This window comes from Micrasema longulum, unplaced genomic scaffold (assembly GCF_059751315.1).
Source record: "Micrasema longulum isolate JH-2025_06_02 unplaced genomic scaffold, ASM5975131v1 h1tg003171l, whole genome shotgun sequence".
NCBI lineage: Eukaryota > Metazoa > Arthropoda > Insecta > Trichoptera > Brachycentridae > Micrasema > Micrasema longulum.
In genome coordinates, this window is record NW_028280263.1 from 1 (window position 1) to 62863 (window position 62863).

Genomic DNA, 62863 nt, shown 5'->3' on the forward strand with positions numbered 1-62863 from the left:
TTTCTGCTTCCTCTGTTTCGGAATCCAAATCATCATCGGCACTGACTTCTTCAGGTACGTTCTGAACTTTAAGTAATGTTCTGGGACGGCTGTATAAAGGGCTGTTTAAAGGACTTAATGACAGTTCTGTTAATTTTTGATCAAATTCATCTCTGAGAACATCTAAATTATCACATTTATCCACATCATCCCTAAATCTAAACTTTATATTGTTAAGTTCGCTATGATAAAGCATCTTATCACAAAGTTTCGGAGACACAGTAGCGGGATAGTTTATTTTGTTCCGCAATAAATCTGCCGCTATTTCTGATTCTATGAACTCTATAGATTTTGTATTATTTTTAGAAAGACCAAAACTGTCCGTATTTAATAGCCTTTTAATAGGCATCATAGGAGAGTTTGCCATTTTATAACTATCGCTACGTTTTACTTTTCTATCAGTGGGACTATCTTTACTGTCATTTAATAAGTTGATTACTACTTTTGAAAATCCCGATAATCTATTCGATGGTACATTTTCACTAGTTAACTTGTTAGGAAGATGTCTAGAGTTAAATATTTGTAATATTTCCGCACTTTTAGAATTTTGTTTGATTTTAGTTTTATCAGGAAGAATGGGAAGTAAGGTGCTCGTAGGACGGGGGGAAGTCATTTTCATATTATTAGATACACAATTAAAACGAGAGTCGGAGTGAACATTTATATACAAACACCCAGGTACATTTGTAAAACTCGACTGTCCATTTTGAATCTTACCTGGGTCATTATCTTTTATGGGTGAGAGGCTGATTCCTTCAGCATCCTGAATATTTACATAAGCTCCCTTGGTTACTGCTCGAGGAGACATTGGCCGTATGGTTTGATTAGACGATACAATGTTGGATGGTGGAATTCTCACTATTTCAGAAGTAGGAAATGCAGATCCAGAAGCTACATGAGGTGCACGAATCACAAGTTTTCCTAATTGTGGAGAAAGTGGCCGAGAAGTATCTATAACTGGTAAACTTCTATGTTTGTTATGGTTGTCACTTTGAACGTTGAATCCTTGGACCCTATCACTTATTGTGTTTTTCAATACGTCAACAGTAGCTGCACTACTGGATGATGATGCAACATTGTGAAGACCCGAGTTTTCTGAACCATCTGTCACATTTTTTACAAAAGGACCTGGTTCGAATGTCGTGTGTGCCCCCTTTCTTCTCCTTAAGCTATCGGAGGAGTAAATTACTTTTCCTTCAGAATCCAATAATACTCGTGCCCCATATCGTTTTAGAGCTTCAGTAGCATTTTCTAAATTCTTTTCAACATTTTCATTAGAAATATCTGAATTCTCGGTAGATATATTTGATGGCAGCTCATTGAGAGATACATATTCAGTTTCTTGTAGTTTTCCTGACAGGACAGTTTGAAGGTTTCTCTTAACTACATCATTTGAGTAGTAGACACCACTACATTTATTGATGTTTATTTTTTGATTATTATTTCTCACATCTGCTATAGTAACATATTCATCATTATCGGCATATAAGGATTCACAAATTTGCGAAACTTTAATGGGTTGTGTTTTCTTTAGAGATAACTTCTGTGGGAAAACATCTTTTAATTTACACATTAGATTATTAAGTGGCATAAAGCTAGATTTTCGGTTCTCAACACACTTTTGAGAATCTGGGCGCTTCATAATAGCCTGCTTTTTCGCTTTATACTTTTTAGACAAAATGTTATTTAAAATTGAATGTTTTACTTCAGCTGATGCAGTTATATCCTCTGCTAAAGAAGTGGTATGTGGTTCAATTTTATTTACGTTTAAATCTGTCGCATTATCATTAAACACTAATGTGTCTAAATCGGTTTCTTGCGGAGGAAGTTCTAATTTTGGCCGACTAGAAATTCGTTTAATGATATCTGTATCAGCTACCAAATCTTTGTCCGATTTTGATACCTCTTTAGGTTTAAATGAAGACAGTTGTAATATTTTATCTGGTTTATCAATGATCTCTGGAGAATTTTGTTTTGAACTTTGTAGGCTTTCATCGTCAGAGTTGTTGGGGGTGATCACACACATTGAAGGAATTCTAGAACTATTTATTGTTGTTTTAACTCTGATTCGTTCAATTCTGTCTATGCCTTCTAAATCGGAAGATTCTGAATAGTCTAGCTCTGAGCCTGCACAAGATAATTTCCCTCCATGTGCACTGGACATTGAATCATCTACTGGGGAGCTAGATGTGTTATGTCCCGAGTCTGGCGATTCGGCTCCCGTGTTTGATAGCTGAGCAGTTTGTGTTTGATGAATCATGGCAACCACTGTTTCATGAGTAAGGTTATCCTCAACAATTTTATTTTTGTTTTCATTAGAATCAGATAAAACTTGAACACTCGGTTTCGGTAATGTATTTCTTTTGATGGTATTTGTTTTTTCTGAACCTGCAAAATTGTTAGAAGAATTCTTTTCCATATGTCCAGTGGAACTAGAAGAACTACTCCAACTTTTGTTCAGTTTGGATAAAGAGCTTTTTCTTTCTGGAACAGTTGGACCGAGGACTAGAGATCGATCGCTACCTGCAGCCAAAAGCGTCGTACAAACTGTTCCCGCGGAGCTGGTAGTTGTGCTGGTGGAACCTTTTCCAAATAATTCATACTCATTCTCAGCAGTACTTTGATTGCCTGAGGAATTTGTAAAAGTACTCGTTGTGTGTAATGGTGTTATAGGTAGACTAATATCTTCTTCTTTCAAAGTTTTCAGGCCTGAATCCATATGGAAGGAAGTATAATATCCTTCTGTATCGCAAGAATACTCGGAACTAGTCTCCATATCATCGTGCAGGTCGTGAATAATATCAGGCGTAAGTGTTCCTTCACTCGTGACACTGCCTGATCCAGAGGTATTAAGAAACCTTCTTCGGCTAACGATAGAACTGGGTGGACCATGAAGGATGTTTAAAGAATTGCTGGAAGTGGCAGCCGAGGTAGAGCTTCTGGGGGCTGCTGTAGTGGAAGTTATTTCAGAGCCGATGCTTGTTCTGCCAGATTCGGAACTGGCTGACCAGTTCCCGCTAGAAGAATGTGGTTCTTCCTTAACCGGTCCCGCAGTTCCAGTAATGGCCCGCCTCCGTCGTCCAGAGGCAGTGGTCTCGCGGAGCTTGACAGCCAGCGATGGTGCGCCAGTAGTGGGTGCAGAGTGAGGAATACGGATGCTTTTCTCGGATGAGGAATAAGAATTATTTCTTTCGTGAGAAATCTTTCTATCCTGCTGTTTACCGGAATTTTTTCTCCTGCGCATTGTAACAGTTTCATAGATATTAACATCATCAATGTCTTGAACTGTCGGGGATTTACTGGTCTTGGATTTATCGCTTCTGCTGGAGTCTCTTCCGGTGTCACTGGGAGATCGACCAATGAGTCGAAGTCTGCTACGCCCCCACTGCTTGAGGCTATCGAAGTGGGATTTTTTGGTGTTGATATCGTAGGGGCTTCGTTTGAGGAGATCACTGGAGTGTGACCTCATCACAACCCCCTCGGGGCTTCCCGCTTCCTCCGCGGGACTAGCGATGTCTCTGAAGAGGGTAAACACACCGAGCCAATTAGTAAGGAACTCTATTACTATTACTTGTCATTTTTTTTACAGTACTGTACGAAATCATCTAATCAACTTTGGAAATGAAAATGACAATATTAACTATATAATATAAGTGAAATTCATATTGATTCCACAATTTCATAGAGTACTGAAGACAAAAACAAGCCTTTTTATATTAAAAGTGAAGCAAATCTGTACATTTCTTGGTTGTGTACGGTCATGTACAAAGCGTGAATGCTCCAGACATTGAAATAATTTAGTAAAGGAATTTTAATTTGCTCAAAACGTGCTGTAAAGTTATGTTTTGTTAAAACATAAAGAAAATGTATTATTAAGCAAACATACCACACATTTAGTGCAAAGCCATTAAATATTGTGGTCGGTTCGCACTGATGCAACGTGAGGTACAATTTTAATTTTGCGCAGCTGTTAATTAATAAATGAAAGTAGATTTTATTTTCAAATGCAACAAGCACTTCTGGTCTAAGCATATTTATTATACAGTTGCACATAATCAAATTGTCCACTAAAGGTAACTATGAAGCGTCTAGAAAGCTTACCCCGCAATTGCATCTCTAATTTCTTTCTGATCAGTGCCGGTGATTGTATTTCGTCTTTTACCCCTTGGCTTTCTGGATCTAGTTCTTCTCTTCACAGTTTGCGAGTCCCCATTGGCCATTCTGTCACAACTTGTATCCATGTGAAGGAGAGATCGCCGAGAGTGACACATCCTGTCGAAGCCGCGACCCGATGTGTCAATCTTTATCATCTCTGCGGGGAATCTGAAAATATTCACATTTTAAATTTTTATTTTTGTAGAATTTATCACAGTTATTTCGCTTTATTTCACTGCAACTGCATCATCAGCATACAACAAGCAGCTTACTGAAAAATTATTAATTTTTGCTCCAATACCCATACTTTCAATCTCTTTCATACAGTTGTTCATGTATAGATTAAACAACCATGATGACATTACACATCCCTGTTTCATGCCTTTTAAAATCGCAAACCAATATGTGAATCCCCCATTAACTCTTAAACACGCTGAACTCTCCTCATAGAGAGATGATACTGCACATATAAGTTTATTGTTTACACTTTACTTTTCCAACACGCCCCACAATTTCATTCTATCTACTTTATCATACGCTTTTTGCAAATCAACAAATGCGCTGAATAGTTTCTGACTTTTTACCATTTGTAGTGCAAAAAATTGATCCTCCTACTCATAAAGGCTTCTTGCACGTCCCACACTTTATCTTTCGTCACCTTTCTTACTCTCTCGAGTATAATTTTCCCGAACTCAGACAAAACTCAGAAAGACTGATTGCCCCATAGTTTCCACATTCCGCACGAGATACCTTGCCCTTATACAAAGGCATGACAACTGCCCTCCTCCAATCCAAAGGCGTATGCTCTTCCTCTAGGCAGAGATTGAAAAGTCTGTGCAGTCATGTGCCCACGATCTGGGCGCCACTCTTCAGATATTCCACAGCGACCTTATCATACATAACGGATTTACCATTCTTCATACTTTTCAGCGCACTCTTTATTTCTACCATGCTTATCTCACATGCAGTATCATCACTCGTATATTCCTTTGTACAAGCTAACTGTTGCCCGGGGGCACTTTCAGTATTTTCGTGTACTTCCATTCATCTCTCTTTCAATCCTTCGTCATCCGTTAGCATTCGGCAACAGAATCCTAAATATATATTTTAAGAAATGATTACACAGTGTGTATAGAGATTACTCAGCCTCGAGGTGTAGGTCTACGTGCCTACCATGGCAAAAGATCTCTGGTTTGATTTTCGGAAAGGTCGACATGAAAAAAAAAATAAGTAGGTGATTTTTTATTACAATATTTCATAGTCCCTGGACTGTGGCCTGAAGCATAATACTACTCATTTTTCCTTTATTTAAATAACAAACAATGACTGATATTTTTTAATTCTAGAATCCATGCATTATTTGGTGCAGATAAGGGAATCATGATGATAACACTGGTTAGCATGATTTTTGTCTCATGAGTACAACAAGTGCACTTAATACAGCTTTTTTTATCCTATTTTCAAATATGTATTCGGAATTTCTCCATCACCCACAAAATTTCGTCAAATCCATGTACAATACATGGTTTCATGTACCTCACACAGAAGTTTCCTAAAATTAGTGATGCAAAAATTAAATACAGTCATATAATATCACAAATCTGTGATCCCAAAAATACGATAACTAATGCATGATGAAAAGTTTGAGGAAGTACTGAGTCCACTAGGGAATGGAGCTTGGCAAGCATTCAAAAATGTTACTTACAGTTTCTAAGTAATTGAAACTAATTAATTAATTATTAAACTAATTACTTTAACTAATTCTTTCTAATTTGTTGTCCGATGTAGAAGGACGTAAGCTGGTTGCTTGTTTTACTAGTAATGACTTGGGACTTAGGATATAGAGATTTTGGTATTATTTATGTTTTCTCTGGATATTAATTGTTTGCCTTTAAGACTGAAAAAGCACACATTATGATAAAACTGTAAATACTTTTAAATATCATTATAAAATACACAATTTACTGCCTTAGAACGGGGAAGCTATCCCTAGTTAGGCAGTTTAGATGAACCAACAGCAAAAATAAAAAATATGGATGCTTACTTTTACTAATGAATTAATTTGTTGTATAAATAATTACTTGTATATTGCTGTAATAAATATGCAAAATAATAAAAAAAAAATAAAAAAAATAATAATAAATAAATCAGAATGTTTGAATATCGAGCAGTTAAGAATGCAGAAAGTATTAAAATATTTAAAATTACAAATGCCTGTTTCTTGGAAACCTTGCGTGGTGGGGAAAAACCGATATCATATTTGAATTCAGGAGAAAAATGCTACGAGAATCACATATTTTTCATTATGAAACAAAAAAGTTTTTTTTTGTGGTCCAGTGTAATTAATAAGAATGCAAACTTACTTAGCTGCTATCACAATAAACTGCTCTTCGGGGCTGGGAAGCTGATGGTCGAGGGCTTCTTCATCGTCTGAGCTCATGGTACCAGCAGAATCTAGGTCAGCCAAGGTCATATTAGCAGCCACTCTGGACGTTCCATCAGGAGCTACGGTGAGGTCTCCAACAGCTTCTGAGGATGTCCATTTACGGAGTTCCTCAAGGGCGGCAGGCTGAAAGTTTAGGTTTAATTAGGTGAGGTTTGAATTATTGACTAAAAAGTACTCAGCTGTTTTAGAAATTGTTGAATTCTTGACGTTGGCCAGAGTTGCTAAGAATGTTATAAAATTTTTAATATTTTAAAAATGTTTACAATTCTGGATCGGGGTGCCTGAAGGTATAAAATATCAAAAGAATATGAAATAAGCTGAAGACATGATTACATAAATATTTACTGCTCCAACAATTTAAGAAATTAAGCGATTCAAACATATGCAGAATTCTGGATTTGTCTTCTTTATTTTGTATTTATTATTATGACGATTATTACAAAATTGACGTTTCGTGGTCACGTTTTCCGCACCCCAAAACTGAACCAATATCGTTGTTTTTATAAGAAAGAGGATCAAAATGAAATTTTCTGTGTCAACACCTTTTGCGTTTTTCAAAAATAGTTATAAAAAAAATAAAAGCAAGTTCTTGAACTTCACAAAAACCAACAGTTGAAGAATTAAGGCATTCGGATGTTCAAACAAAAGCAGAGTGATGAATGTTACACAGTGTGTAAAGTGGCCACTTATACCGGCCAATGACAGGTCATTTTCCATATTCCCTTCTCTAAAATGTTCATCATCTTTGTTGTAATATAATATTAGTTATTCCATTTGACTGTACGTCCGAAGACGGTCCTAGTTCCTATAATAAACGATTTATAAAAAAAACAAGACGATAGACACGTTAATGGTAAATATCAATTGTGCAAAAAAAAAAAAAACACTGCCCCCGTGCCATAATCCAGGGAGAAAATACGAGAATACGCTTGTATGAAGAAAAGTCAGGCCGCGTTTCCTCGCAAGGGCGCTCTAATAAAATATAATAGGTATCCCTTGAATATGATCTAATTTCATCATTATTAACATGTACACCATTCAGTAATAAGTTGAACCTTTTTGGGACCGTTACTTTCGGAACGGAAGATCAGTTCTCCCATATTTGGCGACAAACCAACCAGTTGTTGAAGTTGGTATGCGACTAAGTATTTGGTCGTAAAAAACAAAGATGGCTGCAGAAAGAGGCTCTGGTCAAAGGCATGCCCAAGTATGGAAACTTGTCCAGAAAACAGAATAACAGACGTACTAAAGGGAACCTGTGGATAGTCCAGTAGGCAGTGAATATTACACAATGTGGAAAGCGATCATTCGCCAGTCAATGATGTCATTAGCCCTGTAAATGTTTATACTAACACTACCATATTGTTTAATAGTTCGAGACATCTGTTTATAACCTAACAATCCTTTCGTCTCGGTTAAACGTAGAAACAGAAATATTTGGAGAGCCGATTGGCAAGCGAAACTAGACTAAAATGTTATTTATCCCTGTTGTAATTAGTAAATCTTTATGACTCCCGAGAGGGTTAAATCCAGTATTTTGTCTACAAACATTCGGAAAAGCTCAAATATTGTAATTAATTAATCAGTTTTTTTATTTATTTCATTAGTTTTATATTTTTTTAATTAAAAAAAATAAATTAGTTGCTTGGAGGGTTTCAAATGGCGCCCAACGAGGGGCCTTTTGATCCTCATCAATATATGAAAAAAATATAGATTAAAAACGTATTTTTTTTTTTTTTTTTTTTAAATATATATTTGGACCCCTGTATTTAGTAGCCTTACGTGTCATGTACAAGGCTAAGATACTCGAAAAAAATCGTTTTTGTTTGTCTTGGAAATGGGATGTACGATCACTGATTTTGGTTTATTACCTTTATGAGTCTAATCACCATTGTTGCAAAGTTCAAGAACAATGGCGCTTGATAACTACTTTTAACTACAGTGTAGATATCTGTTAAGGATATTCCATTTTTCCTGCATTCTGCTTCAAGATTATGGCGTTGTAAACTGAAAAATGGGCACTGAAATAACAGATGTTCGATACTCTGTGAAGAAATATCACCGCATGGACAATAGTCATCATTCCTTAATTATTTATTTTAAAAACAAATGTTTTTTTTGTTTTGTTGAATTAACTCTTTTGAGGGTTTAAGGTTATTGTTTGGAAATAGATCGTGTTGTGTTGAAACATATTTTAAAAAAAGTTAGCAATTGACACAAGAATAAATAATGAACGACTTACTGAAATTGAACATGTTAAATACTTAGGACTAACAATAGACAGACAACTAACATGGACAATTCATATCAACAATTTAATTAGCAAAGTGGCGACATTATCGAGTCTTTTTTTAAAAATCAAAAATTTTATTCCAAAAACGGAAAAAAATTATAATGTATGAAGCCTATGTAAAAACTAAAATATGTTATACGCAACTATTATGGGGAGCAGGATATCAAAATGACATAAACAGACTACAAAGACAACAAAATAAAATATTAAAGTTAGTGTATGACCTTCCCTATTTAACTGCAACTAGAGAACTTTTTAAACAAACTAAGCAATTAAATATAACTGAACTCTTTCAACTAGAATCATTAAAATTTATCCATAAATTAGCCACTAATGTAATTGTAGACGAAGAACTAAAACTAGTAAAAAATTGTAGTCAACATGGACATAATACGAGAATATCAGACAAATACCATATACAACTTTCAGACAAGGACAATCAAGACTAATGAACCAGGGACTGAAATTATACAATAAACTACCAGACAAAACTAAACAAAAGACTCAGACAAACTTTTCAAAAGATGTAAAAAATATTATCTTGAACAACAGAGTATAAATGAAAAATGTATATATTATTTTATGTAATATGAATGTAATAATCCGTAAGGGTTTATAAATAAATTTTCAAATAAAAAAAAAATAAAAAAAAAGTTCCTCCTACGAAACGATCAAGCAGCAGCACAAAATATTTGACGATTTATGTAATAACCTTTCAAGGCTTGGAATATTTACTGTGCAAACTCACTGAAATTGCATATTTATCTGTGAAAGCTTCATGTGACTTCCTGGTTTGCATTACTAAAGGACTTCCTAGAAATTGGTATCAAGATTGAAATTCAATTGACGGTTTACATAACATTACATTAAATCGTACTATCCTAGATGAAAGATGTGCATAAATAGTTAAAATAATGTTATAGGTATATCGAACCATAATCGGCAGATCAACGTAAGCGATACTTTTGGGAAATTGCGTTTTTTAAGGAAAAGTGTTCCTTATTGCCTCTTGCACAAATGTTAAAAACATCATAGCTCTATAAAAGTCACCTGCCATATTTAAGGATATTTATTTTTAATTATTAAAAGAAAACAAGAGCCATTATGACAAAAAAATACAATATTTACAAATAACGCAAAATTACAGGCCAGTTATAGTTTTCTATAATATATTTCTCCGCATTATTCCACTCGTAAAAAAAAATATGTGGCTTTTTAGCGTTTAAACATGTTGACATATTATTTTTAAGCTAAAGCTAGGGTTTCCTAGGACAGCGGTGCCCGTATTTTAACGGCCGTAGTGAACGGTGATGCAGTGGACAGCCGTTGTAAAGGTGACTAGAGTGTGGTTTTCTAGGAAAATGGTATTATCAACACCATTTAACACCGTTTTTCTAGGAAACCACTCTCTAATCACCTTTACGACGGCTGTCCACTGCATCACCGTTCACTACGGCCGTTAAAATACGGGCACCGCTGTCCTAGGAAACCCTAGCTTTACCGCCACTATCTTAAAAGCGGAAGGTATTTAAACAATTTGGCTGTCATTTCAGTATTGGCAGAAACCAACCACTGTAAATCCCATTTACCGAACTATTAAAAAAATATACGTGGAACAAAAATTAAAAAAAAACCTTCTCCTAAACAATTCTATATTTGTCGCTTACGTTGTTCTGCCGATTTTGGCTCGATATGACATCTACGTATTTGTCTTCGATGTTTTTAATGGAAGCGAATAATATGACGAATTCTTATTTACCTAAACCAAAAATGGGTTATTGTAAGAACACAAATATGAATTTTTTATCTAAAAAAACAATGGAAAAGAAAAATGAAGCAAAAGAGTAAAATTTTCACTACCATTTAAAATATGCATAATATATACATTTTACATCATTTTCTTTTTTTGCATCACAATAGGCCAGGAAGCCCAATTACAGTGGTCAATTACAGCTCAGAACATCCAGGGTTGAGAAAAATCACATTTGAATTTTTGTACTCTCACCGGGAATCGAACCCGGAACCTTCCGTGCGAGAGTCAAGCGTCTTAATCACTACACCACGGAGGCCGCCTAAGAAAGTTGACTAGATACTGACATGAGAAGAAAATATACCTACAAGAAATATGAAAATATTTATCGTGTATAGAGACAATTGGTAGAATTCCATATTGAATTTGGTAATGTATCCAAAATAAAACAAGTTTATTTGATTATAATTCTACTTTATTTTTTATAAAATATACAAAGGGTATATTGTAACGCGTTTCGTCTTGTTAGGCATGATTAATGAAATCAATATTTACATAATTATTGTATTAATTTTAAAGTCATGCCCTTACAAATATTTTTAAATAATGTAAGGTTTTCCCCAATATAACCAAAATATTCCTCTAAAATATACTCAGTACACCCTGATTGATTTTTAATTACTCTACTTATTTTGGCTTGTATAGAAATCCACAAACATAAAACAGTAATTATTTTTAGTATATAAGGAAGCTTTGTAAATATTTAAGTTAGTTTGTTTGAAAATGTCCTAACAAGACGAAACGCGTCACAATATACCCTTTGTATATTTTATAAAAAATAAAATAGAATTATAATCCAATAAACTTGTTTTATTTTCGATACATTACTAAATTTGATATAAATAAATATACATTTAACACATTTCAACAGAGATGGAGATTTTTTTAGATGGGAACATAGATTTCTAGGTATTTTTGATGCCTTGTGAGTTGGTCACTGGCTGGTTTAAGTGGCTACTTTACACACTGTCCAACATTCACTAATCTGTTTACGTTTGTATGTTAAATAACTCAGGCAGATGAATCTCAACCGCATTAATAGAGGTTTCAGCTCTTAAACTTACTTCACAAAAACCAACGGATGGAAATATTGAAGACATATGGATATTCCAAATCAGGCAGCATGTTGAATGTTACAGTGTGTAACGTGGCCACTTAAACCAGCTAATGACAGGTCATAAGCCCTGTCGATGCACAGACATCTACGTTTCATTCTCTAAAATGTCCCTTATCTCTGTCAGAGTATGTCAATCTTAAGAACTCCCTAGGGGGTTGAATCCAGTCCTTGTCTACAAACATTTTTACACACGCAAAATATTGTTGATGTACGTTTAAGTTTAGTGAAAAAGAAATTAAGCAATTAAAGTACGATCGAACCACAATTTTTTTTTTGATGTTTCGCTTAGAATAAACGCACGGCACGGTCCGACTGCTAAAATTTTAATCGAAAGAAAATAATTAAGTTTGTAAGTGAAAATTCTTAATGGAAGTTTATTGTAATTTATTGTAGAAATAAAATACGAGTGATACTTTAATACATAAATTTGTGTTTTTTTATTTCTATAATAAAAGAAAGAAAATAAAATTTCGTACCTAATATTATTATCGAAGTCAACTAAGGACAATTATCTAAAAACTTATTCTTTTAGATGTAATTTCCGGCTTGATGTTATATTACGCTTCATTATTTCCGGTCCAAAACACCTCCGTTGTGTCATGTGATGTAACATAAAACGCGCTCACCCACATATTTTTAAATTACCCCATATCTGTACACAAAAATACTCTGAAATGGTCCAAGTTCAGAAGATAAACCCAAAACTAAACCGTAGACATTCTTTAAGCCCACGCTGTTTTATGATTTCTCCCAGTGGGAATGATAACATCAATGTTCGATGGACTGGATCCATAGACAAAACTGATCTTTCCATGACCTGAGAAACTGGTTTTCTGGAGAAATATTTTATAAATTACTGCCCGTCTTTTCTCGACCTAACAGTAAAAGGTCCCTTAAGCGGTAAGACAATAATTATTGGGCATTCGAATTCTCGGGGCCATGATTGCTTAAAATCGACCGTCTGTCTTGTCTGTAAAATAAGTCTTCCATCAGTTTGGTGAGAGTTTAATTGATCTTTTACTACAAGCGGACAATATAAATACAGAGATAGACAAGTGACGAGTCGCCATGCCAGAGTAAAAAACCTCTCGATTATGATTGTTTAAAGAATTTGAGCAACTTTAGAAAATCAGATTTTTATAAACAGATATAAAATAAGGCCTCAAACTAAATATGGCTTTTCTTTGAAATTTTATTTTGCACCACAGCAGACCAGGAGGCCTAATTACAGTGGTGAATTTACGATACGGAAAATCCAGGTTTGAGAAAAATCATATATGATTTTTGTGATCTTATCGAGAATCGAACCCGGAATCCACCAACGTAAGGCAGGCGTCTAAGACATTATACAACGTGGGCTGCTTAAAAAGGAAACAAAGGAATTTCCTTAATGTTTCAAAAACCATATTTAATGTATTTGGTTACGCCACATTTATTTTATTTTATTTTTGCACCACAACAGGCCAGGAGGCCCAATTACAGCGGTGAATTACATCACAGAACACCCAGGCTTGAGAAAAATCACATTTAATTTTTGTGTTCTCACCGGGAATCGAACCCGGAACCTTCCGTCTGTGAGTCAAGCGTCTTGACCACTACACCACGGAGGCCGCCAAAATTTAATGTATATGTGTTACACGTTGAGTTTATTTGTTGCCTACTGGGCCCTGGTTAAGATGTTGCGATTCTTACTGTGGGTAGGTACCACATGTTTGTCTCTGACCCAAAATAATACTTTATTCAAATACATACAACAAAAATAAGAATCATTACGCGTGTGTCTTTGATATTCTCACCGCGATCGCGAATAAGTTATTTTTGCGATCAATAACTCAATTAATCCACTGTGTTGTGTAATAATATAATAATAATAATAATCAAGGACCCACGTCAAGTGCCCCTCCTTCCTGACCACAGGATCTGATCTGATCCTGACTGCCGCGAGAGAAGTTCCGAATAATGAGTCAGAACCCCAGTACAAGGTAGGAAATTGCATTCACTGTATCAGGGTTCAGTGGCAAAGTAAATAAAGATAACGCATCCCGCAAACCAGACCAATTTTAGAGCGATTAGTGGTTAAGTAATATAATTTCTTAATAATGTATCACAATGCAGGTGGGTTTAGTTAGTAACAAGACGCAATAGGTCACATAGGTAACATAGGTAACAAAGTTCAAACATATGCCAGTTTTCATTCAATTTCATAAAATGACTGCAAAATTTATAAGGTCGATTAAGAATACAGTTGTGCGTGAAATTGTCGCGATGGCGACCTACAGGTAAAAATCCCGAAAAAGGAAATAGACTGGAAAAAAGTCCGCACCGTAGTGTAGTGCTTGGCGCTTTCGCTAACCCTGCATGAGGTCCTAGGTTCGATTCCTGGGAGGGTCGACATGAAATATTTGTTTTAAAGGTTGCTATACACTGCAATATTTCATTTTTGCATGACTATGGAATTAATATTTTGGCGACTTGTATGAGGGGCGTCGGAGTTACGTAATTTATTAAAATGATGATAGTAATAATCTAAATAGAAATTATTAAAATATTTGAGTTTGTCCAAATGTTCGTAGACAAAAGACTGGATTTCACCCCCTCGGGAGTCATTAAGATTAACAAATTACAACAGGGATGGAGAATACCTTAAATAAGGGAAGATGGAAGTCTAGGGATTTACAGGGCTTATGACCTGTTTATTATAAGTAATTTTTGTTTATTACCCAACTTGTTTATTATATGTAATTTGTTAATAGAAATTATTAAATTTATAAAAAATACCGAAGTAGAATTAGATTTTCGTAGTTTATTTCTTTATACATATTATCATATAACATTCATTTTTGTAAACTATGCCCAGCTAAAAAGGGATCATACCCCGTTCCAAGCTAGGCAATGAAATTTTTTATTACATAATAATTATTTTTACAAGTTTTTTAACTTCTTTCTTTTGAAAGAACAGACAAATAAAATATAAACTCATTAGTATACACATATTGATACATACACTTATACGTACATATACATACACACATAAATACATATACATACACATATATATATATATACATATTTACATACATATACACATACATACACATACATATACCCATGCGCATACACATACATACATACATAAAATAAACAAAATTGAATTTTTATACAAGTAAACACATGTTTTACTACCATTCGTGTTTTTTAAATGGTCATGAGGAAGAATGACAACATCCGACATTAGCCCTCCATATAATTTGTTTAACTCACAGTGAAAGGGGCACCGAAAGCAGTAGGGTTAAATTCAATTAAAATCGGGGTTTACGAAATTAAAATTTTTAAAGATTAACTTGTTTATTGACAAAAGAACCAAATAGTTTGATGATGATGACGATGATGTTTACTTCTTGTCGTATTACGCATAGACCCGGGCATTTAACCATAATATTTAGTATGAAACAATACGTACCAATCTCGTTTCTATGTCCACGTCCACCTTTGCCCTCAGCCTCCTCCTGCGAGCACCGAGAACGGGAGTGCACTGGACCAGCGGGGAGTTGCGTCCTCCTCGGCTCCCCAGGCCTCCCTGGGCATCCAACGTCCCGGCAGTAAGGTACAGGTCTTTGAGGCATTGTGGTCTAAAAAAGCAAGTCATTTTACAAGTAAAAAAAACACTAGGGGAATTCCTCATTAAACTGAACCGACTAACTTTATGAAATACTGTACGCTGGAACCTCTGGAAAACAAGGTTTCGAAATAACGATGTACAAAAATGAATTTAAATAACATTTTTAATCAAATTATTACAACAACAGCAACAGAACATCCCGCCGTTTCCCCGTAAAGGTAGGCACACAGGATAGAACGCCACATCGCTCAATTATTGCATACATCGCTTCCTCTACATTCATACATCTTCTCATGCACGCGCACCGATTATGCCGGCTTTTGACATGTCCATCTTCAAGTATTTGTTAGATTTGGTCATGCCATGTCCTTTCTCGGTCTTCCTCTATTTTGGCATCCATTAACATTCGCACTGTAAATTTTTTGGCCATTCTTTCGCTGTCCATTCGCTCTACATGTCCAAATCAACGCAGAGCTCTTTTCTTGATTTTGTCGATACTGCTTATCTCAGCCTTACATAATGTACGGATAGCAACATTTGTGCATCTATCGTACATAGTTTTACCACACATTCGCCTGTGATATCGCATTCTGACAGCATTTAGCTTACTTTTATCCCTGTTTTTCCAAGCTTATACTTCGCTCTCATACATCAGAGTCGGGACCGGGACTCCATTGTGAAGTTTTGCCTCTTGCGACAAACACTTATTTGCCAAGGTTGATTTAAGTGCACCGTTCACTCTGTTCTTGGCACTCACCCTCCTTTCAATATCATTCTCAGTCATTTCATCCTTAGTAAACAAACTTCCCAGATACACAAATTCCTCTACCTGTTTTAGTATAACCCCATTCACAGTGATTTCACATTAAGTCATACTTTCATTTCTTTCAAAAACTATCACATTCGATTTATGGTCATTCATCAGCAGATCGCTTCCCTTGTATTCATCGTAAACTTTTGTTATCAAGAATTGCATTTCGTCTTTGTTGTTAATAAGAATCACGGCATCATCAGCATTTAAGAGACAATTGACTGTTAAACCACCCATTTTCGCTCATTCATACAGTTATCGATATATATGTTGAACAGCCATGGTGACATCACACATTCCTGTTTGACTTCTTTATGAATGTTAAACCACGATGTGTATGATCCATTTACCCTAACACATGCTGTGCTATCTTTGTACAGAAAAGCAATAGCCGTATCAGATTTCCGGTCACTCCATACTCCGATAATCCTTCCATAATTTTTTTTATCAACTCTATCAAACGCTTTTTGCAGATCGACAAATGCGAAGAAAAGCTTTTGGTTTTTAGCAAGAAATCTTTCCGTCGTGTTTTGTAAAGCAAATATTTGATCCATACAACCTCTTTAGTAACTTTTCTTACTCTATTAATTAGAATTCTTCCATTTATTTTAATAACAGCGCTCAAAAGGCTGATTGCTCTATAATTTACGTATTCCACCCTTGAATATTTTTCCTTGTATAGAGGCATAACAACAGCCCTTCTCCAACCTGGAGGAGTGTATTCTTCATCTTAACACCAGTTAAAAAGCTTGTGCAGTCATAAAAAAAAATTCACCACCCGCCTTTATAAACTCTGTAGCAACATTATCAAAACCTTGCGCTTTTCCACTCTTCATTCAAAGATGGCGGTCCAAGACCCGTAAAGTACAGGCGCCTTCTAGAGTCAAAGATGAAAAACTCCAAAATGATTGCATAAAATATAATTTTGAAAGTGTAAAAATAGAAAAAAAGGATGGTATCCCCTGTGTAAAAAGACATTCCGTTGTATTTATAATAATGAAGGATAAAATTTGTTACGAAGAGTTGAAGAAAACGACAGCGAAAAAGTTTGGATAAGTAAAATTGGAGAAAATATTTATTACAATGTTTTACGCCAAGGAAATAAACTGAACATTTTTTCTAACCTAAGAGTAGTTTCGCGTATTACTTCCAATTTACATAATCTTCAAAGATAGAAACAAAGTCAACAAATTGGAACCGAAAAGAGTAAACACGCTCGGATATCTGTTTTGGTTATCGCTGGAAAAGTACCGCCGAGATTTGTTGAAAATTTTGTACCAGGCAGAGCCCTTGGGAGGCCCTTAATCTTCTTTATCTAGTTATTTCGGAGCCCTTTTTAACAATCCGGCGTTCTGTATTTATGCTTTATTTAGATTATTTTGTTTTCGGAGATTGGATTAGAATATAAAAATTCAAAGAAATAAATAATGACAGTGTGAAGAAGGTACGAGATAAACAATTTCCTTGAAACGTTTGTTTTAGGAAGCAGATCATTATCCGTCAGGTAGATAATAATAACACGTAGGTATAATAATAATATGTACATGTTTTTTTAATTTGCTTTTAAAAACATTTTACGTCTACATGATCACCTGATGTAAATTAAAATAATTATTTTTCACAGTTCAGTGATTCGTGGTATATTTTATAACATCAGAATAGTTTTCGATGTCTTTTAACTCTTTGAAGTACAGTGGTATAAAAACGTACCTCATATTCTATGTATTTTTTTGATACAAGAATCGTGGTAAATATTAATTACAACATTGATAATTCCGTATAGACAACATTTTCGCTAACATAAGACACTATAGTCCTTAAAATTTAGTTTGATTAGAATGACAATTGTAGTAACATTAAGGCGTTAAGACTAGGAAGCGATTTATATTGACACACGAAAAATCATTCGTATCTGGCATGTTAATTAATTTTTTAAATACAATGCTTGACATATAAATCAACATAAATATCTAAAATCAGCTTTAAAACAATAAAAAATAAAACTTATTATTGACGAAGTTCTTACAAGGTTACATCATTTTTCAAAAACGTTAGAGATGGGACAAATTGATCAATGTAAATTGATCGAATAAAAAAATAATTCATTTGATGTTGTTCATGAAAAAAGTATAAATGTTTAATTTTTTGGTGAATAATTGTCTTAAGACACTTTAACGGGCTTGTTTTTGCGTTTTTATATCAATTATCGGAAACAGAGTTTCATGTTTGCATAAAAAACTGATAAAATCGATTTGATCGGTGCATGATCAGTGATCATTAATTTCCCATCACTATTGACATTAGTTTGGCAGCTGTCATTTTAATCAAGCTATATTTTAAGGACTGTAGTATCTGACTGATTTAAAGAGTTGTTAACTTCCTTACTGGCATGGTGGTAATTATACCACGTGGAAAAGCATTAAAAAAATATTTTAATAAAAAAATAAAAATACAGTCTGTAATAAAAGAAATAATAGTAATTGACTATTGTTTATTAAAATAACAAGCTATGTGTTAAAGAGTTGAGTAAAATTTTCTTAGTTACCTGGTGTCCGGTGTGAATATTCCAGATGAAAGAATCGTCTTGCACTCGTAGTGTTCTTTCCTCAAGGCAAAGACAGAAAGATTTCCTTCAGCTGGAAAAATAAACATTTTACAATTAGACAAGGCGATAATACGTAAATCAGAATTCGAATCATCAACGAGATCACACGTTACGCTTCAAGTTGGTGATAACAAAATAAATTGTTACAAAATGAACGAAGAATGAGAAAAACAGACGAAAAAGTAAAAACGAAAGCTCTAAATCATGAATATAGGTAATAGTACTAGCAAAAATATACCCCAGGGATACAATATTAATATTGATAATTTAAGAATAAATTCTGTGGATGAAATAAAGTATCTCGGAGTTTACTTGGATAGATATTTGAATTTCAAAACACATTCTCAATATGTATCAAAAATAATATGGGAAGATTACGAAATGTAATAGATATAACGAGTAGTGTTCTTATATATAAAACAATCATATGTCCACACATAAATTACTGTTCTTCCATTCTTTTTTATGTAATGAAGGAGAAATTAAATATACACAAATTCTTCAAAACAAGGCGATGAGGATTATACTCAAAAGAAATACTTATTCTAATGTAGAAAGAATGCACAAAGAAGTTGGCTTGCTCACAGTAAAGCAGCAAATAAAATATAATGCGGCAATTTTTATTCATAAAATAATTAAGGGGATGAATAAATTAAAACAACAATAAAATTTAACCAACAATGTCATACATATGAAACAAGGGATGAAAAAAGATAAGATTACCAATGAGGAGAAAAACAGAATCTCAAAACACAAAACAAACAAAACAGTAAAAGAAATAAAGGAGATAGAAAAAGTTGAAATATTTACAATTAATTTGAAAAAATATGTTATTGAGAAATTTTTATTAAAAAATTGTAATGTTTTTAAAAGTTTTTTTTTTTTTTTTAAAGGAATAACCCGCTAAGCCTCTATTTTGAGGCTTGTCAGCAGGTGGGATAGAGGGGATATGGAAGAAGGTAATGAAAAATACACCACAACACCCAGACCAATTGAGAAAAAAATCTTTCTTGGATTTTTTTCTTGCAACTGGCGGGAATCGAACCCGCGACGCCAGTTTCACAGATAGCCGTCTAACCAACTACGCCACGGCGCCTGTCCGTTCCATTAGTTCTTAAGATGTTATGAACTAACTTAATAAAGCATAAATAAATAAATGAATAGTGAACATTCTCCACCTAACAACCTAACCAAATGATTCATGTATTAATTTGAGGTTACTTGGTAAGATTATTTTTATTTAATTGAAAAACATTGGGAATGGAATGCGTATGGGTATTATGTGTTAATATTTACGACGAATGTGAAAGGAATTACATTGCAATAAAGTAAACATAATAATCTTTATGAATCGTCAACAAACAAATGCCAAGGAAAATCTCCCCTTTGGTCTTGGCCGATATGTTCCGATAAAACGCAGTTGCGGTCGGGTCAAAGGGAATCTGTGAGGAATTCCTGATAACTTAGTAGTTTAAACTATTTATTCTATATCTGGCCTACAGTTAACATCTGGGGGAAGATAGTAGGTAGTAGGTATTTGTATTTTCTTATTTATTCAAGAAAAGAAGTGTGTTTAAAAAATCTGCGGTAAATCTGACAATGTTTTGCTTCTCTTTTTAAATTATATCAATGCGCCAAAAATATTGTTTTCGCCTGGATTCCAAGCCACATTGGAATATCAGGCAATGAAAAAGCGGATTCTCTTGCAAGGCGGGGATCTGAAGTTGGTAATTTAAAATACGACCGGGTGGATTTCTCAGATATTTCTAATTTGATTAGAGTAGTTAATTTCGATGCTTGGAAAGTGGAGTGGAATTTTTCTAAATTGTCAAAGGGAATTTTTTATAGTAATATCCAGCCTGATATTCCCTCCAAACCTTGGTACAATAGCGCGTGTAAACTCAATAGGTCTAGGATTGTAACTTTTTGCCGTTTCAGATCTGGCCACTGTTGCACTCCGTCCCATCTTTTTAAAATTAAAATTTTAGACTCCAATGCCTGCGAATGTGGAGGCATTGGAGATCTTAATCACATTTTTTTTACATGTCCTTTAATGACTCGGAGAAAAAAAATATTTGATATTTTACTTTTTTCTTACTCAATTTTTTTCTTGTACTAATTGTTTATTGATCAATTCTGTTTATATTTTTTTAAGTTCAAACTGTTCCCTATTATGATTTGTAATAATTGTGTCATTGAAATAATTATGTTTAAATTAATTCTTTATTTTTTTTACAATAAATTTATCTTACATTTTTAGGTTTATGTAAAATATTTTGTCATTATTACTTCCGACGTTTAGTTTTTAATTTAAATTTTAATAGTTATAATTTATTATTAATATAAGATTAAGTTTGTTAATATTTTTATTATTCTGTTGTATTTTTTCTAGTTATTAAGTTCTATCTTCCTTCTAATTTTACTGTAAGTTTCTATTTTCTGTTAAATAGGCACTATCAGGTTTTGGTGGGTTTTTCTGTTAGTGCCTATTTCAATTTATGTTGAAATTTTTATTGGTTTGGACATGTGTTTATTATTACAATTGATATTTTGATGTTATTCTTGTACTTATATTTTTCTTGTCTTTTGTTTGTATCTATATTGTTATTCCTGTCTGTTTATGTTTTTCTTATGTTTATAAATGTAACTTGTTTTTGGCCGATTTGATTTTATCAAGTTTTGGTAGTAGGCCCTAATAAAGAAAAAAAAAACATCAATAAATAACTAATTTACCCGATTGGCAGTTTAAAAATATAAATTCAGAACACTCCAGAACACAAATAATTTGTTTTGAAATGATGACGCAGTCTTCCTAGCTGACAGCGAAGAGGAACTGCAATCCTTGGTTACAAAGGTTTACGAAGTGTGCAAGGAGAGTGATTTGCTAATGAATGTGCAAAAGTCGAACGTCTTGGTCTTTGAAAGAAATGTAACTATGACTGAATGTAAGATTGTAGTAAATGGAGATAGTTTGAAACAGGTCGAAGAATTTGTATATCTGGGTAGTATGTTTACTAGAGATGGAAATATGGACAAGGATATTGAAAGGAGGGTTAGTGCCGGTAACAGAGTTAATGGTGCCTTAAAGTCTGTCGTAGCAAATAAGTGTCTATCGCAAGAGGCTAAATTAGCAGTTCATAATGGAGTTCTGGTACCAACCCTAATGTATGGAAGCGAAGCATGGAGTTGGAAAAAAAGGGACGAAAGTAGACTGAATGCTGTTGAAATGCGATCCCTCAGGCGAATGTGCGGAAAAACAATGTATGATAGGTGCCCTAATGTCGAAATTAGAGCAGAATGCAAGGCTGAGTTAAGCATTATCGACAAAATTAAGAAAGGTCTTTTGCGATGGTTCGGTCATGTGGAGCGAATGAATGATGAAAGAACGGCTAAAAAGATTTATGATGCGAATGTGTCTGGTTGTAGAAGTCGAGGAAGGCCGAGAAAGACATGGCATGATCAAGTACAACAAATTCTTGAAAGTGGTCATGTGAAAAGTCGGAATAATCGACGTGCGTGCATGAGAAGATGTATGAATGTGAAGGAAGCAAAGGAAGTGTGCCAGGACAGAGTGGTGTGGCGTTCTATCCTCTCTGCCTACCCCTCCGGGGAAATGGCGTGATGGTTAGTTAGTTAGTTAGTTAGAAATGAAATTAACATTCGAAGCACTATTTTTCCCGCTATTTAGTATAACACTGGCTGGATGCAGACCTATTTATTATAAGTCGGACATAAAAAACTGTTTTTGATGTATTTATACCCACCAATGTACTATTTATGATGTACAGAAGTTTTATAAGTGTATTCGCAATATGTTATCGATAGTTCATAGTTGCGTGCAAGTATTTTAAGTGAAAATGTATTTGATTTTCTGTTTAGTGTTAAACTTTAAATTGCTCTACTGAAAATTTTAGTCAAAGAAAGTTAAAATAGTTATGCATCCAGCCAACGATAAATAAACCCAACGTCATATTTCATACATATTTACATATACATGCATGTAAATATAAAGAGGAAAATTACTGATTGGTTTAGTCAATCAAACACGATATTATAATTACATACTCGGTTTATTTAAAAAGTAAACTTCTGTTCCTATAACAGTTTTTGGTCTTTCACGTTTATTTTTATTAATTAAATTAAGCAAAAACATCTTAAGTTTTTACAAACACAATAACATAATGAATTGACAACTTATTAAAAACGTCCAATCGTAAGTGACGAACTTTAAACATATATTTATTATTAATAAAACTTTCGATGAGTCGAAATAAAGATTAGTGGATTTCACGGACTGACAACTTGACACAGTATCGATGTTGAATGATTCAAACCTTGTTAGAAAGTGCATATCAAATAGTATTGATAAGGATAAGGCTGAATATACGAAAATTAATCTAAATAATCGCTAATGATAAAGGTAAAGCATTGATATACCTTTTAAAAGAAGAACCGCAGTAACAAATTCTATGAATTATTTATTTATTTATTTTATTAGGTTAACAAACAGTATGTGCACAAATATTGACAATTTCTTTGTATATTAGTCTAAGCAACTCATGCACACACCAAAAAATTGTTTACACTTAATACAATAATTTAAATTATGTTCAATATAATAAATGTAAAAGAAACGAAATGAAAAATATGTATATAATAATAAAGTTAAATATCTGCTTCTCTCAAAATTTTTTAAATCTATTTTTTTACCTAAATTTTCATACATTGTCACAAAAAATATCAGCCTCGGTAAATATATTGTTATATTGGTCGCATATTCTAGGTATTGTAGATTGTTTAAAATAGTTTGTTGACGCGTTTTCCGTGTAAAGCAGAAGATTTTGTCTTGTCGGTCTAGATGGCACACGGAATGGAAGTCTTTCAAGTAGGTTAGGAAAATCAATTTTATTATCTATTAATTTAAATAAAAATAACTGGTCTAACGTTATTCTTCGATTTTTGAGAGAGTTTATTCCATGGTACTGCATACTTTCAGCATGGTTAGAAAAGTTAATGTTTAACCGGTAGACGACCTGATTAAAACAATTTTGTAGGACCCTTTCTAGTCTATTAATACTTACATTATAGTAAGGTGACCAAATAGGAGTACGTGGTATCTAGCTGAGGACAAACAAATGTTAGAGTTTTTCTTATGTCTCTGCATGTTTAAATGGTTTTGATACTCGCATAATAAGTCCGATTTGTTTTTTCAGGACTGATTCAATTGAATATTTAACACTAGTTTCGTATCAATAATAACATCTGTTATAAAGATCGGGGTATCATTGAAAGAGTAATGATATTATGTGATACACAGATACAGAACCAGTAAATTTATTGCCAGAATGTGATGATATAAAACTGCAATCAAAGCAACAGTGTCAATGATATTTATATTGAATCTTTTGTATTAATATATAAACACTATAATACAATACTGATGGAAAACAGTTCTGAATGGAATATGAAACTATAAACGTTTTTTAAAGCTGAAACTTCTCAAAATATTGTTTTAAGGTAATATAACTCTGCATTGGCAAATTTACAACTGATTTCATATAAATTAAAACATTACAGTGTACTGGTAGACGGATCAGATGTCCGAGGTTCGAACTACGCTCTAACAAAACTCGTTTCCCAATTTCTAACACAGTAGTTAAGTTATTGAAAAACGGCCCGAAAATTGAAATATTTGGATTAATCATGAGAAATCTATTTTCTTTTTTATGCTTCCATATTCTGTTCTTAAGAGGTTCCCCATCGGCGTAAAATATTTATCGAATTTAATTAGTTAACTTCTAAGATATTGTGATAACAATAAATTATTATATTAAGAGGAATGTCAGTTGTATGCGGGTGGATTTAAATTAAATGATAGGTAATACGAGTGGGTGACAATTTAATATTTTGAGTACATAATTTAATATCACTTGAATACTACACATTCAGGATGCCGCCAGTTACTGTCAAATTTACGTCGCACTAAATCAAACATTTAAAGGTCCAAAATTTTGCGTCGATATTAAATTGTACAGAAATATGATCATGTTGGCTCAACCATAAAAAACGAATTAAAGTATAATACAAATGAGACAGAGAACAGGAATAAAACCAAACAAAAAACCATCACGCCGTTTCCGTAGGCCGAGAGGATGGAACACCATATCACTGTCTTTGCATACAGACCTTACTTCCTCTACATTCATACCTCTTCTTATGTACGCACACCGATTATTCCGACTCTTGACATGTCCATCTTCAAATGTTTGTTGGATTTGGTCATACCACGTCTCCCTCGGTCTTCTTCGTTTCCTGCATCCATCAGCATTCGCATCGTAGATCCTTTTAGCCGTTCTATCGCTGTTCATTCGCTCTACATGTCCAAACCATCGCAGCATCCCTTTCTTGATTTTGTCGATAAAGGGTAAACATAACTGTATTTAATTAATAAGGGTCTATGAAATACTGTCCAGTAAAAAATATATTTTCGCTACTTATTATTCTCTTAAAATATATTTTTGAATTTGTAATTTTGAATTCTTACAAAAGCGATCATTGCATTGGCCACGCCACTAATACGTCACGATTCATGTTCATTTTCGACCTTTGTTCCAAACATGTCGCGTTTTTTTAGTAACATATTTTTTTATATTTTATTTTTTAAAGTTATATATGAAACATTTCTCCACAATATCCATATTGATTTTGAAAATACAATCAATAATTTTACTTATTTTATTTTATTTTATTTGGGAAATCAACAGTTCTACATACATATTTTTAGTAAACAAACAGATATAGTGTATAAACTCAGAACTAATAATAGATTTCCACATAGTATACAAAGTTAGTAAAGAAAATATTACATATCAAATAAATACACACAATTTACACATATAAAATTTTTATTTTCATGTACTCAATAATCAAGGATTTTTTAAATATTTATTTTAAGAACATTTAAGTTACTGTAAATTGGACGGGATAAGGACAAAAATGCTTGAAGAGATGATAAGGGGGGAGGGGAGATGTACATATTTATTATTATAATGTCTACTAAGTTACATAATACATTTTTAGTGTAAATTTTAAATCTGACAGAGTGATGTTTGTGTAATCTATATTTTTAAATTTTGTATTGTACATTGAAAAAGTCATACGTTATGATACCAAAACAATTATACGCTAAAACAATACTCACTTACAGATTCAAAAACTACTCTTACTCAAGTGAAAGACATAACCCCTACAATACAAATAATATAATCACTAGATCTACTAGACACAAAAACAACTAAAGCAAATACAAACTAATACAACTTTCGGACAAAGGGATCTTTAGTATTATTCAATTAAAACCTATAACCTACTTCCATTATCTATTAAAACAATTAGTAACGAGAAAATGTTCAAAAAGGCTATAAAAAAATGGATAGTGGAGCTTGGTAGAAATAAAAAGTTTTGTCTCATTCGCCCAAAGCAATATAAAATCAACTGCTCTACAAGTGTAAAGCTTATGTTAGGTTGTACGTTTTGTAATATAAATAATACAGATGTGCATAAATTAATTATAAACATAAATATGTAGTGTTTAAAACTGTCTGAACATTTTGTTAATTATTTCTGTTTATTAAGTTAGTCTTCTTTGTTTATTCTCAAATGTAAAAATATGAAGAAAAAAATGTGTATTGTTAAGTGTCCTCGCCACGGGTAACCCCAGTGAGGTCACATTATTTTTATTGTTAATTATAGTCTGTAAGACGAAAAATATGAATAAATAAATAAATTTAAAAAATATATTTTTATCGGTATTCGTAGTACGTGATATTTACCTATTGCAGTCTCAGCCCTACAGAATGCGCAGATCTCGACATTTGTGCACCTATCATAAATTGTTTGACCACACATTCGCATTTCGACAACATTCAGCCTACTTTCTTAAATATTTATCCAATTCTATACATCGCTCCCATGTATTAGGGTCGGCACCATAACTCCATTGTGAACTGCTAGTTTTGCCTCCTGCGACTTACATTTGTTTGCAAGGTAGATTTAAGTGCACCATTCACCCCGTTCCCGGCACCAACCCTCCTTTCAATATTTGTCTCAGTCTATCTATCCCTAGTTAACAACTTCCAGATACACAAATTCTTCTGCTTGATTCAGAATATATTCGTTCACACCGATCTTACATTTACTACACTTTCGTCCCTTACAAAATCGTTGCTTTCAATTTATCAACATTAATGAGAAGGGAATAATATCATATAAATCACTTCTTCTAAGAAGAGGTATAAACACTGAAAAATAAATTTTAAGCACAGCTTAGTATGTAGGTTAAACAATTCAGTCAGATGAATCTCAGCAGCATCAATAAAGGTTTAGTTCTTTGGCTTCACAAAAATTATCAAGTAGAAGAATTGAAGAAATATGGATGATCAATTAAAGTGCACTTGAAGTAGGGAATATATCGCGCTTTGTGTTTTAGACGTTAGATATGATGGCGATTCTTAGGTAAATAAAGAAAACTCTTGTCAGTATCTTTTACAAGAACGTAGAAAGAAAAGATTGAGAAAAAGCTTAATTTCTTGTGAGGAAACTAAATTTGAGGATCTAAAATAAGTACATTTACATTCAGAGTAATGACAAAGGAAGGACTTCAGGATTTAAATCAAAATTCGAAAGCCTCTAGAGACTTAGTCATTACATACATCTCCAAGATTCAAGTTAACATATTAAAGTTTCAAGGATCTTTGTTTGGCATTAGTCTCTTATCTCGGGTTTCGATTTTGATTTAAATCCTGAAGTCCTTCCTTTGTAATATTACCTAAGTAATATTATTACCTTTTATTTCAAATTTAATTCTGTATTTCTATGAGTCGATTTTATTTAATTTTTTTTGGATATCTCAGCATTATCTCTCTTGTACAGCGTACTATATTTCTTTTTATTTTTTTAAACTGTATTGCTAAATACTAAAGGTTATTTTATTTCTCAATCCAGTGTTTCTTGAATTGTATGTTTTTTACATACTAGTCTTTTTTTATAATTTATCTACATGTAAAGCCGTACATGGGCATAAAAAGTAATTAAAAAAGTATATGTAACATGCCTGATGTTTTCTTTCATTGTAATTGTGTATTCATTGTATCTGTTACTGTATTTAAACAGTATTATACCACCAAAATATCTCGGTGTAATAATGGGTAGGATTCATATAAGCAGCATTGCACCGAACAGAAACCTAAAAATGAAGTCTTCGTCAGGAATAAGATATGACGAAAGCTCACAGGTTCATCTTACGGACCATCTCCACATATACTCCGTACTTCTGACTTGGGTCTGTGTGTCTCCGCAGCAGAGCCTACGCAGGTGCACAAACTTTACAATAGAAATCATTCCACCCAACACCAGGAGAAATGTAGCAGCGGACACCGAGAAACACAAACAGATCCACGACTCCTTGAATAGCTCCTCCGAGACTGGGATCAAGAATGAGTATCATCAAAGTCATAGCTGACTTAGAGACCTCTGCAGAAAACCGCAGAGAGGATTTGTGGAGAGAGGAACTCGGCAATAGACTCTGGATAATGCCATCCGAAAGTACAAATACCGCCCACCGTTTAGACTTCTCTACGTGGAAAGTTCTCAATAGACTAACGGTAGGGGTGACTAGGTGCAAATACAATCAACAGAGGTGGGGTTTTCTGGAGGGAGACGACACGAGCTGCGATTGTGGAGAGGTGCAGGATGATCCTCATCTGCTGCGTGAACTTGTGAAGAGGATGATTTGAGGATGGCCACTGACAAGGCGATACCTGTCGCTGCACATTAGAGTGACAAAATATGAAGTCCGGACCCGATAAGCAAGTTACACTTTATTTATGTTCTATTCTTATGCGTTTTTTTAAATGAATCTACCTATCTTTGTACTTATGGTATGGCTGATTAGATTTTGCATTAGCTGCCCAACCGAGCTGGAAGGTACTAGATATATCTAGTTTGGAGGGAAGTATCGTGTCAAGAGGGAGAAAAAGATTCGGAAATAAGAGTATTTGTGCTGTCACGATTTGAAAATGTTTCGTGTCATGGAATTTAAAACAGCCGATTCATTCAATCCGACCGTACTTTGGATTAAAAATAATGAATTCGCATTTGTGAGTGAAAAATAAACAAGAATCCTCAGCATCGAAGAAAATAAATGACCAAAACACACAGCAGGTAAAAATATTCCCTTTCTTGCACACAAAACAATTTTAATTTTTACAATTTGAAAGATCTGAACGCAACCCGATAAAGCAAAAAATTTCGTTGGAATTTTATATTATTTATGTTATTATATTATATTTTCAAGTCTCTGGAACTGCGGTTAACAAAATAAAATACATTTTAACACCCTCCTTTTTCATAGCAACCATGACAGTTCATCAAAAACCCCTCTAAATATTATGAGGATGATTAAAAAATTTTGTTATGTTATTTCCGAGTGGTTTATTTACAGAAAAACACAAACTATCCGGATTAATGAGTGCCAGACGTTATCTGGATATGCAGAATTCGGGATAAATGAACGAACCATAAAAAAAGGGCTATATTTTTAAAGAAAACGCAAAGATTTTTTATTGCTTTTGAAATAATACAGAGAATTGGAATCACATCAAAAACTTACTTAAGCATGTCTAGTATGCTGTCAGCGCTCTTTTTTATGTGTTATTATAAAAACGCTTTTTTTTTTATTTTCTGATAACGATCTGGATATTTGACAATCCCGATGACTGTAGATCGGATAAACGGGGTTCTACTGTACTATTTTTTCAAATAACATAAAAATGAAAAAGGTATAAAAGGTGTGGCTGTGATATCACAATAGTCGACAAAGGATACAAGACTTGATATATCTCTCTCATTTTTTTTAAATGATGAACTCTTATTTTTTGTAATCTTCAAATGGATATTTTAACACCGGATTTAGAAAGTAAAATTTATATAACTATGCTGAATGTTAATACAAAAAATATTTATCCTTGTTACGCGAAGAATGAATGGCCGCTAATTCAGCAACACATATGTATAAGAGAAAGCGCGAAGATATAAATCATTACAAGACAGAGACGCTTTTCTGTGGCGGGTGTTGTGTAAATTAGATTCTGTCAGTTGATGATAGTGATGGGGTACACACGCGTGTAATATGAGCGGCGTATTTATGATTTTTTATTTATTTTGCTATAACAGAGCTAAATTATATGTTTATTTGCATAAATTATGGAAAAGGAATTATTTATAGTATGTCTTCATGTTTTTTTTTCTTTCGAATGTCTGAACTTTAGAATATTCCGTCTTTTACTAGTGGTAACACAATGTTGCACCACCGCGAGCAAAGGAATTATTTACCACAGACTTTTAAGAGTTAAATATACATTTAAGTAAGAAAAGATTTTAGTAAAATATAATATTTGAAAATATGTTATTACTTACAGTTATTCCACAAATATTAAAAAAAAAACAAAAAGAATGTTTCAAACATTTAAAGGTCAACAGGTAAATGAACATTTTATAAGTAGGTACTCAAAGTGCAACATATTTTTAAAAAGAAAGAATAATATTGCGTATGTATGTGATATGTTAAGATCACAAATAAGGAAAATACAAAATATAAAAATACTGAAAAGTACCAAGAACCTACGCACATATTGGGTTTGCCATACACAATTTATTCTTTAGGTCTTTGTTCAATTACAATTCAAATTTATTCTCGATTCTCCTCTTTCTAAAAGGCAATTAAATTCATTTTCCCAGCCATCTGGAATTAAAAACAAAATATAGCGACAACAGTAAATTTAATCCACTTTTAATAGCGTCTTTATATTATTCGAGTTGTAATAAGTACATATTTTGAATTCGTTTATTTGATCGTCAAATGCTTTGATTTTACTGCTTAAGCAGTAAAAGGTATTGCAAAGGTCGCTCCAAAAGAGACTGTTTAACAGTAACTTGCTGATTTAAATAAGAATAGTTTATTTTGCAATCAATAGCCGCGAGCTATGTGAATTCTTAAAAATAAAAGGAAAAATAGTTACATTTCACAAACTTCTTCAAAAAAAATTTTTTTCGAGTCCTGACACCATTCTAGCTGATTCTTATGTAGAATTACTTCCTAAATCCGAATATAATCCCCGTTTTCTGCATCACCTGCTGTTGTGGGGTTATATTTCTTCCGTGTGTTTTTAGAAACATATTGGCGGTATTCATAATTGGTATTATTATTATTTTTTTCTTTTTTCAATCAATATATTTCATAAATGGTACATGTTTTTTTTATTCCATACAAATCTACTCTTATACATCAAGTAAATGTTATTAGTTAACTGTAACTCTCCAAAAAAAGAGGCTAACTCTTGTGCTTGGAGAGTAACTTACACGGTTATAGTTGTTTATTTATTAGAATTGACATAATTTTGAATATACGATTACATGAGAAAAAAACTTACAGGATAAAAAAATAAAAACAGAAAATAATAATACATTCATACTAATTAAAATTGAATGCAGTTTTTACACTTGTTCAAAAAAAATACTTTGAATTTATTTATTGATATATGAGTTTTGATAGTTTTTAGTTCATAGGGGAGATTATTGTAATTTTTGGCACCTTTAAAGACAAAGCTATTTTAACCATGACTTGTGTGCAATTTAGGGATTTTGATATTATTTTGGTATCTGAGTGACTTATTCATCTCAAATTCGTTTATTTTTTCTTCTTAATAAATTTGTATAGTGGAATTTATTTTATAAATAGTGTTTACTTATGAACTTTAAATAATTTATTTAAATTTTCCATTTTGAATGTTGAGGGTGTCTTTATAATTACTTTAATAATTAATCTTTGTACTATTTTAAGACGGTTTAATATATTGGCATATGCACCTTATGGAATTATATAAATCGATACATTATATTGTCCCCATCCAGGCATTTTCTACATTCTAATATTCCAATCGAATGCCATTTTATAATCAGATGCGATGTATACTCCTATTTGTAGTTGACCCCAAACAGTACCTAGTCACTGTAGTCAGTAATAGGTAGTCACAGAGTCTGTATTGATGAAGCTAATCGGATGAATTCAAAGAATCCTTTAAGTTGAGAGAGACATCCCGTCGTCGAGTTTTGGTCGGATCGTCCTTATTACTGCCGAACGTGACCAATTACACGAGGATGCTCCGATATCCTGACCTGAGATGGATCGGTCATGTTTCAAGTTCTCGTGTACGAGAGGTTAGTTACTGCCAACTGACAGTCGCTAGTGTAGGAGTATTCAACATAAATAGAGTGTCTCCGCTCTCCGCTTCTCCGCTTTGGTATGTTCTAGGAAAAGTGGACAATATATTATGCGTGTAACCAATCCAATAAAATGTAAAGAAGATGGTATATTCGCTTTATAATTTTTTTAAAAACTTTTATAGAATGAAAATAGTATACAATGTCACACAAAATAATATAAAGTTCACATTAAAAAATGAAGAATGGAACGACTCACGTCTATAAAACTGCGTTATTTTTATTTTATTTTAGTCGATTGTAAAAGTGAGGAAAATATAATAATTATACTCGTACCTGACCGTTTATTTACTAATTTTATTACTGATATATTTTTACGAATCCATAATATGTAAAAATTTAATTAGTCATTTTTAAGCTTTGATATTTATTTGACCTGTATTTGGTACATATACTTTGTTAATTTTAAAAACTTTTTCATTCTAATAATTTTTTAACATTTGCACTCTCGTACTTGTTCAGCTTATATATTTACATACATGTAATCTTTAAACTCTATATTTTTTAATTTTTCTTTTACAGATTGTATTATGTATATATCATTTTGAATTTATTTCCATACCTTGTATTATGTTAATTTTGTAATTTTTAAGGCTTTTTCATACCCTTTTAATTTGTAGAGTATCATAATTTTTATTCCGCTTTTGTAAATAATGTTAAAGTTTAAAATATAAAAACGTCTGTAAATAAATATTGTTTTTTGCATGTCCCTTAATAACAAAAACTCCTTGGGAATATTATATAGAATTATGTACAGTATGTTTTCAATTTAAATAAAAAAATATAAAAAAGTAAAAAATCTAAAAGTTAGGTTAAGTTACTCGATGAGATTGGCTGTACCTATTGTGCTAGTTTGTTTTGTTGTAATGTGTTATGTTGCCTACAATTAAAAATATAAATTATCATACAAATAAAATTTAGAGTAAAAAAAAATTGGTATAAAATATCAAACCAAATTTTGGTTTAGTATTACTCATATACTTTTTGAACGACGCCGACGATCGCTTCCACTTGAATGGGGACCTTTAAAGCCAGTCAATGGCTTATACAAGTTCGCGGAGATGAAATCAGGTAATTAATTGAAATTATGGACCGAAATTTAATAACAGTACGAGTATATCATAATGATTTAAAAAATGCGTAAATTAAATCGATCGGGAATTCGTATACTAAATTCTACGACTTATTAAATATTTAATAATAGATATGATATGTTTCTGTAAAATAAATAAAAAAAAGTTTGAATAAAATAAATCAAATAAAATAAATAAATAAGTAATAGATATATGGCTTATTGTAAAAGTCGCCTAAAATGAGGAACTTAAGTGTTTTTTTTCTTTTTTTTTGTCAAAAGACTATTAAATCAAACTAAGTAAAAAAAAAATAATTATGTATCGTATTATCAGGGCTATGATTATTTAAAGTTTTGTATTTCTGAAATTGTGTGACGTCTGAAGTTCTCTTCCGCCTCTTTTCGGTCAGTTCTGCCGATTCGTCCATTCACTTACCGTAAACCGGAAATCTCTTATAACCCTCTTTTCATTGGTTGATTCAAATGAACTACTGACGTCGTTCAAAGTAGTTTTATTAATATATTTATTGTTATTATTGTTCCTCATTATTTTTACTAACGACGCTAATGCATTACAGATTAAGTACACAATTATAGCGACTCGTGAAAAAGCGCATAATTAAAAAATTAACGACTGCCTTTTTGTAAAGGTTTTAATTTGAAGTTTGAAGTATTATTAGAAAACTGATCGGTTTGAAGTTCGTATGTATAATTGGAGTAAAATTTGAAACTCTGAATGCAAGTTCAAGTGCCAAGCTGCAGCCCAAGTGAATGTGAAAGCTCGGCTTCAAGTCATTACCAGAGAATAATGTAGTATTTCAGTGGACTGCAATGAGCAACAAGCGAAATGAACAAGGCCAAGCAGTTGACGGTGACATCCCCACAACAAGACGAGTAAAGATCAAGTCGGGAGACGTCGGGACACGGAAATAGACCGCTGGATACCGAGAAGTTCAAGTATAGAGACCAGGGCCTCGATTATGATGGGAAGACAAAGACGTCATACCTTCACTGTGACGATAAAGTTAAAGATAAATTCTCTCTAGCGATTACGAAGATACACTACCGACCCTCTTCAAGTTTTGGGTAGGTACATCGATATAAAACAAGGGAAAGCGTACGTCACGGTACATATATCTACGCACTAAAATGACATAGCTTCAGTATGACGTCATAGTTGAAGATAAAATTCTCCCGACCGACTCCCGATCGGTAGTATATCTTTGTAGTCGGTCTGAAGAATTTTATCTTCAACTATGACGTCATTCTGAAGCTATGTCATTTTAGTTTGTAGATATGTGTACCGTGACGTACGCTTCCTCTTGTTTCATATCGATGTACCTACTCAAAACTTAAAAGTTGGGGGGTCGGTAGTGTATCTTAGTAATCGCTAGAGTGAATTTATCTTCAACTATACCGTCATGGTGAAGGTATGACGTCCTTATCTTCCCATCATAATCGAAGTCCAGGCTGCTATTCCAAATGCTCTCGCGGCCGTAGAAAAAGCTTTTATACGGCGTATTTACATACTAAATACATTCAGCAATCTGTTTATGACTGCATCTGAAGTATGCACAAGTAAGATTCTACATTAAATTTAAACGATAGACTTAAGTAAAGTCACTGTTTTATTTCAGGACGCGGATTGCGTCTGAAACACGACAAACTGTGAACAAACAGAAAGCGTTAAAGACCTCATCCGGTTCTGAACGAAGCTGAATAAAAAAAACTAGTCAAAAGACTAAAAGATGCCGCTTTCAAGAGCAAAAAGTGATCTTACCACTTCTCTGAAGTATTTTTTACTATCTAACCATTTATGTCACTCCTGTCAAAGGCTCAGTAATGCGAATGCATCTTCCTGTCTCTCATCACTCCGGGACCAGGTTCTGTGGTTAGGAAGCGAGAAGGAAGATCGCAGATGGCGGAGAGCAATAAAAACTAAAAACACTTATATTTTGCGGAAATATGTGTTCGATGGTGCAAATCTCAGACAGATAAATTCAGACGAGACTTTGGACGAGGTCCAAGATCGTTAGGATTCAAGGGAGGCGTACACGGCGCAGCGTGCAGTATGCACTAGTATGCAGCACGCATTACGCTAAATACCCCGAATGACTAACATCGCTACCATGCATGTGCATAATCAGGGAGAGACATGAAATTGTGTACCTCAGAGGATAAAACACGGGAGTCACGGGGTAGCAATAAGCTATTTTATACGCGAATAAAACACCAAAGTTCACTTTCCTCATAAAAATGCTTATTTAAGTTGAAATAAAAATCAGTAGTCCACTTTGTTTTAACGCAAAAAACATCAGCAGTTCCAGATACGCTATTTTAATATGTATTTTTTATTATCAAAATAATCATTATTTTATACTAAAAGATCTTTATAAATTGAAGTTATCTCATTTGCTTAAAAAGTAATTATGTTTTGGAGATAGCACAATCGCAAAATCTTGTTTATTGAACGTTTCGTTCAACGTAACTCCCGTGTTTATTTATTTATTTATTTACATACAGGTATTATTAAATTAAATTTTAACTACAACATACATGAAATAAATACAAGAGCATCAAATAATTTAACTTGCGAACAACCTAGGACCAACAGAAAAAGAAACAGTTCATAGTCTACAGCAATAAATTTTTACAATTCACTTTCTAATGATCTAAAAAATATACAAAACATGTACGTACTTAAAAAACACCTAAATAAAACAGTTCTTACAGCCCGTGTGACGAGTGATATGTGATGTTATTTTATGGAATTTTCATTTAAACTATTATGTTATTATATATAATGTCTCCTCATACCAGCACTTTTGCTGATTGGGAATATTTCGTACAAATAAAATATGTAATAAAATGTAATATGTAATTGTTACACATTATTTGGCATGTAAGTCCCAACTCCATGGGACTAAAAGTCCTGTGTTGAGTTGGGACGAGCAGTTTGTTGGCACAGACACATGAGTAAATCCCCACAAATATAGGATCAGAAACAAAAATATATTTGAAAAACAGATATATGGCACATCAATATGGTAAACAGTAAACATTCGGAAAATCATCAAGGAGTTTCCCACTCAAATCCCTCCCACTAAATCTAGTCCTAAACTCCTCACTTGAAAATAGTTTTTTATCCTCTAAGGTACAGAATCGTTCGATTATGTTACACCAGGGCGTATTAAAATATATCATAATATTAATTTACAAAGATTTTTCATCAATTTTACAATCAAGAATTTCATATTTCCTTTTCTCAAATGTTTTCCCTCTCTTTTGCAATTCATTACAATATTCATTTATAAATACCGAAATGGCTTTTATATTTGTTTATCAAGAACAAACACAAAATAAAAATTAAAAAACCATCAGGGTGCTTGGGGTGAAGAGGAAATTGTGGATCTCGTTTTAAATATGGTTCATAAGTTTATTAATTAAATATTTATAATGGTTTTTAAGTAGTTTCACGCTTAGCGCTTTATTTTTTTCAAACAAAAATACTTTGAATTAAAAAAATAATTGATAGATTTTTTTCCAGAGTGCACACTGACGGACGTTTTTATGCTAAAAAGCCAATTTTTTTTAATAATTAGAGTTACTTCAATTTTCCAAAACATCAATAAATCAATGAAGCGGCGTTGATTTCATGAAATTTTCGCAATTTAATAAATATTAGGTATTCGCTGGATATTAAGCTACTCTTCGGTATCCGGCCGGATACCAGATAGTTACCGGATATCCATTTTATCTTTAGTATTTATGTTATATTTGTTAATTTTCTTGTTTATATGATTTTTCATGTAAAAGCTGTACCTGATTGAATTTGGCTGTAAATGTAATAAATAAATTAATGAACAAATCCGTCTACGTGAAATGAAAATACTATAAAAGGGATTTATTTAAATAAAAAGACGAACGTACGTAATGATCGAAAGATTTGCTTTTATGATTCTTTGAAATGAATTAGTTTCCTGTATTTTTTTTACCTATCTGATTAAGAAACGATGAACCAAAATGTTAATATTCTTTTGATATTGCTATGACCTAAGGCAGAGTAATGAAAACGAATGAAATGAAATTTTATCTCAGGTAAAAAAAAAGATTAAAATTTGAGGAATATCGATAAATGTGTTTACGAATAAAGACTGCAAAGGTACCAAACAGAAGGTAATGTATTTTTTCTTAGTTAGAAATCCATGACTCATTGTTCTTTAAGAGTACGTAAAATGCATATTTACTTACGTGTTTTAATATTCTTGTTTATTAAACCATGAAATGTATGCAATCGTTCAGATTATCTGGTCTGTTCTAAGTTCGTACCTATGTTTTCTTTTTAATATATATGGATACACTACTTCATAGTGAGTAGTTAAAGCTTAAAATGGATCTGTAGAAAGTGGTCAAGGAACTACATTTACATGATAATGTAAATCATTCAACACTGTCTAGGAAAATAGTTAAGTAGGTTTTATTGAATTATTTATTTGATTTATCGTGTAGATACTCGTACCTTAAGTTTGTTTCTGAAAATTCTTGATGAAAGTTCATGTAATTAATTATAGTATAGAATGAATGTGCGTGAGCTGGTTTGAGGTTAAAATGAGGAAGATTTTCACGGATTACATTGCAGTTATTTATTCAGTAAAGTTACACACTGGTCACATCTTATATTTCGTACAGAAGGAATTTACAACAGCAAGTTTTATAGACCCGTCCGGGCTAACGTTGCAGCGGACTACGCGTTGCGGACCAAAGCAGGATTCGAGCCTGCCAACTTTACGGCTGTTGGTGTTGCACGCCACAATAAAAATAAAACAAACAAACTAACCATCACGACGTTTCCCCGTAGGGGTAGGCAAAGAGAATAGAACGCCATATCACTATATCTTGGCATACAGACCTCGCTTCCTCTACATTCATACATCTTCTCATGCACGCACGCCGATTATTCCTACTTTTGACATGTCCATCTTCAAGTATTTGATGAACTTGATCGTGCCATATCTTTTTCGGTCTTCTTCGTTTTCTGCATCCATCAACATTCGCATCGTAGATCCCTTTAGCCGTTCTTTCGCTGTCCATTCGCTCTACATGTCCAAACCAACGCAGCACACCTTTCTTGATCCTGTCGATAATGCATGTTTCAGCCTTACACACTTCACGGGTCTCGACATTTGTGCACCTATCATACATCGTTTTACGACACATTCGCCTGAAGGATCGCGTTTCAACAGCATTCAACCTACTTTCATAATCATTTTTCCAATTCCATACTTCGCTCCCATACATTAGAGTTGGCAATAGAACTTTCTTGTGAATTGCTAGTTTGGCCTCCTGCGATAAACATTTGTTTGCCAAAGTAGCATGTTTACTTATTTATATATTCTAATGTTTGAGCACTGTTAGTGTTAGCGCTAGTAAAAAGATACTTATTGTTCATGAAACATTGTTGTGAAACATTATTGTTCAATATATTCAATTTAAATAACATTGTTTTTTCATGTACCACTTTATTTTTTATTGTTTAGTTACCAACTAGTTTCAGCTAAACACTATGCTTTCTTCAGGGCTAATTTTTTAATTTTTTATTTTTTTATATGCGAGTTGCTTTATTATTCACCTTGCTTATAATGTACAAAGTTTATATATAAAAAAGGGGATTTTTCTGCAATTAAATTTCTTTAAATTTATCTAAACTGTTAGGATGAGGAGGGATATACTTATGTAGACCAATCGGGAACTTCTCAGCATTTGCTCATGTGGAGAGGAAACCACTTAAAATGGGCTAAAAACTTAAAACTTCAGGGTTAATTACAAACTAACATAATATATTTATATATATATAATTTACACAGTACAAGTAACGTGGGGCTAAGGGAAGAGAAAGGGGGTAGACACTGAGGGTTTATGTGCGGATTTAGTTCGTTATTAAATTTAAAAAATATATAAGGTGGTACATAAAACAATATGCATTATAAAATAATATATATATTATTATATTTATACTTATATTTATATTTATATTTTCGATACCTGACACCCTCTTTCCAATATAACACCCACACACCCACCCTCTCACTCACTTACACTCACACAAACACACTAGTATGTATTGTACGTGTATTTAATGTATTTCTGTGGATATCTGTCATTGGTTTTATTCTCTGTATATGTTATTTGTTATATTTGTATTACATGTATTACTGTTGATATCCCCAATAAATAAAATTTAAAAAAAAATAGTATTAAACATGAAAAAAAGTGCATCCTTACTGGGATAACCCGTGCCGAAGACACTTGACAGCATATATTTTTTTAGCATATGAGAATGTACATAGAAAACATATAATGCAGAGAGAAATATAAAATACTTTTGTCTCTGTCCGGGCGGGTAAAGAATACAATTCTTCGTATAAATATTAGGTGTCGACATAGTTGTATCATTTTTTTTTTGTTAAATTTAAAAATGAGCACCGAATGTAAAACAAAATGGTTAGGGTTATTCGAAAGAAAATTTTCTGTTCTACAAGATATTTTTTTGTTTTTACATTAAATATTATATAATTTTATTTGATTTCAAGCCTTAGAAATGAAATGACAAGTAGACGAAGGTAAGCATTTTTGAAACTTTCTTTTTGCGTTTAATCAATTTTCGGAACATAATTTGAAGTAATCGTTCTATGAAGTATCCTCTTAATTTAATTATTACTGAATGATAATTTGTTGCATGTTTTTTGTGTCCTCTTGTTTTCTTCATTCGGAAAGAAAGAACACAACTTATATTGACACCCAATAGAACCAGAATCCTGATCGAGCGTTTTTGACTCGATAGCTTCTCTCTGGTAAAAATCCGAAAAAAGGAAATGGAATGCAGATAAGTCAGCCTCGTAATGTAATGAATGGTTGGTGCATTCGCCGACCATCCTTGAGGTTCCGGGTTCAATTTCTGTGAGTTTCAGCGTTAATTTGAAAGACAAGTTGTGAGTTATAAGAGGGCGGAAATGAACTTCGGTCTTTTGATTTGTGAGTCCGCGACACTACCACCGGACCACAATCCGGTTCAAGTAAAACTGCAGTATGACATATTTGGTGTGGGCGTACTGCATTACTATGTTATGTTAAATTCATACACGCGTACGGTATTTTAATACAAAAACAATAAAAGATTTAATGGACTCTAAAATCTAAATAATATGAACTTTAGTTAACCTCTTCAGCCATGGTGTTCACTCAAATACACAAGACTTTTTTTTTACTCCCGTACCTACCGAAATTAAGGAGCAGCAATTTTACTTTCAACATAATAAGGAAATATCACATACTAAGAATACCGATAAAAATATATAAAATGGATTTAGAAAAAAAATGTATTTTCAAAATCAACATGGATATTGTGGAGAAAAGTTTTCATACAAAACTTAAAAAAATATGTCCCTACAAAAACGCGACATGTTTTGTCTCAATAATTGTGACGTAAATATTTTTTTTCGTACATATGTATATATTTTATATGGGAGTTGCTTTATTATTTACCTTGCTTATAATATACAAGGTATATAGTTTTAAAAATGGATTTTTCTACAATTAGGAACTTCTCAGAATTTGCTCACGTGGAGAGAAAACCACTTCAAACTCTTCAGAAGAAGCCGGCCTGTTGGCAGTTGTCAACAGGCCTTCCTTTACACTAGAGGAGTGTTAGGCATTTTGTTCTCTACTTTGGTTTATTTTACCAAAAGATTCAAGATTCGTGACAATGTTCCATTTGAATTATGTTAATCAATAAATTTAAAAAAAACATATGGAATATCACAATGTTCAAATATTAATTTTAATACCAAAAATCATCAATTCAATAAATTCTGGTCTGTAAGGGTTAACAGAAAAGCTTAAGATACGTAGATCCAGTAATGGCTAAACAGACCGATAATAATGCCATGCTTATGCACAGGGGGCATATGGCCATGTAAAAATGATGGTATTATATAAATTAATGGCTTACGCGGTTCATTTTATTATTCAATACGATAGTTAATGTTATACTAAATTTATAAGTCATAATAAAAATCAAGCGATAGGCATGTTAGAATTTTTCGGGTGTGGTGAGTCGCCAAATAATCAGATGTACAATCCTTTTAAATCTTTAATAAACCGTTACTTATGTATGAGTGATGGAACGTTTTCAATTTATATATTCTGTTGTGCTTACTAACACAAACGAAATTACAATGTTTATTTGGTTCACCGACATGCACTTACACATTAACGCAGGCTTTTTAACTCTTGTGTGGCGTGATGTCACACTAGTCTACATGCGATACGACGCTTAATATATCTCATTTTTTTTTTTTAAATTCTGAGGTGGTATTTTTTGTAATCTTTGTATAAACATTTTCACACCGGATTTGGAAAATAAAATTTGTATAACGATGCTGGATTTAAACAAAAAAAATATTTATAACACTACATCTGCATAAGAGAGAGCACGAAGATAGAACTCATAACAGGGAAGACGGAGACGCTGTTCTGTTGCTGGTGTTGTGTGAAACAGATTTAGTCGGCTATTGACAGGGATGGGGTACGCGTGTAATGTGAGTGGAATATTTATAATGTTTATTTTATTTTGCTATAACAGGGCTAAATTATAAGTTTATTTTTATAAATTATGGAAAAGGGACTGTTAAACAGTATCTATCCATGTTTTTTTTTCAAATGTCTGAATTTTAGAATATTCCGTCTTTTGCTGGTAGTAACACGATGTAGCACCACTGCGCAAAAAAATGATTATTTTTCACTGTCTTCGAAGAGTACGCACACATTCGAACCCACTATACAGGCGTAATAGTCAGAGGTTCTTCTTCGTCAAATCTCCCGATTGGTTCGTTTGCGGTAAGCAAACCGGATATCCTTCACAGCTTTCATATCATTGGTTGGTTTATATGAACCAGTGACGTCGTTGAAAGTAGTGCGTTTTTGTTAAAATATTTATTATAATTTTTTTCGTACATTTTCAAAAAACTTTGCTGTACAATCTGATGCTCTAATTTTTACTGCGCGCAAGAAATCATTTTTCGTATCTAATTTCCCGTAGGGCTGAAATTCCTCATTTCTGAATTTAAGATGCAACTAGTAAGGGAGTGACATGTCTATTTATTAAACGTCAGTGGCTACAATACTTAGATTATGAATATTCATGAACACATAGAGACAATCAGCGGTAATGCATTGAAGATGTTAGGATTTGTTCTGCGTATCGTCAGGGTTTTCGAAAATACCCGCGTACTGAGAACTCTTTACAACTCCTTGGTGCGAAGTAAACTCGAGAGTGGCTCGATGATTTGGGGGCCACATGAACTGAAGTACTCTCTGATGATAGAGAAAATCCAAAATAAGTTTCTGAGATATCTCTACACGAGAAAGTGCGGGTATTATCCTTGGCTCTACCCGACCGAGTTTCTCCAGAGTATGCTCGGCTACAACAGTTTGGAGACTAGAAGGAATGTGTATTTGACTACACATTTTTATCGATTGTTGCGCGGTATGATCGATAGTTCTGAAATTATGATGAGCATTGGTTTGTATGTTCCTGATAATTACCTAAGACAGCGTTAGCATAGATTGTTTCATATTCCGATATACAGGACCAACCTGCCTACGGTTATCCCTGTTGGAAGGGCAACCGCTATGCTGAACTACATCGCTCTGGATATTAATCTGTTCCATGTATCCGAAGGGGTTTCGTTTATTTTTTTTCATTTTTTCTCGTATGTACGTATTGAATATGTTTTTGTAATGTATATGTTATATTTAAAATAAATTAATTGAATTGAATTGAATTGAATTATATTTTGTGTTTTTTGTCACGATTTTATAATTCGACGAAACAATATTCACGAACAATCATTTTATAAAAAATCCTAAGCATGAATTCTTATGTAATACGCCATTTTTCCAACGATGACAGTCTCCGTGGACATCATTCTTAATTACTCACTTAAATGATGGAAGCAGATTATTATGTTCTTTTCATACGTCTCAAAGCGAGAGGTGTCGTCTTAGAGAACATACTGGAAAAGCCGATTTTCCATTTACAGAATCATATCAAGAGTGTAACGGACTTTATAACAGCCGCCATTTTATAACCACATTAAGCAGTGTCCGCCATGCTAGGCGAGAACTGAAACCTTGTTTCAAATTAAGGCTAAATATATTACATATCAGTATTAATTATTTTTTACACAACATCCCATTTCCCCATCTGCATACATTGATGCATGGCACTCCAATCTATTGGCTCATTTTATACATTTCTGTTAGTTTAATGAAAACAAAACCATGAATGACTGTGTTTCGACTCGATGGCTACTCTCAGATAAAAACCTAAACAAAGAAAATCGTGTGGAGATAAGTTAGCCCTTGCTAGCTGTTTTTTCACCACAGTAAAAATCCACCTGCGCCGCGATTATGAACGCTATCTTCATCGCTACATATCGAGACGGTATAAACTAACATCGATATTTATGTACGAAAATGTTTCTATTTGTATGAAAACTCAACATTTCTTCGTCGGTATTGAACAAGTTTAGAAAAAAAAAATTGAAAACATATTAAATTTTTATCAAGAAATCTTAATTTTACTTCGTAGATAAAATTTAAGATAAATTTTAACTTCCTATTAGAATACTCCTCTCTTCATAGTTTAGTGTTTATCTTTGTTTATAATTTTTGTATAAAATTGTAAGATTCAAAAAATCACTCGCAAACGAGTGTAGGCGTATAAAAAAAATAAAAATATGTCCATGTATTTATAATTTTCTCAAACTGAACGGTTTGGGTAGGTAAAAAAAATTGGTTTATTGGGTTAAATATTATTTTCAATACGATGCAATACAATTAAAAAATATATTCTCACATCTCACAGCATCTTCGAGATTTGCACTAATTAAAAAGCCTTGAGAGAATAAAATAAAAGCTTTGCTGAAAAGTATTCAGATCACTTCATGAAATGGCTCAAAGATATCTATCGGACCTATGTATGTATTAAGGAAAATGCATGTCAAAAAATTAACTCTTAGGTCAGCATTTGATTCAGGCAGAGGAAAACTTGTCGAAATCTGGCGCTGCCTAAACACTAGGTTTGAAGATTGGCCCCTCTGCCTGGAACCAATTGCCTACACACTTGCGAATCATCGACAGTCCCAGTCAGTTCAGGTCTCAACTGAAATCTCACTGCTTTCGTTTATCATACCCTCAATTTTAAATCAGAATATATAATGGGTAACTTTAGCTTAGTTAATGACAACATACGGACTAGAAACCATGTCTGTAACACAAGAGTAGCCAGAAATTAAAATACACGTAACGATCCATGGAAAGACAGATGCTCGGTGTATTTTTAAGAGACAGAATAAGAAACGAAAAAATAAGGCGCCGAACAATGGATCGTGTAGCAAAATTGAAATGGCAGTGGGCAGGACACTTGGCGAGGCAAAATGATGGCAGGTGGACACCCAGAATAATAAAGTGGAGACCATGGGTAAACAAAAGAAGTGCTGAAAGGTCACAGAAAAGATGGGTCGATGACATTGCCTCTAAGCCGGTAAAACATGGATGATGAAAGCGGGTGATAAGAAAGAATAGCTACGTTTGGAAGAGGCCTTTATCCAGCAGTGGAGAGAAAAAGGCTGAAGTTAGTTAGTTAGAATGTAAGTCCACGTATAAAATTGTAAAACGCTTTTGAGTTGATTAAAAAAAAATGGCACTGTATCAATCAGCCAAATAATATTATTAAATCAATCCGCCTTATGTAATTTCATCGTGCCATGTGGAACGTTCGTCTAAAATAGGCCATTATCGCTATTTCTGTATTCTACTGGTATGTTGATATCATTAGAGGTTAAATGTTAATATTAAGCTTGACCGTCGTGTCCGGAGTTGAACAGACGTTAGACACCCGACTGTCTACGGAGTTACGGAGGAACAGGATATTAACCATGCGAAGGGTAATTTAGAAATACATATTCACGCAAGTATGATGAGTGAATTGATGCAACGAATTTAATAGAGAAACAAGAATCTAATCATTTGTATTCAACATAATTTAAGAGGTCTCTTCATTCCACTCCCACAGGAAATTCTAAGGTAATTCGTTTATGAAGTCTAATTATATATTCTCCATCTATGCTGTTATTCGAAGGTAATGTCGAAATTAAAAATTAAAGGTAATTTAATTGACCATCAAGTCCATCAATATAAATATTTAGGGTGCTGGCTGAATGATAAATGGGATCACTCGCCAGAGATCAAAGTCAGAATAGAGATGGTGCGAGATTGCTTTTTCAGGATGCATGACCTTCTTTGCAGAAGAGACTTTAATTTAGACCTCCGAATGCGCATTGCTCGATGTTACGTCTTCTCAGTACTTTTTAAAACACTTAAAAAAAGATCGAAGCCTTTAAGATGTGGTGCTACAGGAGGATATTAGAAATCTCCTGGGTGGATAGAGTCCGAAACGATGATGTTCTCCGACGGATGGAAAAAGATGAAGAGGTACTGAAGACCATAAAGAAAAGAAAACTTGAGTATTTTGGGCATGTGATGAGAGGCGAAAAATATACAATTTTAAAAGTCATTCTACAGGGAAGGATTGAAGGAAGACGCAATGCAGGTAGAAGGCGCATCTCTTGGCTTAAGAACTTGCGCGACTGGTTCCATTGCATCACTCAATCCTTGTTCAGGGCAGCTGCAAACAAAGTAAGAATCGCAACGATGGTTTCCAACCTCCATCGGGGAGAAGAACTATAAGAAGAAGATGAGTTACTAGGTTGTTTAAACCATGGTTGTTTAATATATACATGGACAATTTTATGAAAGAGATAGAATGTATAGGTATTGTAGCAAAAATTGATAATTTTTCAGAACGCTGCTTGTTGTATGCTGATGATGAAGTTCTGTTAGCAAGCAGCAAGGATGATTTATTTATTTATTTCTTTCACATAAAACATTATATTTTTTATTTTCTATATGAACAAATAACAACAAATAGTCTCTAAAATGTATGATATATGCCTGGAGAGCGAATAGGTGATAAACGAAAGTAAGCCAAAAGTAATGGTATTTGAAAGGGGAAGTGAGGTTACTGACTGCATAATAAATGTAAACAACGAATATCTCGAACAAATAGAAGAATTTGTGTATTTGGAAAGCATGTTTTCAAGAGATAGTAGAAAAAAAATGTTGAAAGGAGAGTGAATGCAGGCAACAAAATGAACGGCGTACTAAGCACAGTAATTTCTAATAAAAATATGTCAATCGAAGCTAAACTGGCAGTGCACAACGGAGTTTTAGTACCAACACTTGTGTATGGAAGTGAAAAATTGAACCGGCAGAGGAAGGATGAAAGCCGAGTGAACGCGGTCAAAATGCGATCTCTTCGACGAATGTGTGTATGACAGGGTTACAAATGATAAAATCAGGCGAGAGTGTAAATCTGAGACAAGTATAATTGATATGATTAAGAAATGGTCTCTGAGATGGTTTGGTCATGTAGAACGAATGGATTACGAAAGAATGGTAAAACTAGTAGGTATATATGGCGAAAATGAACTGTAACGTGAGACGAGGACGACCAAAAAAACCGTCGCATGATCAAATAAAACAAAATCTTAAGTGGGGTATCTACGACCAGATGTATGAATGTGGAAGAAGCTAGAAATGTATCCCAGGATAGACGTGTGTGGCGGTCCATTCTCTATGCCTTCCCCTTTGGGGAAATGGTGTGATGGTGGTGGTGGTTGTAGTTATATATAATTTAATCATCGCTACGATTATTTAAAGTTTCGTATTTTTTAAATTACTCCACGCTTGTTGTCACTAGTTCTATTCAGTGAGTTGCCATGATTGGTAGGTTAGCTTCCTGGAAACCGGAAATATATGAAAATTACTTTATCACTGGTTGATTTATAAGAAATCGTGACGTCATTTTAAGTGGTTAATTTTTCATAAATTTTAGAGAAACATCGCCGCACAATTAAACGCTGTAATTTTTACCGCGTGAAAGAAAACATATGTTTTAACCAATTTCTCGTAGCATTGAACTTCCTCATTTGATAACATGTTGCGCTAACGATATTACGTTTAATTCAATTGTTATGGTTCGAAAATTGGACAGCTTTAAACATTTAAATTCTGTTTTTGTTTTTGACTTTGAAAAAATAATCCAACGTTAATTTTAGAACACATATTGTAAATTCAATGGCATGTTTTTGTGACATATTGGAAGCGTTTTAATAAAGTATTTATATTTTTGAATCAGGAGTTATTTCGTAACACATCGACAAGCGCCGTGGCGCAGTTAATAAGACAGGCGTCGCGAGTTCGATTCTTGCCAGTTGCAAGAAAAAAAAAATTTTGTTTTCTCAATTGGTCTGGGTGTTGTGGTGTATGTTTTTTAACCTCCTTCCATATCCCCTCTTTTCCACCTGCCGATAAGCCTCTCAACAGAGGAAGAACAGAGGAGTTGTTTTTTTTTTTAATGTAAAATATTTTTTATCAAGCAGTATCGACATTTTGTTAGAGGAAGTATCAGGCATCTTAAATATTTTTTACTGTATACTAAGACGTATAAATGAACGAGTGTGCCTGGCAGTACAACCGCCAATCAGGTTTAGTCCATTGTAGTTTTAATACTTTAGAATTGACAGGAGACTAATGAATGGTGTCTCGGTGTAGAGAATTGATTAAAGATCATCTTCAGTGTATAGTTTCTACAACAGAACACCTAAACAGGCTTTATGGGACGAAACTATCCAGATAAGGAAAGTGGTCAGAGCGAGATTACAAGAGTAGAAAAAAACGCGATATTTTATAAGCGTTAAAATAATTCTTTATAAGAAAAATTTGTACGTGAGAAGACTCACGTTAACCCTTAAATACATATTGTATTCATTGGAAATAAAAAGTTTTTTAACAAAGACGAGAATACTATCTTTGTACAATAGCGCACTAAATTTAGTGAACGCGCATTTGCAGTCGCAGGCCCTATGTCATGGAATGCTCTCCCAGCAAAGGTGCGAGGCTGTGAAAGTGAAGTGATGTTTCGGAAAAAACTTAAAACCCACTTGTTCTCTAAATCATTTGAATAAATTCGTAGCATGTGACAACCAAATAAATTGTTTTAATTAAATTACAAATTTAAAAGCTTCAATTAAATTTATTTAACTATAGAATCACTATGTAAAGCGCCCTTGAGGTATTATATTACGAAAATGGCGCTATATAAGTTGTCCATAATAATAATAATAATACATAGTAACAAAACGCTATTTTGTATGAACAAATCTAGAAATAATTATATTATATTCGCTCGCCTATTTAGAGACTACATAAACTAGGCAATGAATTTAGCTCTTATGATATCTTTTGCTGTTCAATATCCAATTTTAAAGAAAGACTTTTATTAATGATATAGTAATTGATTGGGTCATTTAGCCATTTTGTGTTCGAGTCCCTATTGTTTATTTGATTTTATTTATTTCAATTTCTTTCCATTGAATTTGTATTCTTGTATTTATTTAAGTTATACTTGCTATCACTAAAAAAAATTTTAATATTATTTTTAAAAAATAAATATTAGCTTTCTTATAATTTACCCAAACATTTAAATTTTGGTGGCCATTTTCAACGAGTTGTAAATAACTCACTGTTAGAAAATGGAAATCGAGTTGGGTTCGAACCTCGGACCTCTGATCCGTGAGACTGCAACACTAGCCACGGGACCACAACCCGATTCTATAGTTTGTAATTTAGAGTTCTAAAGTTTATAGTTTATAATTACCAAATCTATGTATTTTTATAATGTAAAAACCCGCTAGGGCGTTTAAATCAAATAAATAAATATTAAAATTATAAACAGAAAACAAGTTCTCAAAAGGTATTTTATTTTTATTTTGTTTGTGTCCAAGCGAATAAACAATACACTTATGTTCGTCAAATAAAACTAAAATCCTGGACGAGTATTTTTGACTCTAAAATAAACTCGAATACTGAAAAAGTAAATCGAGTGGAGAAAAGTCCACCTCGCATGGTTAGCGCGTTCGCCTACCACGCTTGAGGGCCAGGATATTTATTTGTGAGGTAGTTTTATTGAAACATTTCACTGTCCTGTATCTGGCACCTGGAGCGAAAGACTGATCACCTTACCTTTCATAAAATTGATACAGTGCCCTGCGCACCATCAGGTGCAGATAGGGGCATGGTGATGTTTTGATAAAATTAACGGTAAAATACTAAAATTGATTATGAAATTAACAGTAAAATAAAATGAAGCAATCGTTGTTCCATTTCAAAAAGCAGTTTTGCTTAGCAAGAGATTTTATGTTGCTTTTTTTCTCAAGAAATTCGAATCAATTAAAATATTTTGAACCGTACATTTTTCTTTAAAAACATACAATATAGACAAATACTGACTTCGTTTAAATTTCAATAGATAGGTAATATATAGAAATAAAAGTATTTTACCTACGCTAGTGGCTATAAAATGTACATAAATATGAAATATTGAGGTTATGTATGGGCTTTGAATCTATCGCCTATACTTTTGATGTTAATGTTTAATTTGTATTAATAAATACATATCAGATTAAATGGCTAATATAAGATGTTCATAATAATATTAAATTTCGACAATTCTTACAGCGCCGTTTTCGTGAGTAATCCCTTCAAGGACGCTGTACATTATACTTATTTTTTTTTTAAAAAGGTCTATTTAAAGGCCAACTGTTGATTACTATTTACTTACAGGCAATAATCAAGTAATACACATCATATTATGTTTGTACGTCTTGAAATGACATCTAAAAAGTAGCACTTCTCAAGTGAGGAAGCGATTTCACAAATGAAATAGTTTTTTATTTTTTTATGAGAAGCGTTTCTGTTGCTCAACTTCGAACTTCTGGAGGTAAAAGCCCTATCACCAAATTTGGAACTTTGGTTGCGTACATCAAGTTATATCACCTTCCCTACAGCAGAACGGGAGGCTGAACGGAGAGTGAGGCGCCTATCTGCCAGCTCGTCTGGAACGCAGAGTCCCTTAAGGTATTGAGAAGCCGTGTTGTGCATTGCCTTGTACATTAACCAACACAGCTTGTACTCGACCTTTTTTGGGAATCGTAGCAAGTGAAGACTTTGAAGCAACGGAGTAATGTGATCGTATTTTGATACACCAAATATTAACCTGGCAGCTGCATTCAGAATGGACTGCAATCGCTCCATTTTATATTTAGGTGAGCTGGCATATATTCCATTGCAGTAAATGTTATATGTGAATGTGTGTATGTTTTATGCTTTCAACGTCTTGATTTAAAAAAAATCTTCACTGAGCGTTCGCCTGCACGTTGCAATACTCTCCATAATTTTTATTATTTGTTTTTAACAATAATTTGTTGATATGATAATGACTTATAAGGAAATGTTATATGACTTATAAGTATATATGACTTATAAGTATATGTATATGTTATATATTATAAGTATATGATTACTAGTACTTAATTTAACTCGAAGAGTCTTAACTACATAAAATAAAGTAATCTGCTAACTAAAATACTTAACTTCAATATCAATACATAGATGGCGCTCCAACTCGCTTGTGGATGGTTTCTCGTTTAGTGTGGATATTCGCTAATAAGCGGAATGGGGAATGTTGTAGTACCTACTTAAAGTGGCCACTTAACCCAGCCAATGACAGGTCATAAGCCCTGTAAACGCTCGAATATCCATAATCCTGAATTTGAAAAAAAATCTACCTCATCTCTGTAGGGATATAAATAAAAATATATGTTAATGTATTTATTTTTTTGTTTAAATTCTTTACAAGTTATTTACAATTTGCTTTTTAATTCAATTTCTTTTCTTATGTCCGTTTTTTTTCTTTCTTTTTTACTATGTAAAGTTTCACTTTTTATTTTGCATGTCAGTATGCTTTTTATTGTTTCTACATGTATACAAAAAAGCGTTGTTTATCTTTTAAATTTTTACTCACTATGTTTGTACTTACCTGTATATTTTTTGTAAATGCCCCTTGGGCGTATTGTAAAATTAAATAAATACAATAAATAACAAATAATTCAACTAGAATACATAGAAATGAATTATACCTGAGTTTGTAAGTGATATTTATTATACTGAAATATCTGTGAATAGATAACATTTTCTCAGCCGTTCAAAACCTTCAGTTTATATAACTGTTTGCACGCATAACGTATGAATACTTAATTGCAAGAAAAGCTTTAGGTTTGTATCAAGATTTATTAACACACAAGAAAGGTCTGGGTGATAGTAAATCACATAAACTGAAGTAATATTTCAAAAGAGTCAAGAGTCCGGCATGAAATTTCCGCTATGTCACTGTATAAGGCAAAGAGCAAAGAAACACGCTTTATTTTCAACAATTTATTATTTTCAAAGATGGTGGTATTTTAAATTGTTCGAAATTTTTTACGAAGCCACGAAAATCCAAAAAAATAAATCCGGATTGCGTTAACACCGAAAAATGACAAAGGCAAAGAACCTCAACAAAATTATTATTAGCTAACCTTAAGCAAAGGAGAGACAATGTAAGTTTCATTAACAAATTACTATCAATTTTATATTTTCACTGCCTTAAGAGCCATAATAAGTTCATTAATAAATAAATCGATGTATCCTTGATATTGGAATGACTGCACAAATTCAAAATATTTTTCTTGAAAATCCTTCAAAAGCATCAATTGCATACGAGTTGATAAATATCAAATGCAGGTATGTCCACAACGATTCACTACAATGTCCATGTGGACGTACAAGTTTCTGAATTTAAATAGAGTTTTTTGACAGTGTTTCATTGTAATAATGAGGACATGTTTTAATTTGAACAGTACTGAAATGATCATATATTATTTTTCTCTACATTAAGTAAAACAAATAATTTTTTTTAAATGTGTGGACATACTGTCGTTTGATATTTATCAACTCATAATCACTATACGCTAAAAATTTGCACTACAATTGGCCGAGTGATCAAATTACTGGGATAAATATATTACAGAACGCCAATTTAAAAAAAAATTACATTTGATTCTTGTGGTTTTACAGGAAAATGAATTCAGCACCCTCGTTACTAATTAAAATATAGCGAGTACACGTAAAAACACTGCTTAAATTCTGATTATTGTAAATTGTTGATGCAATATATTTATCATACAAACATATTATATTGGTCGATTTGTTTCTTTTTTGGGTGATACCGTGTGTGTTGGATTTGTTCCGACGTTTCGGCTACTATTGCAGGAGCCATCTTCGGGGTAAACCGAGTGTTTTGTAGAAAAAAATATGTGTTTAAGTACTAGTAATTTGTACCGTGTCGCAGTCGGCAGTAGGCACATTTCTATTCAGTTGTGTACATAGGACAAACAGGGCGCACAGTAAAGAAAAGGATTGACGAACACAAAAGAGCGTGTAAACTTGGGCATCCTGACAAATCTGCAATAGCGGAACACTTTATCGACACCGGACATTTTTTCGCCGTTGAACCGAAAATTTTGCATAAACCCAGTAAGTACAGTGCACGAATAACAAAACAGGCAATTAAAATACACAGACACCCAAATAACATAAAAAAAGACGACGGGCTGAAATTAAACTTAACATGGTTCCCAGCACTACATACTACAAAAATGAATAGAAATGTGCCTACTGCCGACTGTGACTCGGTACAAATTACTAGTACACATACATTTTTTTTCTACAAAACACTCAGTTTACTCTGAAGATGGCTCCTGCAATGGTAGCCGAAACGTCGGAACAAATCCAACAAACACGGTATCACCCAAAAAAGATGCGAATTGATAACAGTGACCGTGAAAACTTTCGTACCTATATTATATTGGTTCTCTTTAATTAGTTATTTGCTTACGAAAGCCTTCAGCTAAGCTTTCTAGATCCAGAAATTTGAAGCAGACAAAGCTTAATGTGGTAAATTAGAGAGCTGTTATAATCCGCGAAGTTGGAAGGAATATAATATTTTGGTTAAGCGGACTTTGCTCTCTCCCACAGCTGTGGCTTACCATTGTTTACGATCGCTAGAGGAATTACCAGTTTTCTTATACCAAAAGTGTTTAATAAACTCAATTAAAGTTAGAAAGAGGAAACGGACATAAGGGTACTTGTGCTTACTGGAAAACTTTATAAAGTCACGAAAATATGACAGACAAGAATTAAGTGGAGTTAAAGGAAAATAAAAGTGGGTTATATATATATAAAACACTTTCGTTCGAATAAAAGAGCGCTAACGAAATTGAAGAGTGATTTTTTAATGTTGTAGAAGTCAAAAATATCGTTTAATTAAAAACAGTTATTTGTGTTTTGTCCGTTTTTATCACGTCAAGTGATTTTTTAAAATATAAAATGTCAAACTGATTTTAAACTCGAGTCATGCAATCACATTACTTAAATAAACTTTGGTAATTTGCAATCATCAACATTCTTACAAAACATAATGATTTTTGAGGAAATACGTGAAATTGTAATGCCTTATATTACCGGATTTAGTGACAGTGCACAAATTTTATTGATGGTTATGCAGCTTTTAATTATGATTACAATGGCATTCTTACTTTGAAATTGATACATTTTGAGTTAGGGCTCTTTGAAAAATCTCTCTTCAATTGTTGAATGATATATAGTTTTCATTTTTACGTCTACTTGACAACCAAACATTCGAGTTCACTCTTTAAAACACTTTAAAAATAACTCTATAAAATTATGTTTTTAAACATATAATGTATAATACATTCTTTATCAAATACATTTAAACGACACTTAAATTCAAATAATAATTTCTGTTACATAGTATCAACAGTATTTTGAGTTTGTCCAAATTTTTGTAGACAAGGCCTGGATTCAACTCACCGGGGAGCTGTTAATATTAACATCTTAATACAGCGGTTAAGAACATTTTAGAGAGGGTAATATAGAAGTCTAGGCATCTACAGGGCTTATGACCTGTCATTGGCTGGTTTAAATGGCCACTTTACACACTGTGTAACATTCACCATTCTGCCCATATTTGAACATTTATATTCCTTCAATTCTTTCATCTGCTGATGTTTGTTAAGTAAAAGAGCCTTTATTACGGGTGAGATTAATTTAATTGAATTATTTCACCTACATACTAGGCAACGCATGAATCTCTTTTTTTTTTTAAATTTCTATACTTTTTCGTGAACCGGGTGGATATCAACAATATTGTGAGTTTGTCCAAATTTTTCTAGACAAGTACTGGATTTAACTCCCTGGGAAGCTGTTAATATTAACATCTTACAACAGAGATGAAGAACATTTCAACAACATCAACAGATGAAAGGATTGAAGGAGTATAGATGTTCAAATATGGGCAGAATAGTGAATGTTACACAGTGCGTAAAGTGGCCACTTAAACCAGCCAATGACAGATAATAAGCCCTGTAGATGCCTATACTTCTATATTACCTTCTCTAAAATGTTCTTCATCTATGTTGTTATAAGTTAATCTTAATGACTCCCTAGAAGGTGAAATCCAGTATTTTTCTACAAATATTTGGGAAAATGAAAAAAATTATGAATGAATATTGTGACTCTAAAATAAACAGTGCAGCAGTATGCGGGTTAAATAAGTAAGGGCTGCCGAGAAGGAATCTCAATCATAAATTGATCCGAGTATCATAAGTTTACTTTGATAAGCAGAGCTTTATATTGTGACTCGTTCAGAACAAAAAAACAATCGTATTCGCTGATGTACTGATGTATGGGTGTATTCTGGTATGCATGAAGGAACGTACTTCTTTCAATCATAGCGTAATACCTTTGCGCTGTGCCGAGCACCGACCACCGAGTGCATAGAACTGAACACGTATCCACGAGATGGCGCTTATTGTTTCTGGTTTCCTGGCATCTCTTGATTACAGTTATCAGGAAAACAGGCCCCGCTGGCGGTATTTACCGTCTCACATCTTTATCTCCGAAGCCTCACATCAGTCAGCCATCCGCCCGGTCCGTTCTCCATTCTCTCACGATCCGATAAATGGCCGGTGAGGTGTGCTAAGCTAACCATTCAACCAGGAGACTAAAGATGGTGTGAAGAGATGTGGGTTCTGAACGTGCAGTATACGAGTACATATAAGATTTCTATTCTCGATACTTAAATATGAGAGCGATTGCATAATGAATGATTACCTACTCAAAAATTTCATGTTTTTGTGATTTATTCAAGAACACTTCCGCCCAGTATAATTTTTCTCAGAAGAGTAACCGGTAATTATTTTATTTTATTTTATTTTACTAACATAAACGGCAAATCTGCCTTTTACAAACATTTATAATACTACATATTTGGCTTAATATATTTTTTAAAAACATAAATTTCCTTAAACCCAAGATTAATAAAAAATAAATGTAACCTAAAAATTATGCAAGATTTAAAATTAAAAAATTAACCTAAAAATTATACAGCATATTCAGTAGAAAGTTTAAATAATAAAACATTCTACAGTAATACAACAAGAAAATCATAAGTACTGTTTCATACAGCTGGGCAAAGTGAAAAAAAACTGTGTATATTATGAAATGCATGAATAAATAAATATAATTATCATTGACCATCTTTAAAAAAGTTCAAAAGGTTTGTTCTATAGGAACAATACCCTACACTAAATATATCAGATACGTGAAAATAACTATTGCCGAATTCCTGAAGTATATTTAATACGGCATTACAAGTATACACTGTCCGTGAATTGTTGCTACAAAACGGTGGCACCTGTCTAGTCATTCTTCCAGGCACCCTGAAGTTGATGAGAGATAATAGTTCAGGGCAATCCCATGTCATGATAATGAATCGTAATAAGGTCACAAAAATATGAAATTTAATTCAGAAGCGCAAATACTCGTGAAAATATTACCTAACGATTTAATCAATACTGTTTTAACATTTCAGAAGCATTATTGGAATGCCTAGTATTAAGCAACTAGGCTAAGCCAATCCGGAACCCTTATTAGCGAGGATTTTTTTTCAATTTCATTGAAGTTAGGCCAATCAAAGGTAAAAAAATAATTGCCTTTCGGCCCCTCTAATTACTTTCTACTTCCATTTCTTTTTTTAATCCCTTGCCTCGTTAATTAAAAATACAAATATGAAAACAAAAATGAATGCAAATTAAAAACAGATACCATTATTTCTGTAACAGAAATAAGGGTAAACAAAACAGTACAGAAATGGAACGAATTTGCATACATATTTGTGGATAGGTTCGCGTTCAATACCAGCGGGAGATGTAATAACCGGCCATTCTGTGTACGGAGTTTATTATACAGCTCTACAGACCAGAAAGAAAAAAGGTTAATATTGGCATTGCCTCGATTACAAGGGCGTGTTGTAACGAAATCATCCCATCCTGTATATGAAATATTTTAAAGAGTACATAACCCACACACGAAAAAGAAATATTTTGAAAATACCAAATTGAAATGCATATTGGTGCGACCAACAGTGATTTAAAAAAAAATTAAAAACGAATATTTTGTCTTTAAGCTTTTTGACGGGAGTAGTTACAAATATTTCTGTTCATATCGGTCTTCCGTAGTTTTATTGTTTTTTTGTTTTTCATTCTATGACCTTCAAAATACTGCATTATCTTCATGTTGTTTTAATTAGGCTTTAAAAAAAAAATAAGGGTAAGAGTATTACTAATTATTGCAGCGAAAAGTTTATTAAGTACAATGAACCCCAAGATGTTATAAAAGCATAAAGAGCGCTAGCCAAGCCGCGGCGCCCTTACGTGCGGCCCGCGGTCATGTAGGACGAATTTTTTTTTTTAGAACAAGTAAATTATGAGAAAGCATTCGAGATATTCAGTTCTCCATTTGGTGTTGAAGTTTCCACTGTTTCGGAAACTTTACAAATGGTATAAATCTACATGCAATGCAATGTTGATCTAAAAAATATATACCTCACGATTCCAAAATATAATTTTATAGTAAGTACACAAAAACAAACTAAATTTCCTAATACAAGACGTTTTGCCCAAAAAAAATATTAGAGCCTTTGGATCTACATACGTTTGTGAAGCTTTTTTTGCCAAAATGAAACATAATAAAAATAAATATTGGGTGTCAATAATAAACGTAAATCTGGAAAACCGGTTTAGGTGTACAACTTTAACTAATGCAATAGATTTATAAAAATTAAGTAAGCAAAAAGAAACAAAAATCTCGCAGTGAAAGAAGTGGTCATTGATAAAATTGGTTTTATTTAAATGAAATTTGCAATATTGTTGATTTACGTGTCTTAATTAATACTTTTTAATGTTGAAATTGTTAAAAATGTAAAAAATGTTTATTACTATGCAAATTCATTTTTCTGTTGGTTTAATGAGTGCTTTCTTTTCACATCGGGTTTAAGTATTGTTTTTTTATAATGCATACATTTTTTTATAATAATTACAAAAAAATTAATAAGTATGAAATTCGTTGTAATAAAATATGTTAAATAATGTCTGTATGTGCGGCCCTTGGGAAAATTTCAGGTCATTAATGCGGCCCGGGGAGCAATTTATGTTGACCAGCCCTGGCATAAAACAATAGAAGCGATTAGCTAATCGATCTTAAAAGTTCCCGCACGCTCCTGTCAAATTACGATCTTAAACGCGGGAAAAAGGTGAAAATTTTCTCTTTTCTCGCTGTTTATATACAAAATCTAAATATACCAAAGTAATGACGCTCAGCACAGGTTATTCTTCCAATGATTGGTTTTCACTGGTGTTCGAGCAACCACCGCCATTAGAGCCATTCTTGGTCGACCGTTACCGTATAGCGCATAGCCTTCCTAAGATGTATCTCTCATCTAGCGTCACGAGTTCCCGTCCATCTTCCAAGGTCTTTCGCCGTGCTGGGCGGGTTCGTGGTCGGCGGTTTGAACACTTTTATTATGGAGAAATTCTGCGGATATTACTGCCTCATAATTTTAAACAGCGAAAAGTTTAAATTTATTACTATTTGAAGTAGGTAATAAGCGAATAAATCTTTATTCCAGAGCTGGAGCGTTACTGAGAGAGATAGTAATCCAATCGCCGATATTGTTTAAATTTATTATTTTACGATTAAGATTATGGTTATTTTTTTTTTCGAAAAAAATGATTATTTAATTTTAAAACATTTTATAAAAGTTTGTTTATTTTATTAAAAAAAATTTTTTTTTAAAGTTAAAAAATAAATATTCGAAAATTATGCGAAAAACATTTGTTCCTTGTAGTGATAAAAATCATGGGTAATTTACAAAGCGCCGTTTTTATTTTGTGAGCCACGATGCTACAATGTGTTATCTTAAGAGATTGAAAAGTCTTAAGTAAGAAGAGGTGCAAAGAAATTAATGCCGTCTTCAAAAATTATTTGAAAAAAATATTTTATTTACTCTTTTTCTTTTTCCTTTCCATTTATTTTTCTCCATTTTATCAATCCTCTTTAACCCTAGTTTTTTTATTTTAGATTTTCGGCAGTTTATTTTGTTTAGTTGCTTATTTTTATGTAGGATTTTTTTTTCAATTTTGTTTTTATTTTACTATTAAATAATATTATTAATATTATATATATTAGAAGCTTCAGAACAGATCAATTTTTACCAAGTTAAGTTGCTAGGAATTATAGGAATTAATTATTATATAAAGATATAAATTTAATTAAAACTTTTTTAATTAAAAAAAAACAATGTAGGTACTTTGTCACCACATGCTAAGGATTTATTTAAATGATCTAGAGAACAAGTGAGGGCATTGAAACCAAATATGGCAAACTCCCGTTTTGGTGTTTTTGAGAAAAATAACAAAAACTGCTACACTAATGCCGAAAGTCTTCATGTTAGAAATGTTATTTTCACTGAACTTAAACTTTAAGATACTAATAAATAAGCTTAAATAGAAACACGAATTCAAAAAACTTTTTTAATATTTGTATGGCACGGCCATTTTAAAAAATTAAATCTCAAGCCTGTCATTGGTCGAATAAAATGGCTGATGGATATTGCTATGTTTGCTTAAAACTATCTTCAAACCATCAAAAGTATGATTTCAAACTACATTTGCAACTCAACTCATGATTTTTATCAAAATAAAGTTGATAAACTACAGAATGACATCATAAAAATTTTTTTGAAGGTCGCTATCTTTGCTTCCAATGCCCTCAAGTAAGTTTTAAGTTTTTTCCGAAACACTACTTCACTCTCACAGTTTCGTACCTTTGCTGGGAGAGCATTCCATGCCGTAGAGCCTGCGATCGCAAATGCGCGTTCGTCGAATTTAGTGCGCTGTTTACGTAGAGGTATAATAACTTTTCCTTTCGACGTAGATTATTGTTATTATGAATAACTTATATAGCGCCATTTTCGTTAAAAAAAAACCTCAAGGGCGCTTTACATACTGATTCTATTGTTAAATTAATTTAATTGAAGCTTTTAATTTTGTAATTTAATTAAAACAATTTATTTTGTTGTCACGTGCTACGGATTTATTCAAATGATTTAGAGAACTAGTGGGTTTTAAGTTTTTTCCGAAACATCACTTCACTTTCACAGCCTCGCACCTCTGCTGGGAGAGCATTCCATGCCATAGGGCCTGCGACCGCAAATGCGCGTTTACTAAATTTAGTGCGCTGTTTCCGTAGATGTATAATAACTTTTCCTCTCGCCGTAGACGTAGCTGATCTAAGCGTGAGACGCCTGTCAGCTAGTTCATCTGGAATGCATAGTTCCCTTAGATATTCCGGAGCAGAGTTGTGCAATGACTTATACATAAGCCGACAGAGTTTGTATTCCACTCTTTGTGGAAAACGTAGCCAATGTAATTCCTCCCCCCGCGATCAACGGGGGTTACCAGTATATTATATTGTGAAATTCAACTTTAAAGTTTAATCCGTATAAATCTCATAGAGTAAGTACGACAGCTAAAAATATACAGTAATTTGATTGAAAAATGAATCGAAATGAGTAGCAATTAACGTGAAATTATTTGCAGGAAAAACGTATATTTGGAAGTAAAGAAAAATATACGATAATAATTCAGGCGAAAAATGAAAAATTCGTGACGCGTCATAAAATATCGCAATAACAAACATTATTTTACGACAGTACATGCATCATATATTATGAAGGGTACATGATATAAAGGATGAATGTCAAAATAGGAAGTTTTGTGATAGTACGTTTATATGTTTTCAAATTTTTGGACATTAAAATACACGTATAATTAAAATGACACCTGCTTAATGTAAATAGTTAATTTAGTTTCATACAATTGAAAATTATTTTCAATTATATTAAAGTATCGCTTAAATTACAGTATTTAACTGACATCCACCTTTTATCTCCTGTTTGCATTTTTTCTGGTTCAATTATCTTGGAAAGCAGAGCCTTTATGTTTAATTTTATTAAACAGAAATGTAGATCATGTGGACTGCCATCAGATACCACTATTAGTTTAAAACACATAAAAATTGACGTCTATCCTTAATATCCTGTACCCTTCATATAATAAAATCATAAGTTCCGTAAGTGATGACGTACCTGAGAAGTTTTATTACTAAAACTATTATTATAATTAAGTTTTAATAGGATTCGTTATACATATTTACTGAATCAAATAATGCTACATATAATTTGAAATATTTTGTTTAACTACATGTATTTTTATTGAAGTTAATAAAATATATTGAATTATTCCCATATTAACGAATATAAAAAAGTACAAAGCATGTTTTCAAGAGATGGAACAGTAAAAAGGATGTTGAAAGGATATTAAATACAGAAAAAAAATAACGGCGCAATAAGCACAGTAATTGCTAATAAAAATATGTCAATCAAAACTAGATTGGTGGTACAAAAAGGAGTTATAGTCTCGACACATGGAAGTAAAAAATAGAACTGGCAAAGGCAGGATGAAAGCAGAAAGATAGCTGTCAAAGTGAGATCTCTTAGACGAATGTGTGGGACATTTATGTATGACGGGTCACGAATCAAAAATCCCAATCTCATTTCTGGTTGTCAATCAATTTGGCCTTAATTTTTTTTATCACTGGCCCTAAAAGGTTCAATTTCAGTGATGAATTACAGTTTTGGCTTCGTTTTTTTAACACTGGCCTTAAAAGGTTCAATTTCAGTGATGAATTACAGTTTTTTTTTTTTTTTTAAAAGAAATATTTGCGTTTTTATAATTTACCCAAATATTTCATTTTGAGGGCCATTTTCAACGAGTTGTAAATAACTCACTTTTAGAAAATGGGAATCAAGTTAGGGTAGAGTAGGATTCGAACCACGGACCTTGGGTCCGTGAGTCCGAGACACTAGCCATAGGACCACAACCCGATTTTAAATTCTAAATAAAGATAATTATTATTTCTCACCAAGTAAATGACACATTTCTCTGCATTTAATTTATTTTTGTCTGGAAACTTACCTGAAACAAAGAAACAAAACAAAATAAGTATTGGAAGACAAATCAAAATAAGTGAAAGGTGACTAAGATAAATAATAAAGGGTATATTTTTATATTTCACTTTGAATACGTACTTTCTATCTGATTATCTTATACCTTAAGAAAACTGTTCTTACAGCCCATGTGAAGAGTGATATGAGAATGTTATTTTATCTACTTTGGATAGGGCCTTACTTATTTATTTATTTTATTAGGTAAACAAACAGTATGTACACATATATTGCCAATTTCTGTGTATATTAGAGTAAGAAACTCATGCACACACCAAAAAAATTGTTTACACTGAATACAATAATTTAAATTATGTTCAATATAATAAACGTAAAAGAAACGAAACGAAAAAAATATTTATATATTAATAATGTTAAATGTCTGCTTCTCTCAAAATTTCTATAATTTTTGACCTAAATTTACATACATTGTCACAAAAAATATCAGCCTCGGTAAATATATTGTTATATTGGTCGCATATTCTAGGTATTGTAGATTGTTTAAAATAGTTTGTTGACGCGTTTTCAGTGTAAAACAAAAGATTTTGTCTTGTCGGTCTAGATGGCACACGGAATGGAAGTCTTTCTAGTAGGTTAGGAGAATCAATTTTATTATTTATTAATTTGAATAAAAATAACTGGTCCAACATTATTCTTCGATTTTTAAGAGAGTTTATTCCATGGTACTGCATACTTTCAGCATGATTAGAAAAGTTAATGTTTAACCGGTAGTCGACCTGCTTAAATTTTTTTTGTTGGACCCTTTCTAGTCTATTAATACTTACATTATAGTAAGGTGACCAAATACGAGTACAGTATTCTACCTGGGGACGAACAAATGTTTTGTAGAGTTTTTCATATGTCTCTGCTTGTTTAAAAGGTTTTATGTATGTTTATATTATATATGTTTTTTTAGGACTGATTCAATACGAATATTAAACATTAGTTTCGAATCAATAATAACACCTACTTATAAACGTTATACTTAGGCATAAAGGTAGAATAAGGATTG

The 62863-nt window shown here is 32.9% G+C and overlaps 1 protein-coding gene across 1 annotated transcript; it reads right to left on the minus strand.

The window, feature by feature from the left end:
* Positions 1-3: 3 nt before the first annotated feature.
* Positions 4-28377, minus strand: LOC148271012 (uncharacterized; the record flags this gene model as incomplete). Its single annotated transcript, XM_088241923.1, has 6 exons — positions 4-3557; positions 4141-4362; positions 6558-6763; positions 15321-15489; positions 18836-18926; positions 28225-28377. Coding segments are annotated over 6 exons (4395 nt in total), but the record flags the coding sequence as incomplete, so codon positions are not given.
* Positions 28378-62863: the final 34486 nt, after the last annotated feature.